Consider the following 69,742-nt stretch of genomic DNA (forward strand, 5'->3'; position numbering starts at 1 on the left):
GCAAAATGACCCAAGGCACCACAACTAAGCGCGTTTTCCAGTGATGGAGCCACGCTGCACCCCCAGACGTCTCCTAATGGGGGGCTCCCACCTCTCATCAGCCCGAAGAGGGGCCGGGAGCCATTGGCATGCTGCCTCTGGCGAGGGGGAGTGGGGCGTCAGCGGTGGGCTTCCCACTTTTCTTGTTAAATCAGAACTTTTCCTCACCTAGATCCTGGGAGACAATGTGCCCTTTACAAGTACGACTGGAACTTGGGTATTTTGACCATCGCCCCCTCCTCCCAACGAGCAGCCTTGTAACTGGGGGCAGGTACCCCGAACAAGGGTCGGCAGAAAGACTTTCTACAAACACTGGGTACTTCTGTGCCTTTCTAGAATGCAGCCAGGCAGCACGGAGGAAAAGCTTCGGACTCTCGACAAACCTCGGACAGAAAGATTCCGCTCTCAAGAACCGCCCTGAGTGAAGCTTCAACACGGCAGACACAGGTGCCCGACGAAGGTGCTCCTGCGCCCCAGCCGTGAGAGCAGGGAGGGCTGACGGGCCTCCTGGCTGCTTGGCAGAAGGCACAGGTGGCTGTAAAACGCGCGAGGAGGAGGGCTGCGGGGCATGGAAACAGGCTGGTGATCAAGTGCCGAGGGTCCACAGGCAGACCCCAAACCAACCCCAAACCCTGAAGCCACACACTGAGAAGGGAGAGCAGATGCGTATTTTAGGTCATTTGTTTGATCACTGACAACACGGACACGCCGAAGGAAACAAAGCCTCGCAGAAACCGCACCTGGGGGTCAGAGCTTCCCAGGCCCCCCCCCCCCCACTGCGTTCCGTCACAGCACTGGGCCAGGTGAGAGCTGCTTCTTCCTCAGCGTGCACCTGCACTCACTGGAAGAGGGGGCTTCCAAGTGGGCTTCCTGTGAGTCCCAGATGTCACAGCCTCAGGGGACAAGGACCCCGAGGTCAGTGGATTGGAGGTGTTTTGGGCGCCGCCTGGCCCTGCTGTCCCAGCCAGCCAGCCAGCCTCTGGGCGGAGTGGCTGGTCCTGCCCTGAGAACTCTGGGTCAAGTTTAGAAGACACTGCCCAGCTGCCCTCCCTGGGGGCCTGGGCCAGGGAGTCGCTGACTCGAGGCAGGGCTCCTGCGTGCGTCCTGTGGTGTTTGAATCATGCCCCTGTGGCCTTGGCTGGCAGTCCTGTTCCTTCCAAGTTGAACCGAGGCCCGCAGCTACACAGGCCGGTACCCTGGCACCCCAGCTTAGCACAGGTCCAGTGCAGAGTTGCCAGGGGCTTCATCAGTGCCCGCCCCGCACCCGCACACACCGGGCCATCTGACGCAGCCCAGGCTCTAGGCCTGGGCCAGGGGTCTGCCTGGAGAGGCTGGTGTGGAGCCCTGCTGCTGAGGCCACACGGAGTGGGCTCAGGAGAAAACGAGGTCTCTGGGCATGGGTGACCCCACCCCTGGCTCCTCACGGAACACTCGACCTCAGCTGGGCCCCCCCACCCCACATCGGGGTCCTTCTCAAATGGCCCGGCTGCAGAGCAGATAAAGACAAGACAGAATGAACAGTAGTTCAAAGGTCGGTATCTCTTTTGGTTTCCTTTTTTTGTTTTTGTAAAGAAAAATAAGGTTATGTTTTTTGTTTAAGCAGAGCCCTTCCTGCCCAGCCTCCCCCACCACCCCGGTCCTGGGCAGGAGGGGCTAGGCCTGTTGGGGGTGGGGGGTGGGTGCTCAGTGCTGGGCCTCCTCCGGGCCAGAGAGGAAGTGCATTCGAGAATGGAGTTTGGCTTTATTAGGCAAAAAATAAAGTTAAAAAGTTGACACACACGCCCACTATACAAATGGGGGCCAAGAGACACCATCTCTGAGTTGGAACCATTTAGGGCAGTTGGACTCAGGGTCCTGGTGTGGCCCCTGGCCCCCAGGTCCCCTGTGTTCTGGGTGGGGGCAGGGCAGGGGACAGGCAGCTCTCCGGACAGGAGTGGGGGGAAGAGAGGGAGAGGGAAGTCAGAGCAATCTCCTTCCCCACACGGTAAAAAAAATTACTAAAAAAGCACCCAAAGCTTAAAAAAACGAACCCTCCCTTGCAGGGAGACCCAGGGGAATCTGCCGGGCAGCACAATGCCTTACCCAGCAGACACGTGTAGAAAAATAAAATGGAACTTTATCCCTGAATGACAGAGTGAAGACCTTCCTCCTGTCCTCGAGACCCCCCTAAGTCCGAGTTCATCCAGGCAGCCAGTTCCCCCCCAGCGGCACAGACGTGTGCACCAAATGTGTCACACACGCGCTACCCTACTACCAGTGTCCGAGGCCCGGGGCAGCAGGGACAGGGGTCTGACACCCACTCTCTCTCACCCCTCACAGCTCTGTGGGGGTCCCTGTGCCAGACCGAGCTCCCTCCTCCCTCCCCGAGAGGCACGTTGGGATCCCAGCACCAGGGTGAGGGGGGGGGGCACACCTGCAGTAGTGGTCAGGGAGCAGTGGCAGGGACGAAGGGGAGCTGGGGAGCAAAGCCAGCCACGGTGGCCTAAAGACAAGAGGTCACACTCAGGCCACGGTGACAGCAGAACGTAAGGGGAGGAAGAGGGGTCTTTGTGGCTGAAAGGAGCCAGGTTTGGGGGATCGGGTCCAGTCTCCTTGGTGACTGGCGGGCTGCCCCGGGCAGTCCCACAGCTGAGGGTCGGGCGAGGCCCCTGAGGCAGCATGTGAGGCCGAGGCCCTGCGTAATTTCTCAGGGTGACGAGGCTGCTGCCTGGGAAGGTCACCAGAGGTAACAGAACAGGGGTGCACTCGGGCAGAAGGGGGTTTGGGGGTGAGGTGCTGACTAGTCGTGAAGGCCCAGGAATTGAGGTGTCCGGGGCCAGGGACCCCCTGCCCATCAGGACAGCTGGAGGACAGGCCTGACCAAGGCCAGCAGAGGGGGCAGGACCGGGCATCGGGTGCTGGTCCTCAAGGGGACCTCCACATGGAGGCTGTTTCCACTGAGAACAGACGACACAGGGACCAACCCTCCTGCCTCCCCAGGGAGCCCGTGGGACAGGCGCCGGTGGGACAGGGGAGTACAGTACCACGATGTGCCCACGGCCATGGTGCGGTCAGGGGCAGCCTGCTTCTGCTGCGGTTACAGGGCTGGCGGTGACCACGCAGGCAGGGCAGGACCATGGGGAGGGGCCCCAGGGCTGCGCAGCCCCTGGGGGGGTCCCTGGCTTTGGGGCAGCACCAAACACAACTGATGTGAGTCCAGAGGTGGGCGGGGGAGGGCGGCCTCACAGCCCAGCCCAGCCCCACAGTCTGGTGGTGGGGGAGGTGTCCTGAGGCCAGGACTCCACGCAGCTGGGTCCAGGGTCCGGGGGAGAGGCTCTGAGGCGGCAGTGGGGGGCAGCAGCATGCACCTGGACACGCCCTCTGGGACCCTGCAGGTGCCAGAGGCCCTTGGGTCAGCGCAGGCTCTGGTACAGGTAGGCCGAGGTGAAGAGGGCGTTGGCAGCCAAGCTCACGGCCAGGAGGCCCTGGACCAGGGAGGGGCCAAAACGACCTTTGAGAAAGTGGAGAGACTCAGTCAAAGGCACGAAGGTCAGAGGATGGACCCAGGGTGGGGGCGCCTGTGCAGCTGAATGTCCCCTGGGCCACCAGAGATGCTGCTTTGAGGACCGAAGGTGCCCCCCTGCCCCAGCTCCTTTCTCCCCACCCAGAAAGACACCCCGAAACGGGGTTGTCTGGTCAGGTCATGTCTCCCTGAGGGGGCCTTGTCTCCTGAGCCCATGCCACCAGGCAGGCACTGGCCAGGGTGTCCTGCACTCCCACCCCGGTGACGGGGGCAGGGACATGACCTTGCTTCACAAACAAGGGGCTTCAGGTAACAAGGCCCCAGCCCAGGCCTCAGAGGTCACAGCCGACTGGGGTCCCCCACCTCCCCAGGGGAGAGTCAGTGCTGACAGCTGAGCACCTGCTCAGAGGCCTGCCTGGGAAAGTGGGGTCTAATCGAGCAGCCATGGGCCAGACGTGGCCACGCAGCACTTGACATGTGGCTGGGGCAGCTTTCATGTCAAGTGAAACCAAACTTTCACTGTCACCAAATTTTAATTTTCTTAAATTTAAATAGCCACCTGTGATCAGAGGCTGCTGTAACTGAGAGCACAGACTCAGACCTAGTCAGAGGGTGGGGCTGCCCCCTACTGGGCCACAGGCTGGGTCCCCCAAGGTGCTGGGTCGGTTACCTAACTGTCCTCCGTCCCTAAAGGGCCCCTCGAGGGTCTTTCTGTGAGGGTCCCAGACTGAACGGGAGGTGATGGTGGCTGCAGACCCCAGGCCCCCACGCTGCCCGGCGTTCCTCCTGAAGTCGGCACGCACCTGTCCAGGCAGCGGCCCCCTCGGAGCACCCCCTGGTGGTGGTGTCCACCACACAGGTGGACGACTGTGAGGAGTCGTCCTCCTTCTTGATGGAACGGCTGCTGCAGGCGCTGCTTCTTTCTGGCACCAACCTCATGTCTGCGCAGAGAAGGGGTGTCTCAGTGGGTGCGCCCAGCTTGCCCCCAGGGCAGGACAGCCCTCCGCTGTCCCGTCTGACTCCCCCACCTCAGCTGCTGGCTGCCAGGGGGCTGGGAGACGAAGGCCACAGCAAGGGTTCCAGGTGACGGGGCAGGGGTGGGACGAGGACCCTCCGCCTGCCCTCCCACCAGGCTGGCCAGGGCTCAGGGCCAGTGGGACCAGATCTTCTGCATCGTAAGAGCCTCAGGAAACCTGCACATTCATGGGAACATTCCAGATTTGCGAGGCTGAGGCCTAATTTTAATAGAATTTAAATGCTTTGCAGACCAACATTATTTGAGCAAAACAAAAATATCTGCAAGCAGGTGCAGCCTGGCGTGGCATGACGTGTTTCTGACCCATTGGAAGGAACAGAGAGCCTTGCAGGTCAATTGCAAAACAAGAAAATAAAGTCAGTCAACAAAGAGCAATGTCCTGGAGAGTTCAAGGCCATGGGAAGCCAGCCCAGGGGTTCCTGGGGCTTGGGAGAGTGGCCACCCACACTCAGCTAAGATCCAGGGTAGGCCACCACCCCCACGCCACCCCCGCCCTGGCACTGGTCACGAGGTACTCTCATAGCCCTGCGGGCCCTGCTGCCTCCAAGGAGGGGTCGGGGGGCGTACCTGGCGTGTGCTTCGTGTCCTGTGCCGGCTGCCTCTGAGGGACCGGGGGTGGCTCAAGGCTGAAGAGGCTGCCATTGTGGGGCAAGTGTCCATCGGAGCTGCTTGGGGTGCCTGGAGCCTCCCCGGGGGGTGACGGGAACAGCAGCAGCTTCTGCCCCTTCAGGTTGAGCCGGGCAGGGCTGATGAGGGGCCTGCGGTGGCGCAGAGAGCCAGAGCTGGAGGCCACTGAGCCGGCCACGGAGGGCGCCCGGGAAGGGAGTGGGGAGGAGGGGCAGCTCCCCGACAGCAGGGAGAAGTAATCTAGAGGGCGGGAGGAGGACAAAGACAATGCCGGTGAGGTGTGAGCGTTTGAGATGGTTACGGTAAACGTGCCGCGGCTACTCCGTTCCGTTAACCCAGGGAGAAGGGCTGTGCACAGATTGGGGGCACGGAGGGAGGAGGGGCCTGAGGGACCCTCAGCCGAGTCCCCTCTGCCTCCCGATTCTATCAGAGCCCCTGGTGCCTCCCTCAGCTGAGAGCAAGGCCCGGATAGACACCAACTCTTAAGGCTTAAGGTCAGCTCACCCACGCCCTGCTGATGGCAGGACCCTGAGTATACACCATCTCCCCCAGAGGTCACTTATTGATAAGGGCGACAGCAGTGCATCTAATCCTAGAAACGACCTCCACCATCTCGAAAAAGAGGAAACTGAGGACCAGGGGTGTCAGTCACTTGCCCAGGGCTGCAGAGTTGGGAGGCACAGGGTTGGGGTCTGACCAGACCCCTAACCCTAACTGCCCTGCGTCCCACCCGCACAGGGCTCTGGAAACCCCACCCAGCTTCCTGTCCCTCCGCCTGACTCCCTGGTCTTACCTGAAACAGGAAGCTCCCCAGCTCGAGACACCTGAGACGGTGGGCGGCTCCCACTGAACAGATAGCCCGAGTCTGCGAGGGAAGGCAGGCGATGCAGGTCAGGCCTGCAGAGACGACCGGCACCCACCTCCTTACCCGCCGTGGCCCCAAACTCGACCTGCACCATCCACACCCCTCCTTTCACCCCAAAGGCCAATGAACCTGAGTCATTTCAGTTTTTAAAAGACAAACCGAGGCAGAGCGCCCACCCTCTGGCAGTCAGCCACCCTCTCCCCCGCCAAGACGGTTGGCCAGAGGCCCAAACCCGCCGCACCCCCACCCCGGCTCCTGCTGGGCGGCTCCAGACAACATCCCTTGGGCAAGGGCCAGCTGCCAGGCCGCCCAGGTGCCCCCGTCCAGGGCAGCCCACGGCCCCCCTGCTCCAGCTGCTGCTCATGAAGAGCCCAGGAGGCCCCATGAGCACCCGGGCCTGAGCCAGGCCAGCTCTCAGCTGCGACTCGCGTGCAGACACACAGGAGCTCTGCTAATCAGTGGTTTCCTGGCAGGGCACAGGCAGCCGCTGTCTCCCAGCAACTGGGCCACACGCAGTTACCCAGATGCGCACTCCACGCGACCCGTCCCTGCAAGCTGTCCCTCCAAGCTGTCCCTCCTGCAGTGTGCCCATGTGATGCTCCCTCCCTGCAAGGACCCCCACCTGCACACAGCAGGGCCACGGGCCTGAGCAGGGTCTGGCCCACCTCTCAGCAGCGGCGGGACCCCAGGCACGCTGCGGAAGGAAACTAAGGCTCAGAGGGGTGTCTGGCTGAGCTGGAACCCCCACCTGGCACAGTTCCCGAGGGGCTCAGGTGGGACAGTGACTGCGTGTCAGCAAGCCCGAATGACCAGGAGGCGCCCGCATTCTCTGAGGATGGGGTCCTGCCCAGCAGCCTCAGGCCTGAGACCTGGGGATCCTGCTCCAAGGACCCCCGGGGTGAGGCACACCCCATCTGCGCCAGGCGGCTGCCCCAGTACAGAAGTCCATCTCAGACACCGCGCAGCACTCTGGGAAGGAAAAACTGGGTTGCATTCACAACGGCCTTTCTAGGAGAGCCTGTGGGAAGGGTGGAGCAGGAGACAGTCTCTGTGGCAAGGACCAGGTCTCGGTCATGTCAGGGTCCCCATGCAGCCAGTGCTCAGTCCATGCGACTGACCAGCACTGAATCCTGCCCCTGGGACCACACCCAAAGGCCGCAGCAGGATTTCCAGCCCCCGGGCCTACCAACAGCAGCAGGGACAACCAGGGCACGGACGGCGGTAAGAGCGCCCCAGAGAGTGCAACCTGTGCTGAGCGCCCACTGGGTGCTGCTGCCCTGGCGAGCACTTCACATCCATCGTCTCGCTGACCCTTAGCCACCCATGGGCGGGGCTCATTTTTCTTGAAGGAAACTGAGGCTCAGAGTGGTGAAGTCAGTGCCCCGGCTCAGGGCAGCTCCTGAAGGGATGCAGCAGGATTTGAACCCAGCGCCTCCCATTTTCACTGCAGGAGCCCCAACTGCCCAGCTTGTACGCAGCCAGAGCCCGTGCCCAGCTGCCCTGGTCCAGCTCGGCCCGCCGGTGCCTGAGCGCCTCTTACCTGCTCGGGTCAGAGAGGGTAGGGTTCCCAGTGAGAGTGCCCGGCTGAGGCGGCCCGGGAGTGAGGAGGGCGAGGCCCGCCGGGGAGACCGGAACAGCTGCTGGTTGGTGAGGGGCAGGAAGCCGGGCGGCGTGTGGAGCAGCAGAGACGGAGAAGAGCCTGTGACGCTTGGGCAGGGGATGGCCAGGCTGGGGCACGTGGGGAAAAGGCCAGTGGGGTCTCCGGGGAGGTACCTGCAAGAGCCCATGGGCAGGGGAGAGTGGAGGAGGGTCAGCGTGGGGGGCTCTGGAGGTGGCCTCTGCCCAGCGTCTGCCCCCACCCCCGTGCAAGGTGGGGCCTGAGTCGGGGTCCCAGAGGAGGCGTGCGTTAGTTGAAGCGGAAGAGCAGTCCGACCACATTCACACCATTAGGATCGGGTGGCTGGGAGGTGCCAGCATGACCCACCCTCCCTGCATGCCCCCGCCAATCCCCCTCAGCGTCACAGCAAACTAGTTCCACTCCAAGTCTCGGCATTAAAGTGACACTGTCGCCCTTGCCAACCTCACGCTGACCCTCCGCCTTGAAGCACCAACGCTCAGCCCCATGCCAGGCTCGGTTTTGGCCAGTGGGCTTGGGCCCCTCCTCGTCCGGTCTGCTCGTGCCCAGGGCCTCCTGACAGTGGCCGAGCTCAGGGGGCCCTGCTCCCTGGGAGTCCAACTGCGCTCTCTGGCCTCCGACGCTGGACACTAATCTAAAGCCCCTTGTAGAGCAGGGCGGGTGGGGTGGTGAGGCTTAAGGTCCCCAGGAAAAGACACACAGCACACAAACCAAACTCGAACTTAGAGAAGACCCGTAAGCAACCACGAGGCTGCCCAAAAGACGGAAGGTGACAGTGTCTCTTTAACTCGAGAATGGTACAGATCACACAACAGGACCTGGAGGCCCCAAGCCGGAATGTCAACCATGCTTCTGATTAAGGCAACCGATTACAGAGGGGGAGGGGCAGAGACAGTTAATACATTAGTCCGCCCACCATCTGGACCGAGCTGTGGGAGGTCCAGCCTTACCTCGGTCCCAAGGGGCAAATGAGCCCATAGACAATGTGCCGATGACGGGCACGCTGGCTCAGGCCCTGCAGCAGAGCCGGGGTAGCTAAGGAACCCACCCGGGCCCATCTGGACTGGACACCGGGTGCCGGCCAGCCAAGCTGCACTCTGCTGAGTGCCTCGCCATTTTTCACCCTCGTCCCTTTACACAACCCTTGAGGAAAGTGTAGGGTCGGTGCTGCCCTCCTGGCGATTGTGTGACCTCTTTAATGTCTTTCAAAGGACCAGCAGGTCTCCGGGACTTCAAAACCAAAGGCAGGTCCAGGGTTTGGGGACGTGGAGAAGTCAGGGCAGGAGCTCATCGAGCCAAGCTGCAGAAGGGTCTGGACCCCCTGGCCGGCCGAGGCCGCACATGCTTGCACTGCGCCTGCTGACCTGTCCCGGAGCCTGTCCGACAGCCACCTCCTCGCCCTCGGGACACCTGGGGAAGGCCCCACCCTTAAATGTCATGACAGAATTCAGAACCACCTGTCAAGAGGGGGAAACGCGAGGCCCCACACGGCAGCCCAGGCACGCCAGGACCCGAGATCAGCTGGCTCTGGTTGTACACAGAGCTGCCCCTGCGGAGGCCACGCCTCCCGGAGGACCAGGCACGTCCTGTGGAGCGGCAGCCTGACCAGCACAGGGTGCACCCAGCCCCTCCCAGCAGATGGCAGCGGGGCAGAGGTGGCTTCCTGCATCTCCTCCACCAGGCAGTCCTCCTGAGGGCCACCCCCATTAAGCAGCAAGAGAGGGTCTGAGCCAGCTGCCAGTTTCACGTGGCACAGGTGCTGTCCCATCTCTGATGCCACTAAAAACGCTCGCACTGAGGGGAATGCAGCTCTTCGTTCTAACCCCTCTCGCTGTAACACCCAGTGACATCAACTACCGGGTCTTTGCAAGGTGTCAAGTGCAAGCTCCTGCAGGGAACGGTCCCCCAGGAGCCTCCTGTTCAAGCATCCCCATTTCCACCAGCCCCGAAAGCTTCCCTGGAGCCGACACTCCCTTCGCCAAGGCCCCCGGACTGCCCTGGGCTCTCCAATCCCACCTCAGGCAGACACCCAGCCCAGCACCCAAGTCCATCGGGACAAAGGAAGGGCTGGGCGCTTGTACTGTGTCCTACCCGATACTGTGAGGGACGTCGGTCCAATCCGACCAGATCCCAGTCCAAGGCTGGGGCGGAAGGAGCAGGGGCATTTTCAGCAGTTCACTGAGACGGGGAGAATGCCACCCAGCAGGGCGCTCCAGGACAGCTGGGCCCCGTGCCTTCTGGTGCCCACGTCACCAGCTCCCCAACCTGGCTCCTGTGGGCAATGCCTGTGCCCCAAGGTCCCCACCCTCGGCACAGAAACCTCGGAAGGAACGGGAGACAAAAAAACAAAAAAGACGCGGTACCGGACGCCCACGGGTCAGAGCAGGGCCCCGGAGGCATTTATTTAAAATACAGCACAAAACACTCGGGCCTCAGACGGAGTTGCGGTTACAGTGATTAGAGTCGCTAGACAGTCATTGGCAGTTCCGCCGCCGACCAGAGGGGACGAGACACTCAGCACAGTCACTGCGGGGACAGGCTCCTCCCCGGGCCGGCTGCTTGCTCCTGGGCGACTGTTAGGGAGGTGCCTGCTGGGCCCGGGGTGGGGACCCCACACCCGGAGGGAGGAAACCACCAGGGTATTTCCCTCGAGTCTTGGGGACAGAGACCCCTGGCAGGGGCGACACATTCGCAGTTAACACTTCCCAAGCCCAGTGCTGCCTGCACTTCCTGGCTGTGCCAGTGACATCCGAAGGTGCCGAGTGCGCTCCAAGTAACGGCCATCTCAGGGGCAGACAAGTCACTGCAAAGTCACACAGAACCCTAAGGCGGCCAGGAAGCCTTCCTCTGACGAGGCTCATCTCCCGAGGGCGTCCTCCCACCCCCGCCAGTGGGTAAGGCCAGGCATCTGCCCAGCAGGGCTCCTGGCCAGCCAGAGAGCTGGTCATGGTTATCATAAATAATTTAGCTTAAATACACACATACACACAGATGTCCCACGTCTACTCACTGCCCAGAAAAGCAGTAATTAGCATCACGCTGCCAGCTTCCCAGGTGGACTGGCCGGGGTAGAAGGCCACCCCTGCGTCTCCCTGTCTGGTCAGCGTGCCTCCACCTCACCTCCACGCAGACCAAGAAGGCAGGGCCTCATCTGAGGCTACACAGCTGAGCGAGGGTAGCTCCTGACCCACTGGGGCCCTTCACACGTGGGTGCTGGGAGGGCTCTGGGATCAGGAAGGGCCCTCCTAGGACCCCTCGAACACGAGCATTAGTGACAATGGGCTCAATGCTCTCTGGGACCTCATGTGGCATCTGGCTGGGGCTCTGTCCCATCTGCCCTGCAGGCCCAGTTGGTTGGTGGCCCTGTGAGGAAGGTGGCCCTCATGCCCGTGTGACCCATTTCTGCCTTCCCAGGGCTCTGATGTGCAGCATGGAGAGAGGCTTAAGCTCAGAATGACGAGCGGCAGGACATGGACCCTGGAGGGACTGTGTTGCCTGCTTAGGGGTCGCCCTCCTGCCCTGCCCCTAGTCTCCAGTGTGTCCCTGCCAAGGCCAGCACTTTCTCAGATGGCAAACTGAGGCTGGGGACAGCGGAGACCTGCAGGGCCACACAGCTAGCAAGCAGGTCTGTGCCACACACCAGCACCCCCTGGTGCCACCCCCGACAGGGTGCCGGGTCCGAGAGGACAGTTCCCTGTGGGCTCTGGAGTGGCACTGGGCCCCCTCCCCCCGGCCCAGGGACAGTGAGGCTGAGGCCCCTGCGGGCTCTGTGCCTGCCCCACTGGAAGTGGAAAGCAGGAGTCTCAGTATCCTCATGAGGGGCTTCGTGAGGGACCCCCCAGAAGAGTGACAGGCCCGTGACAAAGTGACAAATGACCTGGTATCCTCATGGACCTGCACATCCCCTGGGCTGCCTATCCTGTGCTAACCTCGAACAACTGGATCGTCTTCCGGGCACCATATGGAGGGGCGAGCGGAGAACTGGGGACATCCCCGGCACCAGGGTGGTGGCAGCGCCCATGAAAGCTGTTCAGGCCCCACCATGAGGCCCGGGGTCCTGACTCTCCAGGGCAGAGTCAAGAGCCTCCAGGAGGGGAGGCAGGTCATGTGTGCCCTGGTTCTGTCTGCCTGGCCCAGTCGTGCCGAAGAAATAGATGCATAAAGGCCTTTTCAGGCTCCCCAGCCTGGACACACTCCCACCAGAGCTGCTAAGAAACCTGCTGACCACAGCAGATGCAGGATGTCCCACTATTCACCGTGAGAAGAGCCTTGCCCTACAAACTCAAGGTCAAGGCCAGTCTGGGAATGGGCCAGTGGACCCAGGGGGCAGCCCAGACTCCTTCTGGCTCCACCGGCCTCGGGCAGGCTGGCCAGGCACTGGGCAGGCCCAAACGGACTGACCAGGGAAGCAATGGGGGATGCAGTGCGGCTGTCCTCTGGGCCCGCTCAGCGGCAGCTGCCCGTGTCAAGTTGCCCGATGGTCAGGCCATGCAAGGGCCCAGCCTGCAGCTACAGGGGCCAGCCTGTGCCAGGAGCCCAGAGAAGGGGCTGGCGAAGGGAGGAGCACACGGCAGGCCCACAGCCCTCAGCCCAGTGTCGGAGGCAGGTCAGGGTCTGAGGTCAGGATGGGGACGCCTACGGCTGCCAGGGAAGCCAGGGGTCTCGGGCAGGCTTTGTGGGCGTGGTCTGTGTTCTGGCTTCGGGGCAATGAGGGGTCTTTGGCCAGACAGACGGTGGCAGTGGTGAGCAGCTACAGGCAAGGTCTCGGGTTGGGGATGACTTACGGGTGTAGAAAGGAAAGGGGAAGGGGCAGACCTGCCTCCTCTGGGAGGTGGAGGGGCTGGGCCAGGCCTGGGGGCGCCAGGCTGGGCAGGACTGGGAGTGAGGCGGGAAAGAAAGACTCAAGGCGGAGGAGTGCCCTGCCTGGGGCCAGGGACCAAGCTCTTGGGCTGTCTGTCCGTCTGTCCTCCCCCCGCAGTCACTGCTGCTTCTCTGACCTTCGGGGCCGGAACCTCCGTGAGCCTGTTGCCTTCCTTGTGGCCACGGCTGCTGTGAAGCCCACCAGGCAGCACAGGGACATGGTGCTGAACTTGAGCGTGTCCAGCCAGCTGGGCGAGGCAGTCTGCAGGTACTGGCTGGCCAGGTGCAGCCCCAGCAGCAGGACCCACAGGCAGGCGGAGAAGGCGTCAACCCTCCGGAGCCTGTGGAAAGGCGGCAGGGAGAGCGGGGCATGTGTGAGGGCCCATCTCAGCAGGACAAGACCCCTCCCTGTCCTGCCTCCACGTGACCCTGCTCAGAGGACAGGTTCCAGAGCCAAGAGGAGCCCGTGGGCCTCTCAACCCGCCCCCACCACGGCCACCCACATGACTCTGAGCGGGTCAGTGTTTCCCCTGAGCCCAGCGCACTAGCCGTACTGTGGGGCTCAGAAACCTCCCCCAGAGCCACCGAGATGGTGGGGACGTCGCTGGACCAGGGTCTGTGCCTGCAGCGGGCGGGAAGGCGAGGGGCGAGGCGTGGGCCCGGGGTCCTGCGGTGTGTGCTGCTACTCTTCCCCCAAAGCCAAGCCATTTGTTTGGTTTTGCCCACCAGACTCCCAGCTGCGGGGAGGAGGGACACGTGGTGTTTTGGCCACGGGCTCAGCCCAGGGCTGCGTGCCCAGCAGACCGCCTGGCTCCGCCCCAGCGCTGTCCTCCCACTGAGCCCTGCTCGAGGATGGTCTCCCCACGACCCAGTGGCAGAGCCGCCTGGCCCCCACGCACCTGATGCGGCCGGCCAGCAGCATGGCCAGCAGGCAGGTGAGCAGGCCCAGCATGACGACGCCGGTCTGGTGGCTCCGTCCGAAGGCCCAGGCCTCCCGAAGCTTCTCCGCCCCGTGCTCCGGAAGCAGGCCCAGCAGCTGGCGCCAGCCCTCAGCCCCAAGGGCAGTGCCGTTGTCGGGAGTGGCAGAGCCATTGCCACCAGGGGGCAAAGCCGGGGGTAGGGTGCCCCCCGGGGCGAAGGGGTCACCAGCACCATACAGCGTGGTGGCCAGCAGGAAGGCACAGGCCAGGAAGGCGAGGGCCCGGAGCACGATGACCTGGGCCGGGGCCTTCACTGCGGACGAGCAGAAGCTCTGAGGGAGGGAGATGCTGGTTAGCAACACGGCCAGAGCCCCCAACAGCCTGGCCGGTGCCCACCCTGCACTCGGGGGTCTGGCCAGGGCCCCATGGCACCCACCGAAGAACCCCCCGCCCCGAGGCCTGGTGAGCAGCGAGGCCTACTTCACCAGACTCTGGTCAGCTCTGCTCTGGGCTCTGCGCCGAGCCCCCGGATGCCGGTTCCAGGTCTCGCCCCAGTGCGAGCGTGACCATGTGGGGGCGGGGGCTACCACATTCTTACAGGTGGCTTTGTCATACTATGGCAACCTTGTTCTTTCAAATAAAATTTTCAATAACTTGGCCAAATTCTCACCAAAAACCCTTACTATGACGTTAACTGGGATTGTAATAGAGACAGAGACCACTCTGACTAGAGTTAACACACACTTCAATGAGTGGTTCAGTCCAGAAACACGGCGGTGAGGAGGAGACCGCAGCAGGTCCAAGTGTCCCGCTGTGCACGCACGGGCGTGTGGCTGGGGCTGTGGCCATGTGGCCAGGCACCTGGCTGCAGACCAGAAACCACAGGCCAACTGAACACAGGGCACATCTGGGGACCCGAGTGGGTGGGTAGGAATTTCTTTTTGGGGGGTGGTTTTTATGTCTAAATCTACTTGCTACTGTATATTAAAAACTGGGACATTCCACTAACTAATACTGTGATAAAAAATCCCAGCCAAACTGTCCTGGGCTCAAACCCTGGTGCCTCGGCACACGGGGCACGGGGCCCCCTGTGGTCACCACGCCTCCCCTGTGGTGTCTGTGGCCGTGAGCGGCAGCCGCGGAGCTGGGTGTGGGGCCACTACAGGGTGCCATGGGAACAGATGCCAGGCGCAGGGAAGTGCCCAAGCAGTCGGGCAACACAGGCCCTGGCAAACACGCAAATGACAGGTGGGCCCCAATACTAAGCCACTCTTCCTGGGACGCTGGCTGCGGCTGCTGGCACCAAGGGGCCTGGGGACAGGGTAGAAACATGCCCCATGGGATGGCGCCTCCCTGGGAAGAGGGTCTCCCGTGGGTACCCCGCTCCTCTCAGACCTGCGTGTGGCTCTGGTCCGCCTCCCGGCGCTTGAACTGGTGGCTGAGCAGCAGGGCGCGCAGCTGGCGGTTCTGGTGCTTGATGTAGTGCTCGACGGCCGCCTGGCACGGCCTGCACAGCTTGTACGTCTGCTCCAGGTGGTGCCGGTACACCTCGATCTCCTCGTCATACCTGCCCTGTGGGGTCAGGGGGCAGGGGCTCGGGGTCTTTGGCTCGGCTGAGGCCACCCCGTCTAGTGTGTTGGACCTGAGCTCACTTACAAGTGGGGTGACTGACCAAGGGCAAGCTGCCCCCCGATCCTGCTTCTTCCACTGCCCAGCAGGACAAACAGCATACTGAGCACAGTGACAGTGGCTACCGGGGGGTAAGGGCTGGCCCGGGCCCAGGACACAGCAGGGACCCACAGTGATGGGAGACACGTCGGTCAAATTCTATGCTCCAGAGGATGCCCGTGGAAGCCAGGGCCTCTCACCACGATCCCTGCTTCAGGCCCTGCGCCTGGCCCAGCACTCCAGGGGGTGGCAAGCCGAGGAAGAAGAGCTGGGCTGCTGCTGCCCAGACTCGAGCAGGCAGACTCCCCGGTCAGGGCTCTGTCCTGTAAACCGTGGGTCTAGAAAGCACTAGGGGGCCCCGGCTGGTCTCGATGGGAGCTACAGGGTCCCCGGGGTTTCAGGAATAGCCTGGAAGACCAAGTCCGACCCCTTTCCTCCTCCTAAAGATGCGGCAACGCTCCTCTGCCCGTTTCCAGGGCAGCCGATCACCTCGGTCTGCAGCAGCCAGCAGGCTTCTCGGTGTGACCTTACTTTGCGGAGACCAAACTCGCCAGGAAAGCTGCCCTGGTTGCCAAATCAGACGTATCCCCTTCTTTTGGCAGGTTCCCCACCTTTCCCTGCCTGGCCCTTGCTTCCCTCCCGCTGTCCCTGACCCCAGGCTGGGCCCTGGGAAGGCCAGTGGCTCTAGGTCTCAGCTCCTGAGGTCACAAGCACCAGTCCTCAGGTGGGAAGGCAGGGCCAGCCAGGTTAGAGGCTGGCCAGCTCCATGGCAGACCTGAACTCCTACCACCCAGCCTCTCAGCAGCGCCCAGCTCCCCACCCCTCCTGAAGTCCTAGCCGGAACTACCTGCTATCCAGCACAAACCCCTCTGGACCGGCAGACTGTAGCTCACCACAATGTTCCTAGGCATGGAGCCAAGAGAGGAGGGACCGCGAGGCAGAGGGGAGAGGAAGCGGGCTCTGACTGGCGGCGGAAGACGGCACGCCCGGAATGTGGGGCCAGCATGGGGAGGCGCCCCTCGGGCACTGTCAGGAGGGCCTCATGCGTGCTTTCCTCGCTGCTTGGAGGCAGCCCAGGCCCCCCTCATCCCCCCAGCCACCCCGTCCCGGACTCACCTCATCGCGTGGTGTGAAGGCAGCCAGCTGCTTGATCTTGGTGGTCTGGTGGTGGCTGCACCTCCTACACAGCAGTACCTGGCTGCTCACCCACTGCTGGGGCTGTGGAGGGGTGCGGGGGCTGGGCGCGCTGCTCACCACATGGTTCAGGTGCTCCAGGTACTGGGCGGGGATTGGCTTGTTGTAGTCGCCGTTCTGGGGGAGGAGGGACAGAGTTGGTGGGGAGCTCGGACCCAGCGGATGAGTCTCCACGGCAGCCCGGGTGGCAATGCCTCACGGAGGGGCAGCAGGCCTCGGATGGTCCCACCCTTTCCACGAACAAACAGTAGAAGCTCTTCTGCCACAGAAACTTTGACAGGAAACCCGGTAGGCGAGCTGCTGAGAGGGCAGCTCCCGGCAGGAATGCAGCTTGGAGCTGCGGCGTGGTGCAGGCACCTGCAAATGGGGGCCAGCGACGGTGGACCGAGTTCTCATGGACCCCAGCCACATGCGCTCATCTGTGTGGTGGCTCGGTGGAGCCGAGCTGTGGGCACAGAGATTGTGTGGCCTGCAAAGCCTGATGTCCTCCCTGACCCTTTGCAGAGAGCCCACCGGCCCCTGGTCAGGTGCAAAGCAGAGAGAGTGCATGCGCTATGAAACTGGGGCTGAACCCCAGCCTGCCAACTTCAGCGGTGTGACTCAGGACACATCACCTCGGTTCCCTGGGCCGATTTCCTCGTCCTCAGAGGACAGGTGCAGGGCCAGGGCTGTGGTGAGGGCACGAGCCTTCCAGGCCCTGGACGGGACAGGGTGGGAAGAGGGCCCGGGGCCGGGGCGCACCTCCTGGAAGCCATTGTACTGCTCACAGTGGGGGCAGTCCCAGCAGTTGCGGTTCCCATAGGGCACCACTGTGTCGTGGTTGCAGAACCAGCAGTTGACGGTCGTGTGCGTTGGCCGTGACCTGCGTACAAGGGAAGAGCTGAGTTAGCAGGAAGGCATCGGCACACCCCTGCCCTGAGCACGGAAACCAGGGAGGAGATGCTGGAGGCAGGACCTGGCAGGGCGAGAATCCCGCCTGGACGTCCTGCGTCCACCAGAAGGTCCAACACCGAGGCCACGAGGCTTCGGCCTCAGCCTTCCAGGAGAGGCCGCCGCACCCTAGGTGTCCGGACACTCACCGGACCCCTGGGTTCCAGCATGCCCTGAGGGGACCTAGGGCCACCTGTCCCTGGTATCTCAGGGCTCAGGACTGGAGGCCGACAGCGATCAGGGTCTAGGACCAACTAGGAGGCTTCTGGGCTCCCGGGCTCCTCCCGAGGGGAGAAGCCTCCTGTGTTTCACAGAAAAGACGTCACTAGGAATTCGGGCCAAGGAGGCGGAGGGGTGGGGACTGGAGACAGCTGCTTGGCCTGGGGCCAGCCCTCCCTGCTCCAGAGAGCAGAGTGGGCAGGCCACAGCAGCCTCCCCGGCCACATGTGCGGTGACAGGTGGGGTCTGAGGGGTAATCCCAGCCCATATGCCAGGGGATGCACGCCTGGCCCCTCCTGCCCCCCTGCTGTCTATGGGTGTGCACAGCCACTGCCTGGCAAACCCCTCCAGTCCTAGGAACCTCGACACGCAGTGGGGGACGGGAGGCAGCTACGTGAGCCCCAGGGTCCTGGCCAGGCCACCTCCAGCTCTGGGGGTGCCGCCTGGACCCTGCTGCGGTGGGCAGCCACACCCCAGTTTCTGGATGTGGGCCCTGGGGAGCCCCTCCTCTGCCTGCCTAGGGCTTCATTTCCAAGTGTGAAATCACAGCACCCAGGGCACCTGTGTGACAAGATTCCAATGACATATGACACACAGAGGTGCTTTGCGACACGCAGGGCCAGCTGTCACTGTCCTGTCCCTTGAGAGCAGAGCTCTGACTCCACATGTTGTGGCTGCGTCCTGCCGGGCCCCTCTACCAGCCGCGGGCAGGCTACAAGAGGTCTCCAAGCTTCAGTCTCACCATCTGTGTGCCGGGCACAAGAACACCCCCTCACTGGGGACTGAGTGGGGGAGGTGCGCAGAAGTGCCTGGCCAAAAGGCTCAATGAAAGGTAGTTACGTGGGCAGGGCAGAGAGAGGAAGAGGCTCAGGGAAGAGCCCTCCAGAAGCCCCCTCAAACCAATTCTCCCCCATGCTGGAGATGGACGGAGGAGATGGAACCAGTCTCTACAGGGCAGGGCCCAGGGTCCACAGAGGACAGCCGGGATCGCCCCCGCCCCCCCAGGCCATGTACGCCCCCACTGTGGGCAAAGGGCTGTCAGGTCACAACCTGTCAATGGAAAGAGCAGCACCCTGGTCACAGGAATGGCCTTTGGGGGAAGTCATTCTGCCCCCTGGGGATAACGGTAATCCCTGCCCCAAAGAGAGGCTACCCAAGAGGATTAGGAAACGTGTGAGCCTGGGAAGCGGGTCACCGCTTAGCACCGTGACAGCTTCACTGGGCTTCATGCAAACAGCCTGAATGGAGGAGGCTCAGCCCTGGCTGGAGGTGTGGGCACCACTCCACCTGCTCAGATGCCGGCACCTGGCACCCTGGCAACCTCTTTGTTCATCAGCACCTGCTTCACAGGCTTCTCTGTACCCTCGTGCAGGGCGTGTCCCAGTGGGTGGCGATGCAGGCGGGTGACCTGTATCACCTGCCCCCTGGGGCCCTTCAGCCTTACAAAGGGCCCTTCAGCCCTTTCACCCCAGAGCCCCAGCACACCACACCCAGCCTTGGGACTGAAGCCAAGCAGAGGAGCCACGAAGCCCATAAATAGAGAGAGATGAGGAAGGGGAGGAAGACCCCACCCCGGGGAGCAGTGGCAGGTGCGCAGCCCCCAGAAGTCACCATTTCCGCTCAGAATCTCCAGCTCCGTTGCTAGGGAAATCAGCCTGGCCTGGAAGCCGGCAGCAGGGAGGGAGGAGTATCAGCCCTGGTCCCTGGGGCTAGCGCCTCCAGCTCCTGTGCTCTCAGTCTCTGGTAATTTCTTGCCCAGGGTGTGTGTGTGGGGAAAGGTCCTCTCTCTTGGCCAGAGTGACAGCCAGGGAGCTGTCTCCCACAGCCCCTCTGGGTCAAGCCCTGCAAGGGTCTGTGGGCCTGTGAGAAGCAGAGGGGCCAGCAAAGCAGTGGGGAGCTGGATGTCAACCGTAGCCCCCGTGCCGGCACAGGGCCTCCCTCGCTTCATGCATATGAGCAAATGTGAATTGTGTCTGGGGGCGACAGCCAGCAGCCGATTTCACGGCTTGGCCCTGGGGTCGTGGCCTCTGCGCCTCCCATCCACCTCCATCCGGCCTGCCCTGGGAATGTATGGGCCCATCTGTTCTGAGCCAGGGTAACCCTGGCCTTACTCTTTTGCTCGGGAAAATGCCCCTCAGCTCTCCGCGTGAACCCCTCACCCCTCAAGTGAACCCCACTTTTCCCCAAGCCAAAACCTCTGCCCCAGCAAGGCCCTAGGACCAAGCGCTCTTAGTGAAGAAGGTCAGATGTGACAAGACAGAATGTCCCCTTGTGAGGAAGCGTCGGTCCCAGCAGGTGCTCACCCAGCTCCTGCTGCACGGCCCCTGTGCTGAGCTCTTGGGCTCCTGGGGAGGAGCGGTGTGTGTGTGTGTGTGTGTGTGGGGGGGCAGTGGCGAGCAGCATGCTCCAGACCAGCCCTCGGGAGGAAAAGATGAACACAGACCCTTAATAACAGTGTCACCCCATCCGCCCCGACTTCGGATGTTGAATACAACGAAGCTCGTGTTCTCTTATCCCCCGGTTCCCTGCAGGTGCGGGGAGGGAGTGTTCGAGGAGTGAGACCACCACCGAGGGCTGCAGCTCCAGGCCCTTGGCCCAGGACCCGGCCAGAGGCCGGGCACCTGCTGAGGTCTGGCGCTGCACCACGTAGAGACATGGGGTGGGGCTCAGAGTTCAGGGGAGGTCAGTGTGTCCCCTAGTTTTCACCAGGCCGAGAGGTGCCCAGCCTCCTCTGAAAGGGGCAGAGCACACAGCGGTAGACCCTGGGCGTGTGCGCTGGCCTGACAGGGTCTGGAAAGTGGCCTGGACGAGTCAGGGACGAAGAGGTCAGCCTCTGGCGGGGCCCCCCAGTGACACCCTGGGCAGTCTCACAGGTGAGGGGCTCCTTGCTTGCCCTTCTGAGCCTGAAGTGGACAACACATGTCATCCCAGCCAACAGCGAGAATCCAAGGAAGTGCCTTCTGCAGTGACGGCGGCATCAAACTGTCACCAGGAACCAGTGGGCCTCTGGACAGACACACCTCAGTCCACGGCAGCCCCACCACCCCAAGACAGAAAGCCCCAAGCCCACCTCTCTGGGGGCAGACCTGGCCTGGAGCGGGCGGACCCCCACTCACCTCATGCTGACTGAGCCAGGCTTACAGAGGGGCAGAAAGGAGCAAGCTCTCCTTTTCCGACCTGGACACGATGACGAGAATAGTGACCTCGAGGGGCAGCTGGTGACAGATGCCACAAGAGAGAGGCCAACAAGTGGAGCATCTGCTGTCACCCTAAGGCACGGGTTTGCTGGCCAGCAGGGCAAAAGGAACAGATGGCATTCAAACAGGCGGGGCCGCTGGGCAGATGGGTGACCACCCAGTGTGCGTCCAGGGTGCAGCATTCCCTCGGCCACAGTGTGGAGCCAGGAGAGCACGGAGGGAGGGCTCTGCTGCTCAACCCCAAAGCTGCCTCCCCTCCATAACAAGCCAACAGACACCTCTGGGTGCTGTGGGTGGCCCCTGAGGTCCCAAGCCAGGGACATGCTGGCAAGGCTGGATCCTGGATGCAATGCAGAGCAGCAGGGTCCAGGGGTGGGATGGGCTTGGGAAGCCATGTCGGCTGCCCAGACCCAGGGTGAGCAGGCCCATGGGCGTGTGATTTGGGCTTCCACCTGTGCCGGTGCTGACAGCCCTGGGCTCCCATGGGTGCAGAGGGCAGCCAGGAGTTCCAGGCTTGGTTAGGGGCTGAAGGGCTGAGCAGCTGGGTGCTGAAGGGCAGGAAGCCCAACCCACCAAGCCTCGTTTCTTCAGCTGTAGAAAGGGGAGGACGGTGGCACCTGCCCCCCAGGTTGCACCGGGTGGCAGCATGCACGTGCTTCCCCAGTGAATCATCGTTGGCACTGAATCATTCACAGTAACCAGGTCAGGAGAACTGCACAGGTGTGGAAGCCCGGCAGGCCCTGCCTGAGGCTCTGGGAGCACTTCGGGGAGGGGACCTCTCCCCACGGCCCCTTGACCAGTCTTCGCTTCACCTGTGCTGAGCCCGCAAACGCCCACCATGAACAATTCTCCTCACGTGTCCTCCAGAGGGTCATTCAAAAAAAACCCCTTGCTGCAGCCAACGCCATCAGTCTTCTCTGTCCCAGGGTCCCCCTCCCTGGGGGGAGAAGGGCTCAGTCTCTGTGGGGCTGGTCTCGTTTCCCATTGTGACGGTGGCCCATCTGTGACCCCCAGACAGAAGCCAGTGCTCTCTGAGCACCTCAGAGCGCCCTGGGAAGGGAGGGTCCTCCTCAGCCCAGCAGGTCCCCAGGCCACCAGACCCCTGGTGCTGCTGCAGTGCAACGCCTCACAGGACCCTCCTGGCTTCCCTCTGGGCCAGAGGGAAGCCAGGACTTGACCCAGAGGGGCTGTGGGAGACAACTTCCTGGCTGTCACTCTGGCCCAGCTCTGTGCAAAGGCCCCGGAGCCCGGTCTCTGGGAGAGGGAAAGCTGTGGCTGGCCGCCTGAGAACGGCTGAAGCACACGACATGGGAGCATGCTACATGGTCCGAATCCAGCCCTGCTACACGCAAAGGAGGTGTGGCACAGCTGGGGACAGCCTAGGCTCTGCTCCTCGAGGGACACCCCCTGTCCTGGGTTAGCTGGGAGGCAGCAGTGTCCAGGACACAAATTTGGGTCCACACCTCTGTGTCAACATGCTCTGGAACTTGAGCAAAGCACTTTGCACCTCAGTCCCCTCATATATAAAATGACTGGTTTGAACCAGCTGGTCCCACAAGCCCTCCCAGCTTCCAGAAATCAGGATGGAACTGGGACACTAGAGATGTGGATTGTCAGGGACCCCTTGAGTTGGGGCTGCTTAAATCTCCAACTGCCCTCCCTCCTCAGCCTGTGGGTCTGAAAACTCCTGCAGATACAACTGATGTCCCTCCTACCCGCCCCCTCGCCCCCCGAGCACCCTCACTTCTTTTCCTCTTGGGTGAGAAGCAGTACATGCTGGTGGTTAAGGAAGAACAGCCAAACTATCCAAGTTCAAATCCCAGCTCCACCACTTGTGCCAAGTGGCTGTGGGAAGGTACCTTTGCATCTTCCACCCAAATTCTGAGCTTCACATGTTCCTTGCTGAAGCAACCCATCCACTGTGTCCCCAGAATGTCCTCACAACTCTATCTTTTCCCCCTGTCCCCTGGGAAGGTGGATCAGGTGGGGAGACAGTTGGGCAGCTGGAGTCCCTGCTGAAGCGAGCTTTTGGCCGTGATGGTGGAGGTCCACCAGGCGGCTGGCTCTTGAATGGGGGCGGGATGATCTCTGAGCGGAGCCTGGGCTGGGGGCAGGCCTGTGGGCTGGCCTGGGGGCAGTTCAGCAGCAGCCCCAGCGCATTGGGAACACCTCTGAGGTGGACCAGGCTTTTCCTGCTCTTGGAAGCAGGATGTCCCAGCGGTTAGGAATGCAGGTTCCAGGGCCAGACCCCCTCAGATGACACCCTGACCCCTCCAATTAGTAACAGCTTACTTAAGCTCTCCTGATCGTCAGCTTCTCTAGAGGGAGCAGGGATTCTGACTCTTAAATGTGCTAACGTGAGATTAGAACGCCGGAGACAGTGTAGCAGACCCGAGTGCCACCTACTATCCTGCCACCCCGACGCGCTCTTGAGGTCCAGGGGCGGGGCTGAGGGTGGAAAGCAGCCTGAGCGCAGTGCGATGCCGCTGGGTTCTCCCGTGGGGACTGGGGAGCCCGGGTGGGAGTTCGTGGGGCGGGGGCGGGCGGCTGCAGATTCTGCGGCTTGGCCAGCACAGGTCTCCGTGGGGGAGGAAGTTTGTAACCACGTGATAGCTGCTGTCGCCCACACCGCATTCCTGGGGTCCCCAACCCACTCCAGAGCCGCCTCGGGATAAGCATTTCAAATCCGGTCTTTTGGGGGATGGGGACGTGAAGAGCATTAGCACGTGGGTACACAGGCCCGGCCCCCCCACTGCAATGCCGAGGCCTCGCTGGGCACCGGTACGGAGGCGCTGTGAGGCTCCAGACCCGCAGAGGCCGGAGGGCGGCAGGCAGGAGGCTGGGGGGCGACGGACCGAGGCCACATGGACCGCACGCACTCACCTCCGCACGATCCGGTAGAGCAGCACGCCGGCCGCGGCGCACGCCGTGACCCCCAGGCCGCCGGCCAGGCCGGCCGTGGGGCAGCGGGCCAGCAGCGCGCTCACTCCCTCCATGGCTCCCCGCGCGGTCGGCGGGCGGCGGGCGGCAGGCGGCGGACAGTAGGCGGCGACGCGGGGGAGGGCCGCAAGCGAATCGCGGGGCGCGGCGACGCGCACCTCCTCGCGCCGTGACCTTCGTCGCTTTGTAGCCGGCGCGGGCCCGCCCCCTGACTCGGCGCGCTCCCGCTGCGCAGCCAATAGGGGAGTGGGTCGAGCCTGGTGGGCGGGGCGCCGGGGGGAAGTGGTGGCCCGACCCCGCCCTCTTGCGGCCGGAGGTGGGTTGTGGCGCGGAGCCCGGCCCCGCGCATTCCGCTCCCGCTCTTGTCCGCCAATCTTAGCATATCTGGCTACGGACTGATTGGAACTAGCCATTGCTTCTGCTGGTTCTGTTTCCCCAACGCCTAGCCAGACGCGGCCGATGTGTGCAATGCTGGTTTGCTCCTTAACACACTTCCACTGCAGCCACGCCAATGGTTAAGAATAATTTATAGAAACGGACCAGGTTGAATAAATCACAGGACAGCCATGCATCTGAACATAATACAACCATTAGAATGTCAGAACTATAGGGACTGGACTGGAGGGATGATACAATGTCCAAAAAGCAACATGCACATTAACTTTGACACTATCCGAAGTTAAGTAGAGGATGGTTAAATGAACTACAGTTACCTCCAGGAGGTGGGATTAGCAGAGAAGATTCGTTTTATGCAGGTGTTTTTAGTGTGATGGATTTTGACTAAATTACTTTTACAACTGAAAAGAAAGTAGTAGGAAATATTTGTATTTACGAAATGTTTCGGTGATCTCACTTTTCCAGTGTATTGGGGGTCACTGTTAAAGTTCTCACTGTTGCGGACAGCAATGGGTTGTCGGGTTTCCTGTGACAGGTCAATCTGTCCCACACCCAGTCGCGGGCTTTAGTATAAAGAGTCACCTGTGGAGGGGGAAGGGAGCCCACACGGAACCTGGGGCCCCTAGAGTCTGCATGGGAAGCTCCTCATTCTCGTCAGAGCAAAGGCCTCTCTTGGCTTTGCAGCCTTGCCGCTGGCCCCAGCCTTGAACACACAATGAAGGATCCGCAGTGAAGTTGCCCTCCAAGCAGGCGGCGCCGTGCTTAGGCGCCATGGCCTTTCCGAGGAAGCTTCAGCATCTACATAGTATCCCACTCACAGGGTGGGCTCAGTCCTGGGCGTGGCTGGTTCCAGTGCAGCTCTGTGGGGACCATGCAAGTGGTGCACAATCCTGAAGGGAACTGAATGGAATGGTTCGCTGAACTTGGCCCCCAACTCCAATCATTTCAGATTCGGCTGCCCCTGCGACCTGCCATCCATCTCTTCCGCAGGCAGCACGGACCTGCTCTGCTGCTGGTCGGCTTCCTGCTGACCACCTCCGAGACTTCAAGCACTTCGTGCATGTCTCTGAGCCTCTTATTTGTAGAAAGTGGACGATGATAGTAACTGCCTCATGAGGTTGTTGGGAATAACTTAAAGGAGAAGACATACACCCTACACAGTGAGGGTCTTTAAAATCTTTTACATATATGTATTATATTACTTAAACATAATAAAATCCCAACGACTAAGCTGGTGGAGAACAGAGAAAGAAAGCATGGGATTTCTCCATGAACAGCTCCAACGGTGGCATTTCCCACTAAAATCCCGACAAGCCCCTTTTATGAAGGAAGTATCCCTTTTTCCTGCCTGTTCTCATCCAGCTTTTGGGCCCACGTTGCTTGCATTTCAGTGCCCTGATGTTGGAGAAGCAAGCAGAGAATTAACTTGGACTAGATCAACATCGAATTTATTAATTTAAATAAGTGTAAGTGAAAATTACTTCAAAATAACTCTTACCCAAACAGTGAATATTAAGCAACCTAATTTTAAATTTTCATATTAAAATCTTGAGGAAAAAAATCAAGTTTTAATATAATATTAAAACAGGAAGACGTTGCTAAGTGCCACTATCAAAGTCATTAAAATGAGGTTCTGGCCCTGGCTGGTGTGGCTCGGTAGATTGAGTGTCAGCTCGGAAAGCAAAGGGTCACGGGTTCGATTCCCAGTCAGGGCACATGCCTGGGTTGCAAGTCAGGTCCCCAGTAGGGGGTGCATGAGTAGCAACCACATACTGATGTTTCTCTCTCTTTCTCTCTCCCTTCCCCTCTGTCTAAAAATAAATAAAATCTTTTTTAGAAATAAGGTTCTTAAATAGAAGTCTCTTTACAGTTACATGTTTTGGAAGCACTGAAGCATGACTGAGCACACTTGTTTTGACTTTTACATAGTTGTCAATAGTTGAAGAAAATTATACCAGAGAGCTCACCACCACCGAACAACCTCCTTTGTGATGAAAGGCAAACAAAGTTACACTCAATTTGAGTACGATTAGAAAATACCCTCCTCATCCCCACCAGAGTACTGCACCTGTTCGAACTCCATGTGTGGCTGAGTCGCATCTTCCCGGATACTCAGACTGAAAAAGAACCCCATGGGCAACACGTGTGAAGTCCAGGGAGAGAGCTGAAGGAGGACAGTCCATCTTACCTGCCTTCTGTCTTAGCTTTTGTCCCATATTAAATTTCCTTTTAAAATGGCGGGGTAGGTTTGCAATTCTGGTAATTTCTCATTTCTAGGATTAAAACATTTTTTTTAAACTAGGGTATTTAAACATCACTACTACTTCCAGTCAGGTTAAATGTGAGCTCTCCACGGAGGGGCAATCAGCCTGGGTCACGCTTCTTCCCCCAGCAGCGGCTACCCGCTGAGAACAGGGCCCACACCATCAGAGGGGCTGCATCTCTCCCAATATCCCACGTTCACGGCCGGCCGCTCGCGCGACTGCACTCCGACATCCCTACACAGCACCTGGGCCTGACTAGGCTTACCTCCTGGAATTAATACGCAGGGACGAGGCCACTGGTAAACAGTTCGGGAAGATTCTCGCCTTTGGTTCAAACCAGAGATAGAAGAGAACTCCAGGAAAGTGCATGTGGTTTAAAATATTTAATGTCGGAAAGTCATGGTTTTTTTAAAAAGAAAACTCAGCAGCCTGAAAGCTTGGATTGTCAATCTGTATGAGACTGGGGAACGCACAAAGAATAGCTAGGACGCCTGTCCCATCTGCCCAGTGCCACCAAAATGTGACGCCCCCTACCTGTCCAATGCAATACCTGACAGGTCACAAAACAGCTGTACTTTCACTTCGGAGGTTCCACCTGCCTCTTAGGGTTACGTTCCACTGAAGTCCCACAGTTTCCAGTACAGTGAACACAAAGGAGGACACAAGCCAAATTTATACTTAAATTAAATAGCATGATTTAATTTAGTTGCTGCTGAATCCTGAATCCTCTTAAGTTAAAAAAAAGTTATAATTAACTATTAACGTTAATGAATTTAAACCTTCCAGAAAACATGAATCCAAAAGGAAATGTCCAGCAGGTGACATGAGCCACATTTTTTGTGGCCTTTCCTGTTTCGGTCTCGAACATTCTAAACATCAACGGAAAAAAAAATTTCTCTATTGAGTTTTTCAGTTTTATTCTCCTACAGCACAATTCTCTGGCCTGTTACTGAGGACGGTCGTCCAGCAGGTACACAATGAGCTCATAGGTGGACAGCACGATGGCGGTGTTCGGGATCTGCCGGATGAGCTGTGCGAAGAGCCCCCTGTAGAAGGCGAGGTAGCCCTCCTCCCGGAAGACCAGCCGCGCGGTCTGCACGAAGGACTTGTACTTGGTGCCCTCCTCCCGGAGCCGCGTCCTTATGACTTCTGCAGAGAGACACACATGCTTTATGCGACAAGTAAACTGCATTCCCAGGCCACATGAGAAGCCATCTCAAAGGCCAGCTCTGCCAGACTGCCACCCCAGCTCCTGTTTGGACAGAGTCGTCGCAGAGATGATGAAAAGGAAGATCTGTTTAGAACATTTTCTAACTCCGGGAGATGGCCAATTAGGGATGTATATACAAAGGGACAAAATAACTTGAAAGGGATTTTTAAAATCTGAGTTTGAATGGGACTTAATTTTAAGATGGTTTCTGATTTTCTACTCCTGATTAAGCGAACACTGTAATTTCACTGAAGCTGAAGTTTGTATTAAGTAGGGCAGTATCTTCCCCAAGACTTTCTTTCCAGGCACTCCCCAGCATTCTCCTCCTAGAACCCTTCTCAGCATGGACCACCAGCTCAGATGCTGCCTCCTCCTCCTTCTCCAAGCCTTGGTCCACCTGGCCCTCCCTCGCCCTATGCCACAGCAGGAGGAGGCCTGGCTCCGCCCACCAAGCAGACCTCTGCACAAGCTCCTCCCTCCCGACCAGGGAGCCTACCAAGAGCCTTCTGGATCTCTTCTCAATGAGCCCTGAGGCCACAAGAGGCCCTGGCACACACAGGGGCCTCAATTACCTGTCACTGAGCTCACCACACACATTTGTATGGGAGGCTTTTGAAAACAAAGCCCATTTTTAATGGCACAATAAACAAAGCCATTTTTAAAACAGTAGGTCAGAAGGACATCAGGTCTATAATTCCTTAAAAAATAAACACCGAAGTAGCTCTACTCAGCACTCCAAGTGAAAGCCGAGAGATTTTTTTAAAAGTTTGGCTCCTATGTCATTTTTTAATAGAAGGATTTAAAATAAAATCCAGATTTTGGCTTCTTTGAAATCACCGCAAGTTCCGCAATGCCAGGCCCACATTCTGCCCAGCAAGTTCTGGGGCCATCAGCTGGGGCTGAGTGACACTGAGCCGCTGCCACCTGCTGCTGTGACCTGTGCGCATGCGCACAGGGCAGAGGCTGAGGCCCCTGGAGTCGGTTCTGCCGACACCTGCAGGCATCTGCATTGCGGTTGGCTCCCGGGACTGAGGAACGTGGCGCCCGACAGCTGTCTCCCTGCGGGGAGGCGGCACGTACCATGTGGATAGGCGACACAGGAGGCACAGCCCTTAGCGACAGCAGCAGCTGCCATGAGTCCAAAAAAGTTTGTGGAATTCTTCTCAGCCCCCGTTGGAGAGGGGGCTAATGGGGCGTCTTTCAGACACTTCTTCAAACTTTCATAAATCGCAAAACAGATGACAGTTTCTGAGATGCCCGCGTACGAGGCAGTCAATCCCCGATAGAAGCCGCGAATGCCTTCCGTCTGGTACACGTGGCGCGCACACTGGAGCGTGTTCATCTGCTTGGAGCCGCGCACCCTGGGGAAGCAGACCAAGGACAGGCAGTCAGAACACACGCGTGAACGGGCACCAACGCTGATTGCTGAATACAAAGGAAACCAGCGTGGAACACGTGTCCTCTGGCACTGGGGGCAGGGAGCCCAGCCCGCCCACAAACAGCATGTGTGTCTGTGTAAGAGTCCCAAACCCACGTTCATAGCCTCTGACCTGATCTGGAAAGAGCTATATGGAGGAAATCATTCATCACAAGGGAAACAACTAACTTAATCAAAACCGTGCAAGTACCTAAAAATAGACCCAGACAATAAGCTGCGGTACATGTGCCAGATTAAAATTGCTGCGAAGGCAGGAAGGCACAGGGAAGTGCGTGAAGTGGAAGGCTGGACAGGATGAAGCGTGACGAGTTATGGCAGGGGCGCGGGCTTCAAGGGAGTACTGAAGGACACCTCATCAGGCTCCGACAGACAGTGGGGAGAGAGTACAGGTGCCCTTTCTTACCGCTTGTCTCCAAATGGGGCAGTTGGATTCGGTTACTTCCAACCTCACGAAACCGTGAATGCCAAAGAGACTACGCAACTGATCAAGAGCCCCAGGCCGGCTGTTCCTCCCCTGACGGAAAGTGGTCAGAGACCACCCAGACACAAACTGAACTCCGGGACCTGACAGTGTTCACGCCTGTCACTGAGTCCCCTCCTGCTCCATCGGTCTCCGTAGGTCTCCCTCAGTCAGGCTGTTCTCTGCACCCTACCTGGGGGACCTTTCCAGCGCAAATCCAACCACTCCCTGTTTAACTCCTTCTCGTGCACTTTCTTAGTCTGGTGACCACTGACATTTGGGGCCAGGGAATTCACCGCTGGGCGCTGTCCTGTGCACTGTGGGGTTGTCAGTACTCTCTGTGACCTCGATCCACTCCATGCCAGCAGCACTTCACCTAAGTGTGACAACTAAAAATGTCTCCAGACATTGACAAATGTTCCCTGGGGGACAAAGTCCCCCTGGGGCCACCCACAACCACTCTGATGACTCTTGACGGCCCTCCAAGCAAAGCCCAGGTCTAACTCCAAATGCATTTGCAGGGCTGGAAGGACAAGCCCCGCTCACTCCTCCAGCCCTTCCTTCCCGTAGTTCCCTCCCCCTCCAGTGCTTTTGCTCATGGTGCAGACCACTGTCCCTCCTGGCAGCTCCCCAGAATCACTGTGCTCCCCTGCCTCCAGGTTTTCTGGGCACATGGCTCTCTGCCCGCAGCCCTCCTCAATGCCAGCTGTTTCTCAGATGGCAGTGTGGGCGTTGCTGCCGCAGGAGGGCCCGCCAGCTGCCTCGCTGCCCCTCCTGCCTGGCCTGCGTCGGGGACCCTGCAGGTCCAGACATGCTCAGGGCCCTTGCCCCACGAGAATAGAGTCTATTTTCTGTGAAGCCACATTTTGGGGAGGTGGGGCCTGCGCCTTCTCTGTGCTGCTTCTTCCCTAGTGACTAGCGCATGGGAAGCCCACCGGAAACACTCCCAGTCAAGGGACACGTTCATAGGCCCACGCGAATGAGGCTGTACCTGCTGGCTCTCAGCCAATGTCAGCCCTTATCCACTGCAAAGCGGAAGGGGTGCTAGGACACTGAGCACACTTGGGATCGGGGGCGAGGGCCCAAGGTCTCCAGGAAGTGGTGCCGGTCCGAAGTGGAAGGACAGGTCGGTGCCAGGAGAAGGGAGTCCTGGTCAGAGCCGGCTGGCTCCAGGCACAACCACGTGAGAGCATGTGGTGTTTTCTAGGGATTGCAAAGGACCTTGAACAGTGAGCCAAGGAGTTGGAATTTAACCCTGAGAGTAACCGAGATTCTTCGAAGGATTTTAAGCAAGTGATCTGTTCAAACAGGTTGGACCCGATGCTTTCCAGAGGGTTCTTTCAGGCAGAACGGGCAGGGGTCTACAGAACCAAAGGCCAATGCAGAGGCCATTGTGGCCATCAGGAAGAATGAGCCACAGAGGCCCCTACGTGCACTTACGGGGAGTCCTCACTCTGTCCTCTCTCCTTTCTGGGCAGCTCAAAGTTAGACTGGATTCGCTGGAAGTTTCCAGTGCCGCCCACAGGGTTCTGGGCAACCCAGTTACCCAGGGTTCTTAGACAGAATCCTATCACAAAACCTCACTTAGCATCACCCCTTATCTGAAATTACGGTAGTAGCTGGGCCGTGCTTGACTTAGTACATTAAGTAGGTGTATCACTACACTGTAATTTAAAAGCCATAGCCCTGGCTGGTGTAGCTCAGTGGATTGAGCACGGGCCTGCAAACTAGAGGATCGAGGTTCAATTCCCAGTCAGGGTACATGCCTGGGTTGCAGGCCAATTCCCGGCAGGGGACACACGATACATTGTGTGTCCTCGGCAGAGGCAACCATACATTGATATTTCTCTCCCTCTCTCCTTCCCTTCCCCTCTAAAGATAAATAAATAAAATATATAAAAAAAAAAGATTGCTAAAAAAGGCCATGACTAACTGTACTCCAACAACTGGTTTCCACTGATCCTGTCCTCGAAGGGGCTGCAGGCGTCCCTGGCCACTAAAGGAGTCAGAGTCCGAGAAAGAGTTCCAGGGATGACACCCCACAGGGAGGGCCTTGCAGATGACAATGGCCCTTTGGAGGCCTNGCTGGAAGTTTCCAGTGCCGCCCACAGGGTTCTGGGCAACCCAGTTACCCAGGGTTCTTAGACAGAATCCTATCACAAAACCTCACTTAGCATCACCCCTTATCTGAAATTACGGTAGTAGCTGGGCCGTGCTTGACTTAGTACATTAAGTAGGTGTATCACTACACTGTAATTTAAAAGCCATAGCCCTGGCTGGTGTAGCTCAGTGGATTGAGCACGGGCCTGCAAACTAGAGGATCGAGGTTCAATTCCCAGTCAGGGTACATGCCTGGGTTGCAGGCCAATTCCCGGCAGGGGACACACGATACATTGTGTGTCCTCGGCAGAGGCAACCATACATTGATATTTCTCTCCCTCTCTCCTTCCCTTCCCCTCTAAAGATAAATAAATAAAATATTTTTAAAAAAAGATTGCTAAAAAAAGCCATGACTAACTGTACTCCAACAACTGGTTTCCACTGATCCTGTCCTCGAAGGGGCTGCAGGCGTCCCTGGCCACTAAAGGACTCAGAGTCCGAGAGAGAGTTCCAGGGATGACACCCCACAGGGAGGGCCTTGCAGATGACAATGGCCCTTTGGAGGCCTGAAGGCTTTTGCTGCTCTGCCCTTGATGGCATCTTCCCATGGGGAAGAGACATACCTAGGGGAGAGCTCACAGCCGCAACTGGGGTGGGGCCTGCGCAGAGCAGGGATCCCTGACAGTTGGAGGGGGTCGGCACTGCAGGGCAAGGGTCACAGTGGAGCAAACTCCCGACCCTCTCTATTGGTCTCTGTCCCCCACGATGCTTGAGAGCACGACCCCCAAACACAAGGACCTGCTCGCAGGTCAGAAAGGACGAGGACCTGTGCACTCCGTGGCGGGGGCTGGGGGGAAGCCATCCCCAAGAATTCTCAAATTAAGGAAGCAACAATTAGTAACTTACTTCCGCTCTAGTTGCATCCGGGTTTTAACCATCCATATAGGATTCATTAAGGAATTTGTGACAAAAGCTGGAAGAAAAAAAAAAGAACAGCAAATGTCATCATCGAACACAGCCAGTGCAGCCTAAGGCGGTTTGTTCCATCCAATAAACGCTGAAGGCAGCTTCCAATGGCTGAGCGATAAAAACGAGAGCGGGAGGCGGTTCAGTGTCTGTCTTGCCGACAGAAGCAGCAATCTCCTGAACATCTCCCGAACGGTAACAACCATCTGATCCGCTGGGCCTAAAAGAAATCTCTCCGCTCTCTAGCCCTACCTAGTGTTCCCAGCCTCTAGGTGGTGCTGTTGGCACTCCTGCCAAAGTGATTCCTCTGGTTAACGTGAAAACGCTTTGAACACAATTTATAAGCGTCAGGTCCAGAAAGAACTTGCTTTAAAAAGTTGCTGTCTTAACCCAAAAGGTTGCCTTATGGAAAACTTAAAAGAGAAGGAACCAAATCTCCATGTAACTGCATCCAAACTTAGACACTTTAATACCTGACTAATCATTTCAGGAGACTGAAGTTTTAACACTGATCTGCTTACTGGAGAACCTCTTTCTTATTAGCAAGCTTCCCCCACTCTGACACTGCTAACCAGTCCAGGCCAAGCAAACACAGGCCAGCACGGCGACTCTTCTCCAAAAGATCACTCAGACACCAGGAACCTGGACAGTGGATTAAACGCCTCCCTCCAGGTACGCTTTAGGTACCAAGGGTTCTTCTAAGTGAATTTTGCAAAAGTAGCAAAATCGATGAACAGCATTTAGGTTATGAGCCTCAAGAAAACAAGACACCACACTTCCTCCTCAGAGCCTTGTACTCAGCAGCCAACGCCCTTCCCGTGTTGAAGCAGCTGTGCAACAGTTTCTATTGGGGTCCAGAAGGTATTATCTGTAACTATTCAGAGGGTTACTAGTACTTTTACTTGACATTAGAGGGATAGACAGAGCTGCATACACTTTACAGGCTGGCAGAAGGCGGGAATTTTTCATAAAATGTCAATTTTAGTTCTTTAAAATACCTTTCTAGTTAAACAGACATAAGCCTTCTACATAAAGACACAGCCTTCTCTCAGCAATCTCCAAGTCAGTGTTTTTTGCCACGTATTTTCTAGGGGAAATCATGTTATAAATTTCGTACAGTAAGTGGGATGACCCCTTCAAAAGAGGAGTGCGCTGATCAGTCACACCCCACAGGGGACCCCCAGCCCCCACCCCTTGTGGAATTCCACCCCTTGGTCATGGAATCCAAGTGTTAAGGACAAAAGTCCCAACTGTGCACAGGGAGTCACGGAAAGAGAGCTTGAATTTTAGAAAATAACAATGAAACAGACATGAAAAACACACTAAAATTACTTGAAACGAAGCATTACACTGACCAGCATGCACAGAACATGGACATTTTGAGGAAAAATAAAAAGCTTTAGTGAGCAAAGAAACAGGAACTAAGTTACAAACGGATTTAAACATTCAATTTAATCAATTCCCACATAAAGCTTTAGAAAAATGATCTCAGATGCAAAGGATGCACAGAGCTCATCCCCAATCCCTGAAAAAGGCTGCTGGGCACCAGGTGCACATGAGGAGGTGAGCGGCTCCCCCGCCCCCCGTGGGGCAACGTACCTGCAGAGCCGGCGGAGAATATGTGCACGGTGTTGCTGTTGGGCACGAAAATGCCGTTGAACTGCTCTTTGGCTTTGGAGTAACATGCGAAGTACACAGCCCTGTTAGGACAGAAAGAGAAGGCTGTAAAGACGTTGGTCTGGCCCCACAAACACACCCGGTTCCTCTGCAACCTCTGAAAAGTTTAGAAAATAAAATGGGCCAGAAGTCAACGTCTAACCCTGACCCTGTGTGTGCTGGGACCCAGCCCCACTGACAACTTTGGAAGGTCCCGCCCATCCCTCCAGTATTCAGTGAGACTGAATGTCCCACTTAATTGAGGAAAATGAGATTTTGATGTTAAACAAAGTCCATTTACGCTCTTCATTTGGATAAATGCCAATCCTCTGAGCACAACATAAACTGTCCCTTTGAAGAGCTGCAGTATTTCTAAAATGCACCACACTCACCCTGTGGTACCCTGGGCGTCCTTTGGGTGACTGAGGATCCGTGACACAGGCATGGCCGCCAGCCCAGGGGCATGAACAGCTCCGCCCACTGAACATGCCCTGCCCCCAAAGGCAACCACAGCTCCGGGTGGCCAGCCTCCCCCATGGCTCCCCCTCCCTGTCTTCTCCTCTGCCTCTGTCTCCTCTCTAGTGCAGCTGGGTGCGGGCCTGGCGGGGAGTTTCCCTGCTCCTTCACCAGCAGTGCCAGGAAGAGGTTTCTTTTTTTTCCAGCTTCTCAACAGATCATACAATATATTTTTCAACTTAGGACCCTGACTACTCATCACGATTGTGTTGTACAGCAGCCTTCTGTTTTGCCCTGGGTCCCAGCGCTCTAAATGGGTGTGGGGCAGGAATCAGATGAACAGAGGTTGCCAAGACAGTATCGCCCACAGGCAGACAGGGCTTAACTTTCTCTACTGGACACTTATATGTCACATATATTTGGCATCCATTAATAATCTCATAGACTAGTACTTTCTTCTTTTCATTATTACTTCTAATCCTCACCCAAAGGGTTGTTCACTAATTTGACAGAGCTCGGAAGGGAGAGAGAAACGTGGACAGGCTGCTTCCCGTCCGTGCCCCAACCGGGCTCGGAACCTGCACCTCTTGGGCGCAGGACGACGCTCCAGTCAACTGGGCCACGCGGCCAGGGCTAGTCCTTTCTACTTTTTCAATAGATTATACTCATGTGCTATGAAATTCTAAAGGAACAAAAGGGTTTAATAATAACTGGCAATAATGGTTTGCACATAAACAAATCCTCCTGGTGATCTGCGTATAAATTGGAGCCTTGATCCGCAAGAACTCTAGAAGCTTTTCGTCTTTACCTTATGAAACAACATTCTCATTTTTGTTATAAAGCTTAGTTCTCCTTAAAGTCTAATCGAGCATTACACGGAGCGACGTGTGTCCCATCCCTGCCACCCGGCTTCTGTCCCCGGGGGGCCATTTCCAGAAGCAGTTTCCTGCCTACTTTTCAGTGGTGACAGGACACTCTCTCTCTCACCTTGTCACCGCTTTCCCCGAGTGCCTGTCTCCCCCTCAGCACCGCCCAGAGCCTCCTACACAGGCTGGAACCTCAGGTACCTGTGGTCCCTGGTGCAGGCAGGAGCCGAGGGCCGTGTGCTAAGGTTAAGTACCTGAAATGTGCTAGTGAGGCTGAGGAACTGAATTTTTTTTTTGGTTAATCTAAGAGCCCAGGTGGCCAGTGGCTATTGTATCTGTCTGGACAGTGCAGATTAAAGACAGGTAGGCCTTGTAACAAAAATGAGGATGTTGCTTTATATAAAGTAAAGCCCAGAATTCCTTCCTTTAAAACCCCTTCAGGTCAGCGCTTCCAGGGGCATGCGGATCACTGGGGGGCCCTGCTGGACCGCGGACGCTGACGGAGCTCTGGGGCGTGGGCCGGAGTGCGGGTGAAGAGCCCGCCCACCAGATCCGGTAACGCACCAAGTCCGGTACATTCTTCAGTCTGGGTAAAGGCCAATCCTTCGAGCACCGACATAGGCTGTGACTTTTTAAATCTGCAGTGTTTCTAAATACACCATACCTGTCCTGCCTCACTCCACAGTGACTTATGTGTCACCGGGGTGGTGTGGTGAGGGCGATGCTGCCGACAGGTGTCACACTTACTTGGAGAAGGTCCAGGCGTGAGAGCAGACTCATTTTCAACTTAGTAAAATAACTAGAATCTCTTTCTCACACACACACTAAAGACACACCCACAGTCACCACTGTTTCCATTTGTCAGGCTACTCCGGCAAATCTGTACTTCTCCGCAGGAGAAATCGGCCGTCTAGCAGCGCGGCCCGTCGCGGGGAAGGGATCGCTGTGTGACAGACGCGTGGGGCTGGCCGTGAGTCTAATGCTCACCTTGATGGTGCGACTCCAACCAAATTTGGACCCAAGCCTCTAAACAGTGACTTTGGTCCCTCCTTCTCCAAGATCGACCTGAGAAACAAAAGAAGATTCATTTGTAAAATCCTTAGGCAAGGCCCAGGCGTCAGGGCTGACGGCCTCCCCATTAGCTCCTTGAGTAAAGAAAGGGCCGACTGTTTCCGAGAGCCCAGGCCTCACGTGAGCACACTGCAGGACAGAGCAGAGGGCCGAAGAACCGGGCGGTTAGCACAGGGAGAGCGGGCTTCAGAAATGCCAGTCTGGCTGTTGGCGAGGCGTCCAGGGTCTGCATGCGGAAGTCCCGTACGGGACAGCAAGCACTGGCCAAGTCTGACTCGGGACAGTGTCCCCATTGTGACAAGGTTCACTGTCAAACGGGCTCAGAGACTTCTTTGGATGGTGCCTCTTTTGGACTTATCCCCTGTTTATAATAATCCCATCTCTACATTTTTACCTGTTGTAAGAAAGTCCTAAACGGGGATATAAGCAATAGAAAAACCCAATAATTTTCACAGGCTGGATGGATGTTATTTAAAGCCGAACCCTTGTATCTCAAGTTCAAAGAGAACACTGTGCCTATTTCTAACTTTCCCCACTGCGGTAACATGTGCATAACGAACACTTTCACCATCTAACCACCGTCAAGTGCATGGGTCGGCGCACTCACTGCTATGCAACCATCGCCGCTGCCCCTCCCCAGACTCTTTCCTTCTCACACTGAAATTCCATCCCCAGGAAACGCTACCTCGCCGCCCCCCCCCACCCCAGCCCTGGGCATCCACCATCTTCTGTCTCCATGGATCTGACTGCTCCAGGAAGCTCCTATGAACGGAGAGACAAAGCACTTGTCCTGTTACGACCGGCGCATCTCACTGAGCACGATGTCTCTCGGTCCACCCGTGCTGCAGCATGTGTCAGAACTTCCTTCTTTTTCTAAGGCTGAATAACGTTCCATCGTGTGGCCCTGGCTGGTGTGGCTCAGTGGTTGGGTGCTGGCCTACAAATCAGAGGGTCACCAGTTTGAGTCCCAGTCAGGGCACATGCCAGGGTTGTGGGCCAGGTTCCCAACGGGTGCACGAGAGGCAACCACACATTGATGTTTCTCTCCCTCTCTTTCTCTCTCTCCTCCCTTCTCTAAAAATAAATAAATAAATAGATAAAAACTTCAAAAAGTAAAAACAAACATCCCACTGTGTGGATGGACCACATTTTGTTCATCCATTTACCTGTCGAAGGGCAGAGGGGTGGCTCCCACCTTTCAGCTGCTGGGACTAATGCCGCCGTGAACATGAGCCTCCGAGCCTCCGCCCGAGCCCCTAGTCCAGACTGTCCCTGGGCCCGCCCAGGAGGGAACCGCTGGGTCACACGGCAGCGCCAGGTTTAAGTCTTTGAGAATCTGCCGCACTGGACACCACGGCGGCGGCGGCAGCTGCACCGTTTTACATTCCTACCAACACACAGGTTCCCGTTCTCCACACCCTGCCAACGTGCGTCAAAAACCAAAACTGCTCAGCACAGTTTCTGATTAAAAGAGACTTAAAAAGCTTTAAAAATGGCTAAATATTGTTTCTGATCAAAAGCGACTATAAAAACCCTAACAGGATGGTAGAGACTACCCTTCAGAGGCACTTTCCAACTGTGACCTAACAGTTCTTCGGGTTGGTTCAACTTACTCTTTTCAACGGCTCAGTTTTCATGGTGTCCAAGAGCACGTACGCTGCTAAGTCAGGGTTCTGCCTGATGCAATCCCCTTTTCTTACTCAGGGTTCTCTTCACTGGGCAATCAGTGCCTTCCAACCTGACAGCATTCTTAGTTGGACAAGTTCAGAAATAATTATAGTTTTCAAAAAAGTTTATGCGACGTTTTACCTTCACTATGACATTGAAAGTAAAATAAAAAGGTATCTCTCACTTTATGGAACAAGATTCCTATAAAACTAATTGTAAAGTGAATCCTGCCAATTCTGTTTCTATTTCTACTGACGTCCCCCCGAGGACATGCCTACTGGCTTTTTAGACAGAGGGGAGGAGCGCTGGGTTAAGTGAGAGAAGCCAGATGCAAGAGGCCACGAACACGTCTTACAACTTCATGTAGATGAAAAGTCCAGGAGACAAATCTGCAGCTACAGAAAGTAGATTAGTGGTCGGCGGCCTAGGGCTGGGACTTGGAGGTTGGGGGGGATGGAAAAAAACCCAGTTAACTGTTTGCTTTAAATGGGTAAGTTGTACATGAATTTTATATTTTTCTTTAAGATTTTTTTTTTAATTTTTAGAGGGAGGGAAGGGAAGGAGAAAGAAAGGGAGATGGAGAGAAAGAAACATTAATGTGTGGTTGCCTCTTGAGTGCCCCACACTGGACACCTGCCATGGCCCACAACCCAGGCATGTGCCCTGACCTGGAACTGAACTAGAGAGCCCCTGGTTTGCGGGCCTGAGCTCAATCCATTGAGCTACACTAACCAGGTCTGAATTTGATCTTAGTAAGCTGTTAAAAAAGAAAGAAAGAAAGAAAAAACCATGGGTATGGCTGGGGTGGGGCGGGAGTTGAAGGGGGAAAGTGGAGACAACTATATTTGAACTGGAAAAAAGAAAAGAAAAAACCCCTAGGGAAGAAAAAAAGAAAGGCTCACTGAAAAAGGTGAAGAGAGTGGAAGAGATCGGCAGAAACAGCCTTCACCCCAATCTGGTTCTTGTGCCAAACGCATCATTGACACAGATAACTGAGAAAACTGGAGCAGGGGCTGCAGACCGGTGAGAAAGTGGGAAGTCAACACTAGGTTTCTTGAATTTGAAAACTGCTGAGGTTTTAAGGGAACACTGTTCTCGGGGAGTCAGCGCTGCAGCGCGGAGGGCGAAGGGGCGTCACGGGTGCAGTCCATTTAAAAAGCGGCTCAGGAGAGGCACGGGCACAGAGAACGAGAACAACAAGGCAAATGTGGCCATGTGTTCCACAGCGGTGACTCGAGGCAAAGAGTACAAACAAGTTAGACATGCCATTCCTGGTGGTTTTCCTTAAGTTTAAGTTTTTTCAGAATAAAAAGTTCTTTCAAAAAAATGAGCCACCCGCTCTAGGTTGTAAAAACACTGGACTCATGAGGCCAGCCCAGTAGTCGCAGGGACAAGGCCGGGGGTAAAGACACTCCGGGGGCTTGTGCAGCCTGACGTGCCGCGTGGAGCCCCTGGAGTCCCAGCGGACTTCCCCACTGGCCAAAACCCAGTCATCCGGCTCTTCGCCGAGGCGTGAGCATTCAGTGTTTTCAGCTTTAGATCCCGCACTCCTCCTCTTTCTTACCACACGACTGTGCTCTCCGGAAGCCAAGCTCCCTGAACAAAACCCTTCTTAACTAACACCTTGGAGTGACCTACACCTTTCGGTTTGTAAAAGATTTTCCAATGGTCAATACACTCAAAGTGCCTAACGTCTAGATTCACATCCGCGGTTCCCGTAAACACACAGGAGCCATCTAACTGCAGCGAAGGGCTCTCACCCACAATGCAGCAGGGAGCTCGTGTCCCGGGGTGACCCGGGCCTCCTCCAATGGCGGCAAGGCTGTCTCCATAGTGACGCACACTAACAGCGGGCAAAAAGTCAGCTCTGTTACATAATTCAAACTTCTAACCTTGCTGCATGTGTACAGAACTTTTCTGGAACAATCAAGTTCCTGCTATAAATGGTACACTTCAGCCTCAAAAGAAAGCATGTTCGGATCCAGACTCATTTTCCCACAGCCTTAGAAACTTCCATTTAGGAAAGAAATGCAGAAAGAAACTAGGGTCTTATTTGGAGCATTTCACCTTCACTGGTTTTACATCACAATCCAAGACGAAGATCTCAGCTGAACACACCAGCTTCATTTTTATAAGATAGCGACCGGATCACTAATTTATTACTTTTCAGATTAAAAAGGCACCTGAAGAAAAATTACCTGAGTAATGTAAAGAACAGGAAGATCTCTGATTAAAGGGAAAAAAAAGAAGAAATCGTAACTTTTTCGAGCAGATACCTGAAATGAATCGATATATCATTCCCATTTGGTAAATTTAACAGTGAGAGCCTTTTTTATTAAGTACATTAAACACACAGAGGCTGAGACACAAGCAAACACTGGTCTGCGTTTTGCTAAGCAAACTTCCTGTAAACCAATTCCGTTGTCTGAAGTGGTTTAAAGAGGCACTTCCCGGAAGAGGAAGAGGAAGGGCAGCCTCGGCGCTACCACGGCGCCTGCTCGGGGACGGCTGCTGGGAGAACCCGAGGGCAGTCCAGTAGCAACCCAGGCGGAGACAAAGGACCAGCGTGGTGGTCCTGCACGACCCTAAAGGGCAATGCTGCACGTGCCGCCCCCCCGTCTGCACGCGAGTCTGAGTGACAGACCACTCTCAGGACCCGTCAGCAAGGAGACAGGCGTGTCCCCTGGGGAGCGAGCGCCGTGTGATATGGCACTCCCCTTTTCTGCCGTGGCTACCAAGAAACCCAGGTATAAATCTTACGTTTGAATAGTACATGACATGCGCAGTACGGCGGTGGCCAATATGCCTTATTTACATGGCCAGGTGTGTGTTCAACTCTTCATATTCAATATCTTTCTTTCTTTTTTTTTAAGATTTTATTTATTTAGCTTTAGAGGGGAAGGGAAGGAGAGAAGGAGAGAAATATCAGTGTGTGGTTGCCTCTCATGCGTCCCCTGCTGGGAACTGGCCTGCAACCCAGGCATGTGCCCTGACTGGGAATCGAACAGCGACCGTGGGGTTCACAGGCCTGCGCTCAGTCCACTGAGCTACACCAGCCAGGGCTGCAATATCTTTCTGATGTGCCAAAATCCACTCATTCATTCAATTTGTACTGAATGCTTGCTAGGTGACAGGAAGCATTCTCAGTGGTTGGGGACACCCTGAGTGACCAAAATAAATCCAGGTCCCTGACTCCAAGAAACCTCCTTTCTGGTGGGGGCGGGGAGAGAAAGTAAATAATACGAACAAGCAAGCTCTCCTCTATGTTGGGTGGAAGTTAAGTGCTGGGGGTGAAAATTAGACACGAAGGAGGGATGGAATGCAGGGAGAGGCTGTTTTAAATACCATGGTCACTGCAAGGCCTCCCTGCAGAGGTGACAACTGGGGGCCAGTCATGTAGGTAACATCCAGTCCCAGGGCCCCGAGGCAGGATGTGCCAATGTTCCTGACCTTTTAAAGGGACAGCTGAAGGGGTGCAGGAGAGGCTACACAGAGAAGTGACAGGAGGGTGACAGCTGTGTGGAGACAGGCGGGCAGGGACAGGAGGCATCTGAGCAAGGATCTTGGCTGGTAACAGACAAGGACGGGGAGGGGAGCAGGTCTCGGGCCAGATCAGGTGGGAGCTTGGGCAGTAACCCAGGTGGGGACCCAGTGGCTTCCATCAGGACAGCAGTGTAGAAGGGGTCACGTGTAGTGCATGTGTCCGTGGAGTGGGCACAAGGAGCTGCTGGGAGCAGTGAGGCTGGGCAGCTGAGTTCCCTACAAGTGACCCTTGGATGCCCACCACACACGGGAGAGGACATGTCACACAGGCAGCCGGACGGTCCCTGTGGCTCCAAGGACAGGCTGGCTCTGGGCCTTGGGCTGTCAGGCTGCAGCCGCAGCGACGGAAGAGAAGTCCAGCGAGCAGGCGGGTGTGGTCCCAGGAGACTGAGCCGGAGCCCTCGTCTCCAGCAGGAGCAACTCGGGAGTCTACTGTGCTCAAATGGTTCTTTGAAAGAGGTAAACACACAGCAAAAATGGCCCCGCTAAGTCATTTAGCTCCAATTTGCGGTTCCTCTTTTATGAAGTGGGGCAACACCATGCCTGACTGCTAATCTCACAGGGTTGGTGGGAAAAATCAGTAACATAATACTACATAAAAGCAGCCATTTTAAAATTGGGAGCTATTGAATATCAGCTGAGACTCTTAACAATGTACATATATCCAGCTGCAGAAATAAAGCTTTAATAAAATAGCTCGTGGGCGAGAAGTGCCGTTTTATAAACACTTTTCTAACAGACCAGCATTTTAACAAGATTTTTACTTAAAACTCCATTCTTTCTACTTTGACGTGAGCACGGACTCGAAGGTTTTAACAAGCAGGCGTGTGGAGGCGGCGTCTCATCACTGCGTGGCCGTGGCTGCTGTGGGCCCTGCTCCTGGTTTTTAACAACACAGAGGCTCGTTTCCTTTGATTTATATTTTAATAAACAACAGTCCTAATTGGGGAAAAATATACAGAGAAAGATTTATTGGAGCGAGAGAGACACACACACCAGAGGCGGAGCACGTGACCGCCGTCAGCTGACCCACGGAAACGGCTCACGGAGTCCCCCACCTGCCTCCGTGCTTCTGGGCAGCGGCGTCCCGGTCAGCGTAAACCTGCAGGCCCACCAGTCACGAGCTGTTCAGGAGGCCCAGCAGGAGGAAGTTCATCTTGGATATTAATAAAGTTGGCAAATCACCTGTCCATTTCATTATGTCCCAAGCACTTCATGTTCCTCTGAAGGAAGGTGTCATTGGGACACGCGGCTGCCCAAGCGTGTGAAAAGGCCAACCGGGACGGGGACATTTTCACAGCCACATCTTCTGGTGGATGCGGGGGCGTCCCTCTCCTTCCTGAGATCAGAGCGGGCCTGCCGTCTGTCTCCTGGGCCCACCCCGGCCCTGCCGCCTCTGGGCCTCTGCTCCCCTCCGCAGGGTTAGACTCAAAGAGCGGACTCTCCTAGGGTCCAGCCGCCTTTCTCCAGCGGGGCTTCCGATTCTCTCGGGGCCTTGCCCCTAGCAGCTGTTCCTGAGCCCAGTTTTGCTCAATAAGCTTGGATGCACCCTTGTCCACGTGTTTGGCATGGGTGCCTTGTAGGCAAGCTTTACAAACAAAACGCACCCAAAAATAAATTCGGTGCTTTCCAACTCATCCTTCCGTGACTGAACTCTGTCCAAAGGGCTACACACTATGGCTCTTCAGACAGAGCATTTCCACTTTGCTGTATCTTTTTCTAACATTTCCCAGCGAAACTACCACACTGAGAAACAGTGGCGCCTTTCTTGAACACACCCTCTCCCTGTGCCGGGTTTCAGAGATGCGACTATCGGTGTAAATTCAACCAGTGCTTCCCAAACATCCTTTAAAGCACAAAGGCCAAGGTGAAATTCAGACACCCCCATTCTGAATTTCTGACTTTGCCTTAAGCATAGATGCCAGTAAGTCAAATTCAACTTATGTTTAGCTACTTTACAAGTGAATGAGACATTTTTATTGCAATAAAAATAGTAAATTAGACAGGCAGCCTTCGTATGAAACAAAAATATTAAAAACCATTTTATATGTTGAAATTTCTTTATAAATGTAAAATTATTTCCAAATAAAAATTAAAACACTGAAACATTTCCAGCTTACTCCCTCTTAAGATACTCAAAACCCTCTCTTGTGAAGTTTGAAATTTTTAATTTCCTTCCACCACCCCGTGGTTTCCTGCTAGGCCTCAAAAGGTTCTGAGCAAGAGCACATTGTCTGCACGCGCATCTTTGACCTGTTCTGCTAGGTTTGCTTTCACTGGCACTGGAGGGTGGCCACACACACGCTGGGTGACCTGCTGCCAAGGGAGGGAGGTTGGAGTTCATAGGTATTGGTACAGAAACCTAATCGTTTAGTTTGGACAAACGCTGTGCAAACAGAACATCCTGTTTGATGGGCTTAATAAACATTCTGGATTGATGGGGGTGGGGCGGGGGCGAGCTCTGGCAGGAGTCCGGAATGGGGACTGGACTTACTTCAGAACCTGTAAGAGTCCAGGTGTCACGGACGTTGGCCTCACCATGCCAGCTCCACTGATGGTCCCCAGATGGACCTGAGGATAATAGACGGTGCGAAGAGCTAATCGCGAGGACTGCAGCCTCGTCTTAATGACTTCCAGGGGACAAGTGAAAACAGCACCGACCGTGCCCCCGCACCTGCAAGGAGAGAGATCACAGCAGGATGAGAAAGGCCCCACCCTCCTCTGCTCAAACGAAGCATGAAATCTAACTGTTCTTTATTAGAAAAAGAGGACCCGCATGTTCACTTCCCAATCAGAACCTATGGGGAAGTAAAAAAAATATACAGTCGGAATCCCAGCAGCTAAAGAAATAACCATTGTTGACGTGTTAGCACATCCTTTAGGGCTTTTCACAAATGGCTTTTGAACCTCACTCCGCACCCTTGATCTAGACACTGGCTGTCCGCGCACACGCTCACGTCGCCTGTGCTGGCTGCGTACTGCTCCACTGGGTCGACGTGTGATACTTTAACCAACTTCTGACCGTCAGTCAGCCGTCTCCAACTTCACCACCAGGTTGCAATGAATAGCCCAGAAAACGCATCATTTCTCAGTCAAACAAAAGTTATTCAGATAATGCTACTACCTGAAAATCAATGTGTACTACAACAGACTTTTATGAAAATCTAATTAATTTGGATTCCACTGAAAATTAAACCAAAGCTTGCTTTTCATGACAAAAACATTACCCTCTGTGTTTTCATTAGCCAGCCTGTCTTTCTGAGTCAGGGTTCCCCTTTATAATTTTTTCGTGTCAAAATATTACCTGATTTAAAAACTTAAGGCCCTGGCTGGTGTAGCTCAGTGGATTGAGTGCGGGCCTGCGAACCACATGATTGCGGTTCGATTCCCAGTCAGGGCACATGCCTGGGTTGCAGGCCAGTTCCCAGCAGGGGACTCACGAGAGGCAACCACACATTGATATTTCTCTCCCTCTCTCCTTCCCTTCCCCTCTCTCTGAAAATAAATAAATAAAATGTTAAAAAAAAACTTAAGTAATTTTCTTTGAGACAACTCTCCTTCCGTCTTTTCTTATACAGTAATACCCATGAAACCGGGTGCTTGACAGACTGGTGATAATTCAGCCTCAGACCACTGAAAGCCACCCCGCCCACCAGCCATGTGGGCTCCATTCCCGGGGAAGCGTGGCGGTGGCCCAGGACCTGCGTGCGTCTCATCACCTCTGTATCTTCTGTATCAGCCATCAGAACTCCCGAGTTCACAAAGAGTATTTGCTATAAGCAAAGGAATTACTCAATTGAGGTTTCAAGGGGAGGGTCTTTTAAGGCACCTAAATGTTTGAAGACAGCACCTACTGCCTGCCTGCTATCCCAGGGGACTGTCCCAGGGGCACTTGGCTGCGGCACAGTGGCACCTGGCACAACCGGTGGCTCACTAGAAATGACACAGCATCAGCATCTCTGACTGGGAAGAGACACGGCAGGGGCAGGAAGGACAGCCCGGAGCACAGAATATTAAGTCAGCTTCGCCCCACCAGACGCGAAGCCCCCGTGCAGTGCTTTCAAACCAGGGGCCTGCAGCTCCAGAGAGCGCGGCAAATCCTGATGACGCAGTGCTGGGAGCTGCCGGCTGCAACGCTAGTGTTCCCACCACCAACTGCCTGCCTGTCTCAGGACCAGCATCCGATCCTCCAAAGTCCCTATCAGCAGAAACTGTTATTTCGCCTCAATCCTCCCCCCGCCCCTGAAATGAATCTAAATGTCAGAAAAAAGAGCAAGTATACAGATTTGGGAGGTGTAAGGAAGGAAAACAGGCATTTTGGGGTTATCTAGGTACACCTGCTTTAAAATTAGGATGGTAACGCACCCTAAATTAGTCTCTACTGGGGGCCTAAGCCTATCGACCACAAAAGCAAGGCAGGGGATCCGTCAAACGGGGCGGGAGGCTGGCAGGAAGGCCCTGGCGTAGGACACAGCTGGCACCCCCCTCAAGCTGCCCAGGGACTGTGGGGAGGTATCACCTTTCCTTTGCAGGCGGGGACCCTGGGTCTCAGTGAGGTCATACACTTTCTCCAAGTTGCAAAGCGGCTAAGTATCTAAACTGAAACCCAAATCCAGACTCACGGCCGCAAAGCCTATGTCTGCCCCGCTACACTCAGGTGAGCCCTCTGGGAACGCCATGGAAAGACGGGGGTTGCAGACAGGTTTGCTGGCTGACTGACACTGTTTTCACTCATGTTCAAAATGGAAAACTGTTGATCAGATAAGCAGGACTTTAAAACTGTAATGTATCCTTTTCTACCAAGGAAAAACTGTGAGCTGAACCGAATGCTGTTCCGTATAACTGGTTCTAAAGCACCAGAATGCTGCTAAAGAAAAGGGGCTCTGATGGGAGTGTTTAAAAACGAGGTAAAAGAATAACACCCTACCATGTCTTTTCGCACAAAATAATTACTCTCGTCTATTACTATAACCAAGTGCTTAAAAATAGGTTTTATTTTATTATTATTTTTTAAATATTTATTTATTTATTTTTAGAGAGAGGGGAAAGGAGGGAGAAAGAGAGGGAGAGAAACATCAATGTGTGGTTGCCTCTCACATGCCCCGCACTGGGGCCCTGTCCTGAAACCCAAGAAATCAAACCAGCAACCCCCTGGCTCACAGGCTGGTACTCAACCACCGAGCCACACCAGCCAGGACGAAATAAAAGTATATTTTAGCCCTGGCTGGTGTGGCTCAGTAGGTTGAGTACTGGCCTGAGAACCAAAGGATCACTGGTTCAATTCCCAGTCATGGCACATGCCTGGGTTACAGGCCAGGTATCAGTGTGTGGGGTGTGTGAAAGGCAACCACACATTGATGTTTCTCTCCCCCCCCTTTCTCCCTCCCTTCCCCTCTGCCTAAAAATAAACAAAATCTTTAAAAAATAATAAATCCTTAGTTTAAAAAAAGCTAAAAAAGGTGTATTTTAAAACACTGGAAAATTTATATGCTACAGAGTAAGACAAAGAAATAGCTGACATATATTTATGTTCAACAAGAAGATTCCATACCACTAAACTGCCCGCGTCCCACAGTTTCTGGGTAAGGTCTTTCATCAGAAAGTCAGCAAATTTGAATATGACACAGGTCAACCACCTTTGCTTTGTCCCCAAGTCAGCTGCACTCCTTATCTGGCCCACTGTTGTCCAAATCTATACCCCTGATCAAAGGACGGCCTGCGGGACAGTGTGTCTACTTAACAAGGCAAACATCCCACTATCAGTGAGTCAGCGACGCTTTGGGGCCGGCAAGGCACACTCGCTCTTGTAGTCACTCTGTTACCTGCTGCGCACGGTGCCCAGGCGGAAGTGGGCAGCAGTGGTGGATAGGCCCCGCCCAGCCTTCCAGACCACCCACCTGGGGGGCACACTAAGGCACTATAAACAATGCCACTACTCAGAAGTCGGTGCTGCTAGGAAAGGACTCTTAGGTGAAAAAAACGTCCAAAGGATGTTCTAAGTCATTAAGCTGTGTCGGACATGCATCCACTCTAACACTCTGAATTAGAAGAAAACAACTTCTGATACGAAACTGAAGTTCACAGCAGAAGACTCCAAAGAGTCTTCCTGAAATTTAAAACACTTCATAGCAGAATTTTAAAAGGAGCCTCCTGCTCAACTTCTTTTTCTTTCTTCATGAGCCAATACATACAAAATATTCATCAGTTTGGGAAGACAAATGCATCACAATCCTAGCCCTGGCCAGGAGGCTCAGCTGGTTGGAGCATCGTCCCATATATCAAAAGGTTGCAGGTTTGACCCCTGGTCCGGGCGCATGTGGGCGTCCACCAACCGAAGTTCCCCTCTCTCTAAAATCAATAAACATACTAGGAAAAAAAGAAAGAAAAACAAAAAAAGACTGGCTTTTCAGATTTTTCTAAAAATAATTCATCCTGTTGGGTCCAGAGCACGTAAGAATACAACCAATTTCATTCTTTGTATAAGAGTTCCTGCCCTGGCTGGTGTAGCTCAGTGGATTGAGTGTGGGCCTGGGAACCACACGATCGCGGTTCGATTCCCAGTCAGGGCACATGCCTGGCTTGCAGGCCAGTTCCCGGTTCCTGGCAGGGGACGTGCAAGAGGCAACCATACGTTGATATTTCTCTCTCTCCTTCCCGTTCCCTCTGAGATAAATAAATAAAATAAGAAATAAAAAAAAAGAGTTCCTGTTAATTCCTAATTATTCGATATGAAAAACCCCTTCCGAGTCAGCCTGGCTCCCAGCCTCGGTCAGCTGGCTCGGAGGAAGCCCCACCCACGGCGACTCCGCAGCAGTTACGCCCAGGACCATTCCGGGGTCTCTGGTCCGAGGGGGCAGAGGCCTCAGCCCTGTGGGCCAGCCCTCCCCACCACTGCCTCTCTGAGGTGCTCTCCCGAGTACCCCTTCCCACCTATGAGTCTCAGGTGGGTTCCGTGACCTCCAGCTGGTAACTTTCGGCTTTTTAAGTTCAGTCCCATCTACAACCTCAATCCCAAATCTGACTCAAGACCACGGCCAGCTAGACATGGGGCTCGAGGAGACGTGGTCTACTCTTTCACCTCTTCTGTCCCACCGTGAGGGTACCCGGGCACGAGGACAGAAGTGAGTGGTCTCTGCCAATGGTCTCGGTCTTGCTGTGATTGTGTCGGTGGCCGCAGCCAATGTTACAATTTTACTAAAATGGTGTGTGACCCCACCAGGCGCCCCAACACTGGGAACCCCCAGGCCGGTCTCACCAGGAGTCCCTCTGCCAATTTCCTTCAGCTTTACTTGGTCTGGGAACCCTGTGAACATCACTAGGTACCTTTCCTTCCTCTGGTCCTCACGCTCCCCAACACCAAGCCAATGGGGCTCACCAGTGTCCTTCCATGCCCACTATGAGGCAACAAGACTGCTACTAGGTGGGAAGTGCCCCCTGTGTCCTTCTCATCCTGCTGGCGTGGGCTAATGCAAGCGCCCCTACCTGCAGGGAGCCTCTGGCCACAGAGTGGGTGACCCACCTCTCAGCCTTACCAGCTCCCTCAATGCACAGAGCTCACACTACCAGGGGCTGGGGACAGGAAAGGGAGAGAGTGACAGGAAAAGCCTCTCTCAACACTCCACACGTCAGTGTTGACAACTATAACCTTCCTGCTCGGCGTATGCAGTCTGGGGTGGGACGGTTGGTGGCAGGCGGACTGTGCCGCCTTTCCACGACTCGGCGCAGGCTCCTCTGGGCTCGGCTCCGGCCCTGGCAGCCAGTGCTCGGCCAACAGGAAAAGTCACATTCAACGCCCAGTGACATGATGACACAGTGTTGGCCTCAGGAGACAGACTAAATTCTGACGAGCTCCCAATGTCTTAGACCACTCACATCCGAAGTGAGGGACACAGTTTAAGAGGCGTGCATAATGGTCCACGGACATTCAGGAGGAAAACAGCACAAAAAGAAATGCATTCTCACTATATCAACCATTATAACCTCTACCATTAAATTTCTATTTTGTGTACACATTTTCTAATATGTATAAGATTGACACATGGGGACAGGCAAAAACATTTTATTCACAGGGCCATGTGACCAGAGTCTGAAGACCACTATCCCAGACCAGTGTTTCTCAACCGGGACAATTGTGCCTGCTCCCTGGGCCATCTGGCAACGTCTGGAGGCATTTCTGGCTGTTGGCATCAGGGAGGGGGTATAGCGTCTAGTGGGTAGTAGGGAGGGTGCGAAGCACCCTACAATTCACAGGACAGCCCTGCCCCGCACTGAGCAGACTCATCCGGCCGAGGCTGAGAAACCCTGTTCTAGAGCAATAAAACGGACAATGTATTTGAAGGCAGTGCAACCACTGTGGAGGCCGCTACTGCCTATTTTCCCAGCATCCATCCCCTCTTCCTGTCTTAACAAGATCCCAGATTTCTTAAGCCATACAGTTTGAATGGGACTGGACCCATTTCTAGGTTTAGCCCTGAATCAGCAGTGGGCATGCAACTGAGCCCAAGCAGCGTATAGGTGGGAGCACCAGCTAGTTTAGAGATGGGTGCGTGTCCTGGTTGGGCCAGAGTGAAGCTCCAGACTGCTCAACGGTGGACAAACACTGGGAGCTGCTGTAAGCCACGCTGTGTGCGTGCAGGGACCGAAGAGGGAATCAAGCAGGTACTTCTAGAAGGCGGAGCAGTCCTCTGCTCATACACGGACACTGCTGAGCTATTCAGGGAAGTCCTGACTGCAGCCTGGCTTTCTCTGGAATTCCAGTGTACCTGCCAAGAATCAAGCAAGGTGGAACTAAGTTTTTTCTTATTTAGAACTGAAAGCCTCCTGCATGAGGCCCGTCCAAAAAACCTTACACCCAGGCTTTTCAGGAAAGCACTTCAAGGGTTTTACTCTTATCAATAATCCTCTAAAAGGCAGTTTCTAACAGCTCTGTGGAAACACCTGGATGTCCAATTAATCCCCCCAAGGTAACAGGCTCTGGTTGCTGCCGGCAAGTCCAGAGCAGGTGCTCTGGGCACCTCCATCAGCAGCACCGCCGCGTCTGACCTCGGGCAGGAATGCCGGGAGGGGCAGCCACCGCAGCGGCTCCTGACATCGACTTGCCTGACTCTGAAAAATCTAGGACCTCGATTTGTGGGTGCCCTTTCCCTCTTTTACCACTTTTTCCCCCTATAAAAACTTCCTTCCTCCCATTCTCTGCCTTAAGTCTTCCTGCCCGGAACTGAAGTCCTGTGTTTATTACCTATTTATTTAACCGTTGATCTTTTTACCCACATAGGCCTGGCTTGATTTTTTCCCTGTGGATTAGGCTCTCCTCCAGTTTACAGCAGAACAAAACTATATATGTGTATACACACGCGCACACACACACATGTGTGTGTATATAGTCTTTTTGTTGCTTATTTTACTTTGGAGTTTCTCAGCTAGATTTCATTTTTTCTCTGTTTTTAACATATCTTGTTTTTTTACCTTTACAATTTTTTTAAAATTACATTTTATTGATTATTCTATATAATTTTTAAAAACTGAACTTATTGGGGTGACATTGGTTAATAAATTATATAGGTTTCAGGTATACATTTCTATCATACACCACCTGTATATTGAATGGTGTGTTCACCACCCCAATGCAAGTTCTTTTTTAAATTGAGAGAGAGACAGACAGAGAACATTGACGTGCTGTTCCACTTAGTCATGCATTCAGTGGTTGTTTCTTGTATGTGCCCTGACTGGGGATCAAACCCACAATTTGGGTGTATCGGGATGATGGTCTAACCAACTGAGCTGTAAAAATTTTAAATCGTGCATACAAATTTTTACCTTTTAACCCTGAGTTTCAAGTAACAAGTATCATTTTTAACTCGATGTTTTCAACAAGAACCTCTGCTTCTTACAAATACACTGGCCCATTTTAGGCACGGCAGCCAAGGCCGTGAGCTCCTTGCAATGTCGCCACTGACACACGGTCCTGCCGGACACCAGTCCGTCTCAGCCCCCTGACCCCAGTCTCGGCAGCTTTTCCGTAATGTCCCCTTTCATCTGCTAGCTCTGCAGTCGCACCTGTACCTCTCTACATGCAGTTTTCCAGCAGGCATAAGGTTTAGAAGGTTTCTTATTATGCAAATTCTGCATTTACTCAAAGAAAAATGCACACTTTTTGATGCAATTATCCTTTAGATGCTATTTCTTGTCTTTTATCTCATTTAGAAAGAAAATTTTAAATAGCACTGGGAATACATTAAAAACACTGTCATACTTTCTGAACCTGAAGAGAATCAGTATCTTTCACAAATACACAAATCCAAAATAACGTTACCCTATGCTAATACAGTTTCAGCAAATCTTAATATAGCCCCATGTTCGTAATTCAGAAATAACTGAAGTACTGCTCCTCTTAACTCGGGACAATTCAACAAGCCACATCAATCTACACTTCCAGGCACGATGCACAAGACCCTTGGTTCGCTTAGGTGACTGTTGAACAGGCATCGACGGGTTCAGCCTCTGCAGCAGGTGGGGCCCTGCACTTGGGACGTACCACTGAAAAGAACAGACAGGGCTGCCAACCTCACGAAGCTTAGACTCTAGCAGGAATCTTTTATCCAAACACCACACAGTTTTTAAAAGTGTTTGTTATACATATGAAACACACTGGATGAAATTTATAGTCTTGGTATACTAATATAAGCCATATAAAAATATTACCTGTACCTTATATTTGTTCTATCGAAATTTCTTCAAGCATTTGAAATGCTTTGCATCTTCTCTACTTTGCCCCCTAGCCACTATATTAACACGTACCTAACACTTCGAAAGTAACCATTAGCTAATACAGATTGACCTTGCAGAGAAAAACGCAGTACAGGAGCACACATGGTGACAGATGTGTGTGCTGGGGGTGGAGGGAAACTGGATTTTGAAAATATCTTGGATTATATATATATAAAACCTTGAAGACATACCATATTCCCACTAAAATAGATATCAAGGACTATATAAGTACATTTGATGACGAAAGAAGAAATCATGCCATAAAAATGAGACCAGAAGCATATAATCCAGGCCACTAACCTCTACATGTAATGACAGCTTAGTCTATTTCAGGGGCTGAGCTCCTCCCCTAAATCGCACCCTGCGATGCTGCTTGCTTGCTCAGCAGGGGAAGGATGTCACTAAGGCTGCATGGACAACCAGAGCCCCCAGGTCGCTGGACAGGTACATTGAAGGGATTTTTCTCAATAGACATAAGGCCTAGACATAGAAGGGCCACTTCCACAGAGGAGCCGGTTTAGACAGCAGAGAAGGAACGGCAGGTTTCCCTGCTGGGTAACAATAAACCTGTGTGAGCACACCCTGTGTTTGGACACTGCTACCCAGGTGTTCGGACAGGAGGAAAGAAAGCAGGAAGCAGCAAAATCCCTAAAAATACTGCAAGTCAACATCAAATGAATGCAGTTCACTCACGCAGAAGTCGCCCACTCTAAGAGATGGTTTATGAACATGGTGGTAGGTACCAGATGCCTTAAAAATGTGTTTTAACTCAGCAGTTGTACTTCCGATGGTTTATCCAAAGGAAGTAATTACAGAACTACACACATCACACACAAGGATGCCCAGTCATTTACACTGGCTAAAAACTAGCAACGCGAGATTAGAAATGACCATCAGGGTAAGTAGCCCTGTCGTAAGCATCCTTACTGATGGCCCCCAGGCCTGGGCTTGGGAACCGCCCCCTTCATTGTAACTTGCAGGGCGAAGCTCCATTAGAGGTGCACGCAGAGAGCTCATTGCCTCCCCTGCTGTCATTAAAATGCAGTAGGCACTAGGAAGAAAGCAATTTTTAAAATATGAGCCTACTTTAAAATTAACAATGGAATTACATTTGGTACACTTACACGTCCACCGAAGCCTTTTCTAAAGTGCTCATTTCTAGGCGTTGGTTTGTGGGTGGTTTTTCTTTCAGTTCTCTGCTTTCTTAAAGAGACACACTGTATTAAAAAGATGATTTGCAGCTTAATGTGGGAGTATTTTCATCTTTGCAAAGAACCCACAAAACTGTCTTTTTAAAAAAGCAATTATCTCTGAAAGACCACTGAGTTGTTTTAAGTGGAGTTCTTATTTTCTAGGACCTAAAATTAATTTTTAACCACTTATAAGCCTGCTACCTAATACAATATTTATTCAATGTCATTAATTAGTGATAGCATTAAACTTGGTAGATGTTCGTTTCTAAGGGCTAGTCAATAAGCAGGAGAAATGTAACATTTAGAAAGTGAGGGCTGACCTCTTTTCAAAGGAAGTGAACTTAGTTTTTTGGAAAGATGCCGGCTTTGCCAACACAGAGACTGGTTACTCAGAACAAAGCGGCATGTCACCCACTGGACCAGGCGGAAGCACTGGGGGGACGGATTTTAACTGTATGACATACCCATTCAACACTCGGCTCCTATAATGTTCTCCCCCCCAAAAGTGCCAGTGCTATGTTCTAGGCCAGTGGGAAGGAATCAAAACCCATTCAGTTCCCGAGAACATGCTTCATGCTTTCGGCAGATTCACTTCTTTCTTGAGCATTTCCCAGTGATCCTGATGCTACTGAAGGAACTGCAACCTGTTCCATTCAGGGCTTCGGGCACTACCCTAATGAACTCTCTACAGTTTAATCAGTCCGGGGGAGCTGTGCCGGCTGCCGCAATTTTCTTCCACCATGAGGCTCCCGGAGGAGAACCAGCAGCCAGAGGGCACTGTGAAGGGCGCACAGGCAGATTCGTCCAGACAAGGCAATCCATTACGCAGCAAGCCTCACACAGCTGCACCGGAGCCAGTAAGTCTCTCAGGATAAAATACAAAGAGCTCTTTAAAAGACTACCTTACTAACAACAATAAATCAAAATCCCTGAGGATAACATCATTAGGAAAAAAATATCCTTTTTGGCTTGAAAGACGGCTTTAATAATATGGCGAACTTGTTAAAAATTTCCCAGAATGACAAATTAATATGCTGTCATAATTTAGGAACTGCCCCCGTGTCTGAAGTTGAAACATCAATGGGGAAATGAAGTGAAAGAATGAGAGGGAATGACAGGGAATGACAGGGAAGAGATGAATGAGAACTTCTTATTTATGAACAGCCACCATTTTTTTAGTTGAAAAAACAAAGAAACTGCCAGAACCCCCCACAATAAGTACATAGCGCTCAGAACCCTTTTACCATATTTTCACAGCTAAGTTTTCAAGTTACTCGTTTGTAACGTAAACATATCTAGGTGGCAGTCTAAACTGCACTAAAATACTCAAGTCAAGGTGACAATCCAGAATAAATACAATTTTATGCAGACTGCCCTACACTTAAAACCTGCCGTGCCAGGCCTGCGAGGTCCTCAAATAAGACTCTGAACATCTGGAAGACTCCCAAAGGTCCCACAGCCACAGGATATATTGAAAGAAAAAACATTACTAATACTCAAAAAAAAATTAAAGTGTATTTTCTGAAGAAACAAAGCAGCTCTCTTCCCGAACCCCTTTATCACCCAACCTCCATAAACATGCGTTGCCTCCATTACAAATATCAGGAGCATGACGATCAAACGAACGCAGCTCTCAAAACACAAAACCTCTCACTTTGGACGCGTCTACCAGCAGGAAAGAAGCAGTTCCACACGCCTTCCTGACCTTGCTTTCTGCCGGGGTCCCCCAATAGCTCTCCCACAGGCTGCGCTTCCCAGTCCCCTGACGACACAACTGTCTGAACTCGGCCCTGCGCTACCCTGAGGACCTCCTGGGCCAACCTGAGCATCCGTCAGACTGACTGCCCAGGCCCAGGGACTGCAGGGGAAGCGCGGCCAGGGCGGCCAGCAGGGGGGACGCAGGGCAGCCGAGCCACGGCGGCCTGGCAGGACCGCCCCCGAGTGACCCTCGGCGCACTAGACTGTAATTGTTTAAAAGAAGTAAAGACTGTGGAGACGCTGCCGGGAGGGGGATGGGCGTGGGAGCGCAGCAGGTTCGGGGTACAACCACCCTTGGAGGATGTGAATTTGGGAGGGGGAAAGGCTGGTGCCTCTCAGGCCTTATCACCGCCCCGAAGTCCGGACTTCCTTCTCTGGGCGCCGGCGCTTCTGTCGGGGAAGGGACGGGAATCGGCCGAGAGAGAGGCGGGGTCGGGCCGAGATGCTCACCCGCCGGCAAAGAGGTGAAGCAGCGTGTTTTCCTGCTGAGCGCCCGTCGCCATGGCCGCGCCGGTGCCGCTGGCACGAGGCAGCTGGAAAGATACCCGAGGAGGCCCGCTCCGCTTGTGCCGCTGCTGTCAGGCGTCCGCCTCCATGCACGCGCGCCCCTACGACCGCTTCCCTTGGCCCGCGCCCTCCTTCCGCCGCGCGGCCCCGGCCCCTCACCGGCCTCTGCGGCTCAAGCCGGGTGTCCAGTGGGACCACACCGCGCGGCCGTCACGTGGCGGGGGCCGGGCCGTGACGTCACGCGGTGGCGCGCGCTGGGGCGGGGAACGGTGGGGGTGTGAGCCCAGATCTGCACGCCCATTGGCGGACGACTGGACCTGGGCGGTGCGAGTGCACAACCCGGGGCGGGGTTCCGCTCGGAGCAGAGGAGTGGGCGGGGCCAGCCTGGGCCCCTGCTGCTGGTTGGAGGATCTGCCCCAGCAGTCTGCTCCCTCCCTGCTCGCAGACTGAGACCTTGGGATTGGCTAAGTCTGGAGAGTCTCTGTCTGGCCTTCTTACTTTCTTAGTCTATTTTTTACTTTATTTGTGATACTTTCGATGTGTAAAAAGGTATATCAATTCCATATGATCTCTCACTACCCAGTTTAGGGAAAAAACAATCAAAAGAGCCTAAAACTCCCAGTGTACCCCCAGTATCATTTTGCATATATTTTATTTTTCTAGAAATAGCAGTATATGCTGCAATACGGTTTTTCGTCTGCCTTTTCTGATCACCTCCAGCCAAGACTACTGAGCTCCAAGCTTCTATATCCAAGCTGCTTCTCTACTTGTATTCTCTTGGGTCACTGTCAAACTCAGGCTGGCATCTTCTTACCTCCAGGTCTTGATACCAGGGTTTCCCTGGCTGCCCTTGCAGCGTAGCTACCACATGATTCTGTTTAATTTCCTCATATGGGTTTTCTGCAGTTACTTCGTTGACCAATTTATTTAAGATGTCCTCCTGCTCCTGGAGCGTAAGCTTCAGAATTGCGGGGACCCTGTTTTGTTTGCTCATGGTTTTTCCTGACAAGGTGTCTACAGCTGGTAATGCCCAAGAAATGAATGAATAAACGTCCCTAACTGAACTCATCGCTTTAGTCTTTCCCTGCCCCAAACCTGTCTGCCTCTTTTATTTCCTGTCCTAGAAATATGATGACACCACCATCTGCACAGTCACCAATGCCAGAGACTTTCCTGTTACCTCGAATTCGTCTCTCTCCCTCTCTCGTCTCTTTGGCTCTCCCCTCTTTGGCTCTCCCCCTGCACCCCTCAGCAGCCCATCACTCACTTCTATCTCCTGAAATTCTCCCAAAGCCACCCCCTTCCTGGTGCTCCTTCTGCTGCTGCTGCAGTTTCAAGTTGAAAGTGGTACCTTGGCCAGACCAAGCTGCTAGGTGTCCCGAGTGTAAACACAAAAAGAGCTTAAGTAGAAGGGGAATTATGTGCAAACACGGGAGCTGGGGATTTGATTGCTGGGACTCTTTAAAAACAACTCTCAGGGGCAGTCATCCAAAATACAAATAAAGTGAGTACTCCATATTAAAACCATTACTCCCAGGCCTAGAAAGAGGGAAAAGGCGTACCAGCTGCTCCCTATGTGGGGGAAAAGAGGGAAGGAAGGAAAGAAGGCGGGCAGGAACAAAAAGTGTTCCTCATGCTCTGTGAACTCCCCACATCCCTTGCTTTAGTTGCTTAGGAAGTCAGTGTTGGTCCTAGCTGAAGATTTATGAGGCAGAAGGACAAAGGAGGAGAAAGTAATGCCACCTGGTTAGCCAGGAGGGACCTGCTCCCATCTGGGAGAAATTTTAAACCCAAGGAGGTGCTGCCATCCTTGGAGCACTGCCCTCCATTGTGGCTGCTGTCTCACACAGGTGTTTGGGACCCAGGCCTCAAATGCCAAGGCAGCCCCCAGCCTCCTGCCGTCTTTCCCCAAGAACTGTCAGTCTGCAGCTGGGCCAGACATGGAAATGGGCCTCCCCACCTCCTTGTTAGTGATAACACTGCCTTCAGGTTAGAGTTTTTCCAAGGTGTCTCATGTATATTATCTGGTTGGATAGTCACAGTGTTTGGCAGCCCTGTGGCTTTTGTTCCCTTTTTATGGATAGGCAGGATAGATTTGCTCAAGGTCACACAGCCAGTTAGTGGCTGATGCAACAATATTTTATGCCTCCATGCCTTGGAACATGCCGTTACCTAGGAATCCCCCTTCCGTTGCCAGCCAGACAGAGGAAGCTACCGGACTCATTCATTCATTCAGCACACATTTACTGAGCTTTTACTCGGTTCAAGGCAGTGTTCTAGGCTCGGGGTGGGGGGAGGTACGGCAGGGATTAAAATGGGTAAAAATCCTTAGCGAAAGAGTAGCCATCAAATCCAGCAATAGACAACATATCATGATCAAATGAGATACATCCCAGTAATTTGAGGTTGCTTTAACATTCCAAAATCAATCAGACCCATTCAGTCTATGTTGTACATTGGTTTAATATGATTTCAAACCCACTTGTGTATGGCCAAAAAAAAAGCTGCTTCGATATAAGAGTGACATGAGTCGTGCCAAGGGGTCATCCATTTATGTCTTTTGTCATTGATAGGCAGTGAGCAGCCTCGATGCTGAGGGGCTCCCCCTGGGCCTTATTCATGAGTACACGTGGAGAAGCAACTATGGCAAGGGAACATTTGGACGATAAATACTGAGAGTTTGTGAGGACTATATGAGAGTTTCAGTTTGGACAGAGGGGACTCTTCTTTGCTAACATAAAAAACACCCCAAGGCTCTTGGGGCACGTGTCCTGCCTCGGTGAGGTACTTCTGGAAGACAGCGGTGGTTAACAGCTTAGTCCCTAATGAGAGACATCAGCCTGCCCACCAACGCTGGCATCTTCGTTCCCTAGCAACTGAGCACTTACACTTCTGAGCTGGAAGCAGAAGTCAGCTCTTTCATTGGCGGTCATCACTCCCAGTGCCTCCTCATACAAAAAGATACACCTCTGTCGAAATTTACATTCTATTCTCTCACCTCTCCTTGCCTGGAATAATAAGAGTGCTATTAATCTATCATTTCTTTGGAGTATGTTATTTCTTTATTTGGCTCCTTAAGAGCTATTATCCTGGGTGCTGTTGGCTTGTGAAATTACTGTAATTCTCACAGCAAACCTGTGCTAAATACATTGCTGGCAGAGACAAAACTCAGTGTCTAAATCACACTTTTGCAGCCTCCTAAAACAAAAACAGAAACAAAGCAGCACATTAGCAGAATAAAGGAGAAAAACCAGGTGATCCTGTCAATACATGCAGAAGAAATGTTTCACAAAACCAAATGCCCGTCTTTTTTTTTTTTTTTAAAATCAGAGATGCTTTTTTAAAAAAGATTTTATTTATTTATTTATCTTTAGAGGGGAAGGAGAGAGGGAGAGAAACATCAATGTATGGTTGCCTTTCATGCGTCCCCTGATGGGAGTTGGCCTGCAGGGAACTGGCCTACAACCCAGGCATGTGCCCTGACTGGGAATCGAATTGTGATCCTCTGGTTCGCAGGCTTGTGCTCAATCCACTGAGCTACACCAGCCAGGGCCCCAAATGCGCGTCTTTTAAAAAGGTTCTCGGCAAACTGGGAACAAGACGGAATTCTACCACCTGGTAAAGGAAGGGTGTCTACCACAAACCCACAGCTACCATCATACTTCACAGCGAAAGGCTGCCTGCCTGCACTCCTAAGACAGGCAGCAAGCAAGAAGAAACACCTGCTCCTGTTCAACATGGTACTAGAGGTGCCAGTCAGTGCAATAAGGCACGAGAAAGAAATAAAAGTCGAAAATGTCAGGAAGGAAGAAGTAAAACCCTCTTCAGTCACAGATGACCTACTTGTTAACTAAGAAATGTTAACAAACCTATAGAACAACTAGTCGAACTACTTATGTGGTGAATTTAGCAACATCATAGGAGACAGGGTCAACATACAAAAAATAACTAGTTTTTTGCTGGCTGCAAACAATTTGAATACTACATTTTAAAAAATTCTATTTGTAGTAGCATTAACAGCAACCACCAGCCAGCAACAGCAACGAAGAAGCCAGACCTAGAATACAAGATTCCCCTGACGGGGAATTCTAGGGAAGACCAAACTAATCGGCAGTGACAGCGACAGCGAGCGTCTGGGGCTGAAACTGGGTTGGGCAAGGGCTGGACTACAAAGAAGCCTGGAAGAACCTCTTAGGGTGACAGACGCATTGTGCATCCTGATCAGGATATTTACATAGACTTGTCAACACTCATCAAAAGTTACATTCAACGTGGTTACATTTTATTGCATGTGAATTACATATATTTCAATGAAGCCGACTAGAAAGGAAGAAGCAGGGGACACTCCATATGCTAATACATGCACCACGGATCAAGTTCAGAAATGAGTTGGGCCTGCACCGATAGTCACTCACAGAGATGACCTTAGTGAGCGCTGCTGTCTCTGCTGTCACAGACCAGGGGACCACTCCCAGGCTTGACGGGGCAGGGGAGGAGAGGCGTCTCAGGTTTTTGGTGACCATATGATTGTTAAAGGGCCCCCCAGTCTCTGCTGAGTGGTTGCTGGTTTCTGTCAGCCTTCATTCTCTGACTGCTGGCTGTTGAACCTCTAATTGCTTCTTAACTGCTGTTTTTCTACAAAAGCTGTGAGTTGTTGGAAAGTGTCCCAACCTCACCCCCAGGGGCTGTGGTTTCCTATCTTTGCAAGGAATTGTAAGTAGCCTAAGGCTGGAGCAGGGCCTGTTTCTCTCCTGAGAGGTCTGGCCAAGAATGAGAGGACAAGCTCGGTCTTGGTCTGCTCTGGGGCAGGAGGGCCTGGGGCAGGCAGTGTGGTCAGGAGCAGAGGACGCATGCCCAGCTGCTCTCTCTCCTTCACTTTCTCTTTAACAGAACCAGCTAGGGCCAAGTTTCAGCTACAGCATTTCTTTCTTTTCTTTTTTAAATAAAAGTTTCATTGGAGAAAAATAGAAGTCCTGCGTACATGGGGAAAGAAGCACAAAAATGCAACTGATATGGAAAGAGAACCGAAAAGTCACAATGAGCCAATGTTGTTAGCAATTACTTTTCAATTTCTTGAACAGCTCCCTTCAGGAAAAGCAGACAATTTTTTTGTTTGGGTTTTAAAAAGCAGAACTGCGTTAATGCTTTTCACAGCAGACTATTTCCTCAACGGTTTGGAGCCGTTAGGAAGAATGCCTAGGTCCTCGTTGGGAGACTTGGTTCTTGTTTCTGCTGTTGAATGGTTTCCTGTGTTCTCAACAACGTGTCAACAGCTATTTAAACAACGTTGCCTGTGTCTCTCTAATTGGGTCAACAGAGCGGTTGTCTAACACTCTGCCCTATTTTTCTTGCCTTCCTAATTTTGTTTTTCTTAAGATTTTATTTATTTATTTTTAGAGAAAGGGGAAGGGAGGGGGAAAGAGAGGGAGGGAAACATCTGCATGAGAGAGAAACGTCAGTCGTCAGTTGGTTGCCTCTTGTACACATCCCAACCAGGGCCGAATCCGTAGGCCAGGCTTGTGCCCTGACCGGGAATTGAACCGGTGGCCTTTTCCTTCGCAGAATGATGCCTGACCAACTGAGCCAGGGCCCTAATTTCTTTTTAACAGCCATTACCTATATTGCTTCAGTCCTCTGGCATCGGCTCCTCTGGTGTTTCCCTATACGAACTCATCAGACAAGGAAATACTATTTGGTTTGCCCTTCCTCTGTACTTGGCTGTCTGTTTCCAACTCATCCCTGATGATCTCTGAGATTTGTAGACTGTTCCACAAGACTTGCAAGTTACTCACAGGGAATTTTTATGTAGAATTGGCCCTGTTTGGAGGAAACCATTGGTGTCACCTTGGTCATCTTGAAAGCTGGCCCCTTCCCTGAGGCTCTTCATTTTTTTAAAAATATTTTATTTATTTATTTTTAGAGAGAGGGGAAGGGAAGGAGAAAGAGAGGGAGAGAAACATCAATGTGTGGTTGCCTCTCATGTGTCCCCTACTGGGGACCTGGCCTGCAACCCAGGCATGTGCCCTGACTGGGAATCGAACCGGTGACCCTTTGCTTCACAGGCCCGTGCTCAATCCACTGAGCTACACCAGCCAGGGCTCTTCATTTTTTTTTTTTTTGTTTGGAAACCTGATGCTGTTTCAGCTGAAAAATTGTCAAGACCAGCTACAGCCAGTCTTTTTTGTTTATTTATTTATTTATTTATTCATTCATTCATTCATTCATTTTTAGAGGGAAGGGATGGGAGGGAGAGGGAGAGAAACATTTATGTGAGGAGAAACATCAATCAGTTGCCTCTCATATGCACTCTGACCAAGGACCGAACCTGCAACCCAGGCTTGTACCCTGACCAGGAATCGAACCGGTGGCCTTTCTCTTCGTGGGTTGACACACAACCCACTGAGCCGTGCTGGCCAGGGCCAAGACCAGCTACAGTCTTAATGAGGTTCTGCAAGCGGAACCCTCTCCTAAATGCAAGGCTCAAGGGTCAGCCACCGCAGGCCAGGCTCTCTCTCCACGTCTCACAGGCTGGAACCTGCATTTCTGGTCTTTGTCTGCCGAAGGTCCCTGCACCCAAGTTTCCCCGACCATTTCTCAGAGGAAAGCACCTTTAGTAAAATGTCAACTGTAGGAGGCCCAGACTTGTGTTTCTAATATATTTTGAATGGTGCTTAAAATCTGAGGGGTGTTCCTGTTAACCAATGTCTCTCATAGCTGGACTGTCTGACTGCCCGGGGTAGACAGTGCCCTTTTCCCTATCTCCTCCTTCCCTCCCACTCTCCCTTTTGCCCCAGCTTCTGACAGGCAGTAGAGCATAGGGTTCTGTTGCCAAACTGCCAAGTTACTGAACTGCCCCATGCCTCAGTTTCCCCACTGGGACAACCAGGCTGGTTATGGTACGCACTTCAGAGTGAAGACTGATAATACGAAATCTGTTAACACTTAATATGTGCCAGGCACTGTTTTAAGTCCTCCAGGACTCTGGGGTACAAACCGTGATTGTACCCCCATTTATGATGCCGGGGAGAGGGTGAACAGCTGGCCCGGCTAGTGAGCGTCAGAACTGGGATTTGAACGGAGGGAATGCCTTGGCAGAGGGCATGCGCTTCACCACCCAGCTGCACTCAATGGGCGTAGAGCTGCCCATGGTCAGTATGGAACACAGTCATTTTTTTTAACCAGGATTCTCACCAGTATCTGTTAGAATCCATCAAAACGCACGAGAACTCTCGATTCCAACATAGACAAGTAGAGCGGGCTGGCGAGAAAGGTTGAGGACGTGCGTCATCCTAAAGGAGGGGAGCCTGTCAGTCACTGAGCACGTGCTGTCTGCCAGTTTTGTGGGGCAGTTGCTACAGACATGACACCGTGTCCAGAGCCCCGGGTGAGTTTTCCAGGTCAGAGCCGTTCTGATGACGCTGGAGATGTCAGAGGGTGCGGATACCGTGACACTCCAGATGACACTCCTGGCCCGGGGCAGCTCTCCATCGCCGGGCACAGAGCCGTTCTGAACAGTCACGCTACGTGGGATCTGAAAACACCCTGTAAATAGCCTCCTGGTCAGACAAGGTCAGGGTTTGCCACCAGATGAGGCGCAGCCAGGTCAGGTTCTCTGCCAGTTTTCAGGGCGTTTGGATTTGGGATTGTGGGTGAGGAGTTGTGGAGTGGTGTTTCACCTCCTTCTCCCCCCGAGCCCTGCAAGGGGGCGGGGTCTTCTCTTGCCAAGTACTTTGCCTGAGGTCACAGAGCTGCAATAGTCAGGACAAACAGAGCACTGCAGCTAGGCCCGGAACTGTCTCATTGAACCCTCCCAGCAAGCCGCAGCCTCTAAGCACGCTGCCCCTGCCTGCAGAGTGAGCGTGTTTTACCCCCGTGCTGGGGCAGAGGTTGATCACACCCACCCGGGAGTCGGGCCACGCGGGTTAGAATTCCAGAACGTTGGGAACCACTTAACCTCTCCAAGCTTCTGCATCCCCAACTGTAAAAAGGAGACGGGATAACAGTTTCTGCCTCCCAGGGCTGTGGTGATGATTACATGGACTCGTTGAGCCTCAAAAGAGAAACTGCCAGTGCCTAGTGAGTCTTATCATCGCGCTTTCGGCTGCCCAATCCCTCCCTAGGGGCACCTCCCACAGCGATCGGTGGGAGGTGGCTGGCAGTTGGCAAAGCTATTAGGCAAGATAGTGGGGAGAAGTGGGGTCTGGGTTCTTGTCTACAGAGTGCAGTGGGGAGATGCGCATTGTTCTTCTCATCCTGGCGCCCCGGGACCCTGACACTCTGAACTTGAGGGATGCTGGGTCAGGAGCACCAACATGGAGGCGCCCGTCCCAAAGGGAGAGGCCATGATGTCTAGACCCAGAGCAGCTTTCAACCGCTGAGGGGGTGGGCAGAGCAGGAGAGAGAAACAGGGCAGACACCATTCATTCATTCATTCACTCATTCATGCAACCAGTCCTGACTTGCCCTCTACTCTGTTGTAAACCTGGGCATGGCACAGGGCACCCAGAGCCAGTGAACTTGTCTGGGCCCTGCGTACCTGGAGCTTCGGCCCTGTGTAGAGGAAAATGCAATGAGCTCGTACGGAGAAGGGGGCCAGCGTGAGCAGCATGGCGCACCCGGAGCCCGGGGGCTGCCCGGGGGCAGCTCAGGAAGACCAAGTGCTCTGAGGATGTCACCTTCGCCAAGCTGAGTGGGGAGGAGCTCCTTTTCCTCCAGCAGCTTCGCCCCAGTCGTACCTGCCAGGACTTTGGAAGTGACAGCTCTCTGGCTTCCTGTCAAAGAACACGGGAGTCGGGAGGCAGACGGGTCTGTCCGCAAAGCAGCAGCTTCAGGCTGGGACGGGTCACTTTTCAGTGGGTTATTTTCTGGGCCTGATCACCTGGGGAGGCGGAACCAGGATCCCCGTCAGAGGACTTTGAAGAGTCCATTAGCTCCTGAAAGTGAGTCTGGGTTCACTGCCCTCCCGGAGGAGCTGACTCCAGTTGCAGGCCTGGCACTGCCACCGTCTGAGTGGGCAGTGCCCTGGCTACCAGTCTGGGCCTGGGCCGGGGGGGAGGGCCAGTGTGCCTCAGGGACCCAGAATCTGAGCTGACGTTTGCAGAGTCTGTGCTGTACTAACTTACTCAACCGGCCCCACAGCCCTGCGAGGTGGAGACTATTATAATTGCCCCCACTTTACAGATGGGAAGACTAAGGATGGGATCAGAGGCTGTGAGCAGGACATACCCTCAGAGTTTCTCCCTCTCACTTTCAAGTTACACTGCCCTGGAAGCCACATTCCCACCGGTCACTGCTCTGTGCCGATTTGTAAATCTGTGGCCAGTCAGGGGGAAGGTGGGCAGCCTTGTCTCTTTTAGAAAAGGGGGTTAAAATGCTCGCTTCACCAGGTAGTGTGGGATTGCTCTGATACATGGAGTCTCTCAGAGTTAGAATGGGCCCTTCTGCCTCCGTGGACTCTGTCTCCAGGCTTCTCCCACCAAACTGCGGGCTTTCCTCGAACGGGGGCTCCGCTGGCTCCCAACCCCAGCACCAATGGCATGTGGTGTGGCTGTTGAGAAGTAAGGGAGGTCACGGGGCCCACGGTAACTTTACGGTTGGAAGAAAGGAGACTGGGAGAACTAGCTGAGTTGTACAGCTGGTGAAGGACCAGGATAAGAGGACACCTGGGTCTCATCCTTCCCTGATGGCCACCCCTGAAGAACACGTGCTGGGTAGTGGACAAACTGGTATGAAATGTGGTCCCACGGCCTGAAGACTGCCATGCTTCCCAGCACTGTTACTGGGGGCCTTTCTGTCCCTCTAGGTGACCTCATCTAGTCCCACGCTTTAAAGACCACCTATAGGGCATCCGTACAAACCCCAATTTCCATCTGCAGCTCCGCCCTTTCCCTGAGGTACGTTCTGGAACATCCGCCTACCTGACATTTCCAGTGGGTACTGAACGGGCAGGTGGAATTGAATGTTGACAAAGCCTCGCATCCTCCCCACATGTGCTGTCCCCCAACCTGCCTCAATGTCCCCACTGGAGAGGGACCGTTAAAGGACTCTGCCACCCACAGGTTGATTTCCAGGCCTAGAATTGGTTCAGGGCTTAATGGTGCCATTGAATCATGAGAAGTCTGATAACTCCCCCCCACAACTTCTCTCTGCATTCCTCCAGGTATGGGGGCTAGGGACTCAGGTGAGGATAAGAAATGCCCCCCACCCCTCATGGAGCTCAAGGTCAGTAGAGGAGAGCATCCGTGAACAGAGACNCTTTCCTCGAATGGGGGCTCCGCTGGCTCCCAACCCCAGCACCAATGGCATGTGGTGTGGCTGTTGAGAAGTAAGGGAGGTCACGGGGCCCACGGTAACTTTACGGTTGGAAGAAAGGAGACTGGGAGAACTAGCTGAGTTGTACAGCTGGTGAAGGTCCAGGATAAGAGGACACCTGGGTCTCATCCTTCCCTGATGGCCACCCCTGAAGAACACGTGCTGGGTAGTGGACAAACTGGTATGAAATGTGGTCCCACGGCCTGAAGACTGCCATGCTTCCCAGCACTGTTACTAGGGGCCTTTCTGTCCCTCTAGGTGACCTCATCTAGTCCCACACTTTAAAGACCACCTATAGGGCATCGGTACAAACCCCAATTTCCATCTGCAGCTCCGCCCTTTCCCTGAGGTACGTTCCGGAACATCCGCCTACCTGACATTTCCAGTGGGTACTGAACGGGCAGGTGGAATTGAACGTTGACAAAGCCTCGCATCCTCCCCACATGTGCTGTCCCCCAACCTGCCTCAATGTCCCCACTGGAGAGGGACCGTTAAAGGACTCTGACACCCACAGGTTGATTTCCAGGCCTAGAATCGGTTCAGGGCTTAATGGTGCCATTGAATCATGAGAAGTCTGATAACTGCCCCCCACAACTTCTCTCTGCATTCCTCCAGGTATGGGGGCTAGGGACTCAGGTGAGGATAAGAAATGCCCCCCACCCCTCATGGAGCTCAAGGTCAGTAGAGGAGAGCATCCGTGAACAAAGAGACAAGTGTTCATGAAATCATTGCCTTGTGTCCAGGGCCATAAGTGGGGTGCCGTGATGGTGAGTTGCTTAAGGATCTAGCGTTCTCTTTGGAGAGGGGCGGGGGAGGCCCCTCCACAGAAGTAGCATTAGGTCAGATGCGGAGGCTGTGAAGGAGCTAGACCGGTAGGACCCGGGGGAGAGGGCCCCAACCGGCAGGTGCAGCAGGGGCAGAGGCCCTGAGGCGGGATTACGTGAGAACCTGGAAGCAGGAGGCCTGGTGAGCCCTGGCAGGGGAGGTGCCAGGGGATGGAGAAGCAGGCCAACACTAGTCCGGGGAGGCCGTGTGTGCACAGACCCTGTCGAGGAGCAAATTTGGAGAGGTCCTCAGTGAACAAGAGCAGGCTAGAGGGTGGGAGAACGAGACAAGAGAGACAATCAGGAGACTCCAACCGAAACTGGCAAAAGACTGCCCGTTCTCCTGAACGCATGTGAAAACTTTGAACCAACCTCCCGCCTGCTGTCCAGACAGAACAGCTCACCACCAGGCGCCCGCGCACCTTGCTTCTGTGGAACTTTCCGAACTGTTGCCCAGATCCAACTCAGAAACAGCAAATGCTTTTTCCTTGAGGACGATGCCCCAGTCCCAGCACGAGCCCCACTCCCCCTTCCCCTGCCTCCTTTATCTATAGCCATTGCACATTCTTTCAGAACAACCCACCTCTTTCTTCCGCTAAACTTAATGGGTAGAAGGGCCCGGCCAGTCCCGGGAGGGCAGGCCTGTCTGCCTTCTCCATCCAGCCCGCTGCTGGCGGTTTGGGGTGGCAGGCCCCCGGTCTGGGCCTCTTCTGGCTGGTATATATGCTCTACAAACACTTTCTTTCAGAAAAGCACCCAGCCTTGAAGGTTTATGTTTAACAACACAAACGTCTACCTTTGGGAGTTAGTTTCACCACCCATGTTCTGAACGCATCCCGGTTCTTGTGCTGAAACACCGCTAATCCCAGCCTCGTGCCTTTGTAGCTGTGCAGACACAGCCGAATCGTGTGATCGGGGCGGAGCCGCCTGCGGAGCCACCAGAGGTGATGACCCGGCTGCCGAGGTCACGGCAGCAGGGACGCTGGGCACCAGGGCCTCTCACTCTTTGGTCCCAGAGCCTCTGCTTCTGGAAATGTGGCTGATTTGAGATCCCAAACAGCCCCACTTGCCACAAAACTACTAATTCCAGAGGAGACATAACAGACCACTTAAAAAAAGATTTTATTTATATAACTTTAGAGAGAGGGGAAAGGAGGGAGAAAGAAAGGGAGAGAAGCAGTGATCATTTGCTTTTCATATGCACCCACACTGGAGACCTGGCCTGGGACCCAGACATATGCCCTCACTGGGGACTGAACCGGTGACCTTTCACTTTGCAGGACAACGCCCCACGGACTGAGTCAGGGCGGGCCAGGGCCCTGACAAACCACTTTCTAAACACAAAACCAAATCGTTCTGTGGTTCATTTGTTTATTTGAATTGCAGTAATGTGGACATAGCATTTATGATTTTAACGATTTCTAAGACCACAGTCCAGTGGCACTAAATACATTCATATCGCCACGTACCCGTCACCGCCATCCGTCCCCAGGAGCTCTTCACCCTCCGCAGCAGACACTCCGTCCCCGTTGCTCACCCTCCATCCTCCCTCCTTGAGTCCCTGGTAATGACCCTCCCACTCTGTCTCTGTGAACTTGAACTTGACTCCTCCAAGTACCTCAGGCACATAGAATGATTCAGTATTTATCTTTTCACTTAGCCCAGTGCCCTCAGGCTCCACCCGTGTTGCAGCCACACTGGAGCCGCCCCCCCACCCCCCACCCCACCCCGACCAAGGCCGACTGATGCTTCCGTGTGCGCGTCTGCTGCACTCTCCTTATCCGATCTGCTGGCCGCTCCCACCTATTGGCTCGTGTGAGTAAGACTGTTACGAACACAGCACAGATCGGTTCAAGATGCTGCTCTCAATTCTTTTGGGTCCATGCACAAGGGTGGAATTACTGGATCATATGTTTATTCTATTTTTGATTCTTTGAAGAACTGCCACAGTTTGTTTTTCATAAAAGCTCAAGGAACCTCCAGGGGTCGGTAGAGAGGGGCTCGGGCCTGCCCTCCAGCTGTTTGCTGAACTCTGTAACCCAGATGTGAGGGGTGAGGGGGTTGAGGAGTGAATAGGGGGGCAGGGGGGTCTCCAGGGGCCGCAGCCTCTGTGAAGGGGGGACTGTCATGCAACTGCGGGCGAAGATTTTTGAGGAAAGTTGTCAGTCCCTCTGGGCTCAAAGAGGAAGGAAAAAGTGCTCCTCAGAAAGTCCGTGTCCCCCACGTGAGTCTGGGGTTTGCATGTATTCTGCCTCCAGGATCCAGAAAGAACCCCGTGGGAAAGCCTGCTTGTGCTCCTCCCCAAAGCATGGCCTGGAAGGAGGGGGTGGTCCCAGGTGGCAGGAAGGTAAGGGTGGGGATGTAAGTGTGAAGAGGGTGATGAGGAGCTGGTAACATTGCCTGGGCACAGGACCCAGTCCTGCTGGGCCCCCAGGGAGACTCTGGGGGCAGCTCGGAATGTCCCTGCCACCAGGGGCGTGAGGCCGGGTGTCTACCACCCAAGGCCCAGGGTTGCATCTGGTGGGGCTCACCCCTGGCTCCCTCAGACAGCACGTGTCCCCACAGTGCCGGAATGTCCTTGTGAAGGATTCAGAAAGCCACAGGGACCTGCCATGGACATGTCCACTGTGACTTCTGGGGCTGGCTGAGGTGGGT

The 69,742-nt window shown here is 54.2% G+C and overlaps 2 protein-coding genes across 3 annotated transcripts; both read right to left on the minus strand.

The window, feature by feature from the left end:
• Nucleotides 1–1,760: 1,760 nt before the first annotated feature.
• Nucleotides 1,761–23,844, minus strand: TMEM201 (transmembrane protein 201). Of its 2 annotated transcripts, none has more exons than XM_037045304.1 (11): nt 23,577–23,844; nt 17,089–17,209; nt 16,270–16,464; nt 14,881–15,057; nt 13,465–13,817; nt 12,703–12,906; nt 7,610–7,842; nt 5,998–6,069; nt 5,145–5,444; nt 4,345–4,482; nt 1,761–3,529 (listed from the first exon to the last, which is right to left on the minus strand). In XM_037045304.1, the coding sequence occupies exons 1-11, from the start codon at nt 23,687–23,689 to the stop codon at nt 3,432–3,434; spliced, it is 2,004 nt and encodes a 667-aa protein (XP_036901199.1). In that variant the 5' UTR covers nt 23,690–23,844; the 3' UTR covers nt 1,761–3,431. The 2 variants fall into 2 exon arrangements, with proteins under 2 accessions (XP_036901199.1, XP_036901200.1); XM_037045305.1 differs by lacking the exon at nt 23,577–23,844 and adding an exon at nt 20,613–20,762.
• Nucleotides 23,845–26,665: 2,821 nt separating this feature from the next.
• SLC25A33 (solute carrier family 25 member 33) lies at nt 26,666–56,139 on the minus strand. The gene is made up of 7 exons (XM_037045306.1): nt 55,896–56,139; nt 44,222–44,401; nt 36,433–36,510; nt 34,067–34,167; nt 32,408–32,474; nt 28,584–28,864; nt 26,666–27,442 (listed from the first exon to the last, which is right to left on the minus strand). The coding sequence occupies exons 1-7, from the start codon at nt 55,946–55,948 to the stop codon at nt 27,240–27,242; spliced, it is 963 nt and encodes a 320-aa protein (XP_036901201.1). The 5' UTR covers nt 55,949–56,139; the 3' UTR covers nt 26,666–27,239.
• Nucleotides 56,140–69,742: the final 13,603 nt, after the last annotated feature.

The sequence above is a fragment of the Sturnira hondurensis genome, unplaced genomic scaffold (assembly GCF_014824575.4).
Source record: "Sturnira hondurensis isolate 20B ecotype Veracruz unplaced genomic scaffold, ASM1482457v3 Scaffold0004257, whole genome shotgun sequence".
Taxonomy (NCBI): Eukaryota; Metazoa; Chordata; class Mammalia; order Chiroptera; family Phyllostomidae; genus Sturnira; species Sturnira hondurensis.

Bases quoted from the DNA above. Each gene is read 5' to 3' on its own strand.
- TMEM201 (XM_037045304.1), bottom strand. From the start codon at position 23,689: ATGGAGGGAGTGAGCGCGCTGCTGGCCCGCTGCCCCACGGCCGGCCTG. The intron at 13,818-14,880 runs GTCTGAGAGGAG...TCCCTCCCTCAG, and splicing joins CGGACCAGAGCCACACGCAG to AGCTTCTGCTCGTCCGCAGT. The intron at 4,483-5,144 runs GTACGCCCCCCG...TTCTCTGCGCAG, and splicing joins GGACACGAAGCACACGCCAG to ACATGAGGTTGGTGCCAGAA.
- SLC25A33 (XM_037045306.1), bottom strand. From the start codon at position 55,948: ATGGCGACGGGCGCTCAGCAGGAAAACACGCTGCTTCACCTCTTTGCC. The intron at 36,511-44,221 runs GTAAGTCCAGTC...TTTGTTTCTCAG, and splicing joins GGACTCTTACAGGTTCTGAA to GTCGATCTTGGAGAAGGAGG. The intron at 28,865-32,407 runs GTAAGTTACTAA...CTGCTTCCCCAG, and splicing joins CGGATGCAACTAGAGCGGAA to GGTGCGCGGCTCCAAGCAGA.